General features: G+C 36.0%; 4 protein-coding genes and 1 long non-coding RNA gene across 5 annotated transcripts; 2 read left to right on the top strand and 3 right to left on the bottom strand.

Moving 5' to 3' along the window:
* Positions 1-9,341: 9,341 nt before the first annotated feature.
* Positions 9,342-11,313, bottom strand: LOC109154806 (cytochrome b-c1 complex subunit 7-2-like). The gene is made up of 4 exons (XM_019302545.1): positions 11,114-11,313; positions 10,877-11,034; positions 10,601-10,648; positions 9,342-9,740 (listed from the first exon to the last, which is right to left on the bottom strand). The coding sequence occupies exons 1-4, from the start codon at positions 11,211-11,213 to the stop codon at positions 9,672-9,674; spliced, it is 375 nt and encodes a 124-aa protein (XP_019158090.1). The 5' UTR covers positions 11,214-11,313; the 3' UTR covers positions 9,342-9,671.
* Positions 11,314-26,599: 15,286 nt separating this feature from the next.
* LOC109155892 lies at positions 26,600-27,912 on the top strand. Its single transcript, XM_019303579.1, has 4 exons — positions 26,600-26,729; positions 27,237-27,355; positions 27,461-27,531; positions 27,726-27,912. The coding sequence occupies exons 1-4, from the start codon at positions 26,600-26,602 to the stop codon at positions 27,745-27,747; spliced, it is 342 nt and encodes a 113-aa protein (XP_019159124.1). The 3' UTR covers positions 27,748-27,912.
* LOC109155881 (uncharacterized protein At1g04910-like) lies at positions 27,837-28,754 on the top strand. Its single transcript, XM_019303566.1, has 4 exons — positions 27,837-27,861; positions 27,968-28,215; positions 28,353-28,441; positions 28,525-28,754. The coding sequence occupies exons 1-4, from the start codon at positions 27,837-27,839 to the stop codon at positions 28,742-28,744; spliced, it is 582 nt and encodes a 193-aa protein (XP_019159111.1). The 3' UTR covers positions 28,745-28,754.
* A 13,530-nt stretch (positions 28,755-42,284) lies between these two features.
* Positions 42,285-42,900, bottom strand: LOC109154707. Its single transcript, XR_002049768.1, has 2 exons — positions 42,800-42,900; positions 42,285-42,557 (listed from the first exon to the last, which is right to left on the bottom strand). It is a non-coding gene; the product is annotated as an uncharacterized LOC109154707 (long non-coding RNA).
* A 13,179-nt stretch (positions 42,901-56,079) lies between these two features.
* Positions 56,080-65,463, bottom strand: LOC109154698 (EG45-like domain containing protein). Its single transcript, XM_019302434.1, has 3 exons — positions 65,245-65,463; positions 64,703-65,003; positions 56,080-56,441 (listed from the first exon to the last, which is right to left on the bottom strand). Exons 1-3 carry the CDS (start codon positions 65,360-65,362, stop codon positions 56,435-56,437), a joined length of 426 nt encoding a protein of 141 aa, XP_019157979.1. The 5' UTR covers positions 65,363-65,463; the 3' UTR covers positions 56,080-56,434.
* Positions 65,464-72,089: the final 6,626 nt, after the last annotated feature.

Below are 72,089 nucleotides of genomic sequence, written 5' to 3'. Positions count from 1 at the left end.
TCATTAAAATTCCAAAAATGCGAAATAGGAGTATAGTGGCTAAAAATACCTTTCCTAAAGTCAAAATCATTTGTTAAACTCATCTTGGCTATGTCAATGAAAATAAAATCTTTTGAAAAATAATTGTTTTAAAAGACAAGCCAAATGACTGAGTATAGGTTTTGGCGTCATCAAAAAGGGGGAAAATTGATAGGAATATTTTTGTAAGTTTTGATGAGCCAAATGTATCTTTAGATCCCCTTAGTTTTTAGGTCTTTAGTACAAGCATCATAAATCAGAATATTGAAATCAGAAGGAATCTACCATAGGAAGAACAAAATTAATTTGAGAAATTAATTTTGGTCCTATGAGTATTCATCCGTGAAAGAAGCATAAAGAAATGGCGTTGCAAGGAATGACCGGATGAGCCTAACGGCGAAATGGTAGAGGTCCTTACTCTAAACGATCACACTCGAGATCAATTCCCCCCAAGGATCTATATTTTTAATAAGGCAGATTTTTGAAGGAGCTCGATGTGTGTCAGAAGAGCACAATGTATGCCAAAGGAGCACAATGTGTCCGAAGGAGCACGATGCTCACCAAAGGAGCACAATGTGACCAAATCTGAAAAGAGCACAATGCAGCTAAGGAGCACAATGTTGTCAGAAGAGCACAATGCATCAAAAGAAGCACGATGTTCAAGTCAGAGGAGCACAATGTGGCAAAAGAGCAAGATGATCAGAAATTGGATAAATTCGAAGGAATTTACTCCAAGTCCACCCACATGCCACAAAACTCCAAAATTTCCTGAAAGACATTTGATCAGAACGGAAAAATATTTATGAAGGCTTGAATATAAAAACTTATTCTAGAAATAAATTCTATCAGATGAATTTATTTCAAAGATTCGTTGGATATTCAAATTGACAATTAAAGTAATATTTTTAGAAACAACTAGAAAATCAAAGTTGTGCTAAAAATAATTACTTTGTCAGGCAAGTTGACAAATCAAATCAAAATTGAAGATCTACTACTGTCAACAATATCAGGCTATGAAGATTCAAAATTCAAATATCAAATTATCCCACTCCAACGGATATATTTGATTGAGTATAAAAAGCCATGAAGACTTGAAGACAAAGAGCGTGAGAAGAACAGAGAAAAACGAGATAGAATACAAGTGCAAAATTCAAAAGTGCTAGTGCTCAAAATATTCTAAGAGACTTAGTCTGAATAGTCTCAAAATCTAGTTGGAGAGAGAAATACAAATCCTTGTATTTGTAAATTGTAGAAAGAGTATAGCTGTGTGCAAAATACTCTAGTGAGTGTAGCTGTGTGCAAAACACTCGTAGTTGCTAAGTGTAGCTGTGTGCAAGACACTTAGTTGGCGTTGAGTATAGCTGTGTGCGAAATACTCGGAGTTGAGTGCAGCTGTGTGCGAGACACTCGGAGCAGGGTGTAGCTGTGTGCAAGACATCCGGAGGAAGTGCCTGTGTAGCACTTGTTCACTATTGTAACTGTGTGTGGAAAATAGTGAATTTCTCCTAGAAGTGAAAGGAGAAAAGTGGACTAGGAAGATTACGCCACTTCCGAACCACTATAAATTGCCTCTCTCATTTACATACCGCACTTACATTATTTGCTATATCTATCTATCTCATCCGACTAACCCGTTTACTATTCACGATTAATCTTTATCATCCGGGTTTAGTGTGTTCTCACGTATGCATGTGACTCAAACTTCTCGAGCTTAAATAGTGATTTATTCTAAGCAAGTTTGACGTGTTGCATGTAACATTCGTCACACGTTCGACGTGATACGATATTTATTTACAATCTTGAATATTGTTATTATATATTGAGTGAACCATCTCTTTTATATATTCAAGATATCTCTGTCACTTTACATATCATTTGTACCTAACTTATCTTATACATGCACACTTAATTTACTAGTTGGGCATAACTCTTTTCTATTATTCCGCTGTGCAGTACAAACTTGCTCTATTTACTTGTTACTTAGAGTTGAAGTTACCAAAGAGTTATTTAATTTGAAAAAGCTTGAAAGTCTATTCACCCCCCCCCCCCCCTCTAGACTTTCACCACCCTATCGGGACCAACAAAATAAAATACATTTATTGTTGAATTTAGACTATTTTAAAATAAAAAATACAATTTTAAAATAAGGACGATTCAAAATCGCGAATCAGATCTGGAACCGCCGGTTCACGGTTCAAGATTCAATTTTTTTGATACATAATTTTAATAAATTGACATTTAAATATTGGGTTCTAGATCTGAATTATAACCGTAAACTATTAATTCGATTGCTTTAGTATCCGGTTCAATTCAAACTGAACCGTGGTCATCCCTACGTATACGCAATAATTTGTTGGAGTAGTAAAATAAATAAAATGTTTACTTTAAGGGTATAAATGTCAATTTAATATATCAGAGGGGGATAAAGCACCACTTTTAGAATAATTGAGGGGGCTAATGTGCTTACCTAAATAATTGAGGGGGAAAAAGTGCTATAAGTATATAACTTAGGGGTAAAAAGTGCCATTTTCCCATATATATATATATATATATATATATATATATATATATATATATATATATATATATATATATATATATATATATATATATATATATATATATATATATATATAGGGGTGATCAAGTGCAGCCATGTTGTTAGGTTTGGTCATGTGGTCAATTACAGTCCATTAGATTAGATAGATCCAACGAATCACATTAATCAAGATTCTTTCAGTATTTTCGTGCACGTTCTCCTATCCAGCGAACTGCAACGGTAAACTCGTCATAGGGCACCGGAATATGGGAAGTCACATTGTTCTGTGTTTTATTTATGTAATCAGTGCATTATTAACCTTACTCTGGTGTATTTTTAGATTCTCATTGGTGCCAAGTTTAGGTGCGGTAACGCCTTCCCGTGTGGCCGGTGCGGCCGCACCAATTGTTATACAAATATACACCATCCATATACCAATTAGATTGAACTAGAAGTTCAGAAAGAAATCTGCCAAATAAATCTACTTCATAAAAAGAGTGACTAGATCCTATACACGTTCCTCAAAATTGGACCATATATATCTATCAGAACAACTAGATATAAATATCCTTGGAAAATGGCTATAATCTGGTCAACTTCGAAAATTATATATATATATATATATATATATATATATATATATATATATATATATATATATATATATATATATATATATATATATATGGGAGAAATTCTTGAAAACTGTTATAAGTTGTCGATAGCACAATTGCCTTTCAAAATTGCTCATATTATATGATAATCTGGATCCTGAGCTAGGTGCCAGAAACACCTAGATTGATTAATGTATAAAGAGAGCAATTAAAGGCATATATAGCTCAACTCGTTAATATATTCCTTTTATACACCATTGAAGTATTAACCCTGTAGGTTACAAATGGTGCTTGTGTGAAAGAAAAACAAGAATGATAAGGTGGTGAGATATAAAGCGAGTCTGTAGCCTAAGGGTTCACGAAGAAACCCAGAATCAAGTATACTCTCCCATGATGAATATCATTAAATATGAAGCTTATTAATAATTGGTATAATAATAAATTTAGATATGAAGCTTATTAAAGTCATGACCTAAAAATTATGGGTCATTAGACACTAATGTTTATCTGGAAAATTCTTGATGAATTTATAATTCTCAAAATGAAAGAAAGTAAATATCAAAACATGTTTGTTGTTGAAGTACACATGTTTTACTTAAAATAGTAAAGCAATTGATGGAGTAATTTCCTCTTAAAATAGGAAATTATAGAAATGAATATGTAGGTATTTATTAAGGGGCTTATTGTAAAATAAAGGATTTGGAAAACAAATTATTATCTCGACCTGCAGATCGAGTATTTCTTAGAAAGAAATTTTATACACCAATTAATCTATTTTAGAAAAATTCCTTTGACGCATTCTTATAGATAAGTATCATTGGCCTTGTTTGGCAAATAGCGGTTAGCGGTTAGCGTTAGCAGATTGTGTTAGCGGTTAACAAATAGCGGATTGTGTTAGTGGGTTTGACCAGCGGATTATATCAGCGGTCTATAAAAAGATGTTTGGTAAAATTAGCGATTTAAATTAGCGGTTAACATGTAAAATGACCAAAAGGGTATACATATAATAATAATAATAATAATAATAATAATAATAATAATAATAATAATAATAATAATAATAATAATAATAAGTATTATTATTATTATTATTATTATTATTATTATTATTATTAATTAATTAATTAAGAATAATAATAATAATCAAAATTTTAAAATTAAAAAGATAGAGAGAGAGAGAGAGAGAGAGAGAGAGAGAGAGAGAGAGAGAGAGAGAGAGAGAGAGAGAGAGAGAGAGAGAGAGAGAGAGAGAGAAATGTGATGTGGGATCAAATCTGATCCTACATTGACAACAAATAAATAAAAAAGGGCGTTGAGCTCCCTCATTAAAAGGGGAGCTCAACGCCCCAATTTGCATCCCAGGGCAGGGAATTAGAAGCCTCAGGCTTCATTATTAATGAAGCCTGAGGCTTCTCATTTTAATTAACAACAACAACGTTAATTTTTTTTTAATATATAAGGGCGTTTTGGGCTTTTGCCCAAAACGCCAAAGAGAAACGCTGCTATATGCAGCGTTTCTAAAATCAGCGGTTTGGAGCAATCCGCTGCTCCAAACCGCTGTTAACTAAACAATGGCTTTGTCAAAACGCCAAAGTCGGTGGATCCGCCAAAATTTTGGCGGATCCGCCAATAACCAAACATGCCCATTGACTTATCACACTAACAGTTGTCCAAATCTCTTGAAGTAGATAAAAGACCATTTAAACTCGAAGAAGAAAATGAGGACAATTTAGGACTGGGAGCCCATTAATTCAATTGTTATTGGAACACTATTATAGAACCAGAAATTTCATGATTGGATAAAGACTTGACAATTTTCCTTACAATGAAATTACCGATAACACCTAGGGCTCCTCCTATAATCAAATACTGAAATAATATTCAAATATCCTCCAGTATCTTTGATTTATAAAGGATTTTGAAAATTATGCAATATACCGATGTTGTATTCGTAGACTACTTCGGTATTATTTTTTATCCTCGTGGTGCCAAATCCAAAACTAGTTATGTTTTGTTTTATCTCCACTGTCCTATGTGAGGATAATAAAGTTTATCTTATAATTTATAAAGTGGGTATGTTTAAAGACAAAGTTATATAAATACTCAACCCACGTAAACTCCCGAAGAGTCACGAAATTATTGTATAAAATATTACCTATAGTGAGAATCTTGAAGATTCTATTATATCTCCTCACTACATCTTCTGAAACAATAATTTTATAGAATTTGAAGATTGTTATCTTCAGGGGGAGACGGAAAGTACATTCACTCAAATCAATTTCGTAGATTGGGTCTTAAAAGACTAATAGTTGTACTTTTTGCAACATATACATACCATGTACTCTTTTTCTCACTAGGTTTTTTTCCCATCGAGTTTTTCTAGTGTGGTTTTTAACGAGGCATGGGTATGATATAATAATGTCAATGTGAAAAAGTTGCAAAATAAATGCTTAAAGTAGACAAACCCCAAAACTCTGAAGATTATGCCTTGAAGGCTTATGGTTGTACTCTTTTTCCCTTAACTAAGTTTATCCCACAGTGTTTTCTTAAGTTTTTAATAAGGCAATCAGTACCATATATGATTTTCTTCAACTAGGTTTTTCCCACGTGGTTTTCCTAGTGAAGTTTTTAATGAGGCATGAAGGTATTCAAATGTATACTATTCATATACCTTGTACTATTTTCTTGTCTAAGTTTTTCCTACTGGATTTTCTTAAAAAGTTTTAAATGCTTGTCTAAGGGGGGTGTATTCAATCATGACTTTTGTAGTGTTTTAAAAACTTTTAAAATGATAGATTTTAATAAACTTTGATTGACTTTCATAGAGTCGTTCAAAACTTTTTAAAACTTTATAAGACTCTATAAAAGTCTATATAAAAAACATTCATAGACTTTTATCAACTTTTTATTTTAAAAAGTTTACAAAAGTCATTGAAATTCTAAATTGAATACATCCTTACAAACTTTCAATGATTTTGATTCTTATCATTTATAATTTTCTTACAAACCATTTATAATATATCATAAAATTTTCTTATTATGTAATTCTTCACCCACATCAACATTCTCAACATTATTAATTTATCCATAGTATGTTGAGACTTATATGCTAATTACTTATATATATTATTAATAAACATAAAAAAAATTATTTCATTAGAAATTCATAACAATATTGAATAAGAAAATTTATAATAAAAGAATTGATCAAATAAAATATTTAAAAATATAATTACAAGTTGCATAAAATAAAAAGAATAAAAATATAATATTCATAATATATATATAAAAAAAATTATACTTGATATATTGCTAGGCATCACGCAAATAACTATTATTTGCAATAGCAATTTGAGACTGCGAACAACAACAATGTGTTACTGTTTGCAACCCCAAATTGTTGTTGCGAACAGTAGTTCGCTATTCGTAGTAACTTCTTGTTAAAAAAATGAAAAATATATATTACGAATATAAACATAAAAAGAATAAAAATCAAAATATATAAGTATTTATATGAATATTATGAAACATATACTAAAATTTGATGATGAAAAAATTGCTTTGTTCATGTATTTAGGGAGAATTAGAGAAAGTTAGGGATAAAAAATTCATAGAAAAAAAATAAAAATCAATATAAACAAGCAGTAAAAAATAGAGAGAGAAAAAAAATTGGTAGAGTTTAGGTATGAGGAAAATATAGGATAATGAAGTAAAAAATAATTTTATTAAATTTAGATAGGTTTATAAAGTTTAAATTGGGAGAAAAAGTAGAGTTTAAATAGAGAGAGAAAACATTCAAAGTTGTTAGAAAGAAAATTTTGAAATCTGGGGGTTGATGGTTGGATTTCAACTATTTATATTTGAGAAGAAAAAGTCTACAAAAGTCTTAAAATTAAAAAGTCTTCAAAAGTTCATAACTTTTTGAATACCACGTGACTTTTAAACACTCTCTAAAACTCTTAATCGTACCACACGACTTTTAAAGACCCTTTAAAAATCTTGATTGAATACCGCCTGACTTTTAAAACTCTCTAAAAGTTTGAATTGAATACCCCCAAACTTTTAAAGTTCATAAAAGTCTTTAAAACTCTATATGAAAGTCATGCATGATTGAATACACCCTCTCCTAAGTTTTTCCCTGAGTTTTCCTAAAAAGTTTTTAATGTTTGTCTAAGTTTTTCCCACTGGGTTTTCCTACTTAAACAAGACAAGATCATAGTCAAATAATGTCTAAGGGGAAGTGGTATAAATATATATGCTTGACATTATTATGTAACATACATATTTATGTCCCCATTTATGATTTCCGTTATATGTATCATGTATAATGTACTTGAGGATGATGAATGGAAATTGTTGTCACTTTCTCTCTACATTATCTTTGTGTTCTTTTCGTTTGAATTGTTTCTATTATGAATGCAATCCGTTTCTCCGGTGAGGCTACAACCTAAAGGCTATGATCACAACATGTTTATAAATTTTGACAAATCACATTATCTAATGCACTATTTAGTGCATACATCATTTTTCACAATGTAGCTACAATTATTATTAATGAATAAATATTTTCTTTATGTTATTGCCCAAACAACACTAGTGGAAATTATGGAATTTCCGACCACCTGAAAGTAATCTTAAATCAAGTCAAAAGCCTTGTTCCGACCACTTTTGGTATCCGGAAAAACCTTTGTTGCTATTTCCGACCACTTTTTGGACTTTTTGGTATCAACTTAATTTAAGATCATTTTCAGGTGGTCGGAAATTCCATAATTTCCAATAGTGCAAGGTGACAATTCTTTGAATTAAATTAACCAATTTCTTTTCAAAGCTTTAATGATTTAAGTATGTATAAATAATCTTAGAAGCCATCCAATCTATATACAGTCATAAAATATCTATCTATTTTTAATTATAAACAAATTCTATGCTTTATTTGCAAGAATGACTAATTAACGAAAAAGATATGTTAGCCTTTTAGCAAGCATATTAAAGCATAGAGAGGCTGCAACTGTAACTTGTGCAATAAAACAGAAGAGTATAGTGCAGCTAACCAACATCCAAATCAGCAGAAGGATTCACCAAGGAGCTAAGCAATATGAAAAATTGCTGTCTTATCTGATTGAAAAAGGGCAAAACTCAAATCCTACACCAAGCTTAACACTAGATAGGATGAAATCCTACTCATGTCAACATTCTAGCATCTCCAACAACTTGAGTTTTTTGTCAGTTTTCTTGTGCTACATAGGAGGGAGAAGAGGATGAAAAATAGGAAAAAGAATGCAAAATAAGGAAAACTGCAAAAAAAAAAAAAAAAAAAAAAAAAAAAGATGTTTAATGCGCCCAAAGGGAGCCTGTAGTGCACAGCGCACTGAGCGTACCTGGTGCGCCAAAGGAAACTATTTTTCTTTTTTCCTCTTATTGTAGACCCCACAAAAAACTTCATCCGGCAAAAAAAAAAATCTTCTCTCCTCCATTCTCTTCTCTCTACAACACCCTCTCTATCATCGAAATAAACAAAAAACTTGTAAAAAACCTCTAATGGAGATGCTCTTATAGCTTTTATACCATCTCGAATTGTAGTTAGAATGAGGCAAATATCAATAAAAAGAGATGATGAATGGAGAAGATGGAGTAGGAAGAAATAGAGAGAAAAGCCAAGAACATGTATTATAAGTTTCTCTGTCTACATACAATCCTATTTATATAAAAAGGAATTGAGAGTTTGTTACATGCACTAAACTAATAAAGTTGAGGCCAAGAAATTAACACTAACAACTTCTAACTCATCTAACCTCTCTCTTCCTACTCCATCTTTTCATTCTTCCTCTTCTTTTCATTCATTGATGGTTGCCTCATCCTACCTGCAATTTCGAGAAAACATCTAGCCCAATCGTACTAATTTGTCCAAGGGCCATCTAATTACAAACCTAAGATGTAATGAGTGTGATAAAGTACATTTTTTGAGAGCCAAAAAGTAAAATCATGTAAAGTTAAAATTAGAAAAAACTAATTTTGGTATGAAATTGTCAAATTTTTAAAATTTAAATGTAACTATCACAAATATTTTAAAAAAAATTCATCAATAAACCTTTACTTTATAAATCAAATGCCAAATTTGAGATCCTATAGAGTATAATTATCATATTGGCAATACCACAGAGAGAAGGGCATGGTTCACAATAGCACCTGTAATCTAGATGCTGCTGATATAACTAAAACGCCAATGCTGAATTTCAAAACATCTCAGCTGAAACCAAAGACAGAAGAAAGATGGCTAGTTTTAGAAGTGCAATGGACAAAAAGAACTTTCTAACAACCCTCTTATCTCTAAAACTTGAGTTGCATAGAAACATTATTTGCCACAAACAGCCGGCAGACCTAATAGTGTTGCCTAAAGCAACAGCAAGAAAACAATAGATGATTTCTAATCATCTGGGCGGCGGAAAAAGAAGAATGCCAATTATTAATCATCAAAATCATTTGTTCCCAGAGATGGCACATCATGGGAATGTCCTTTGGTAAAGAGGCAATGCTCCTAAAGCTGTCCGTTCTGCTCTCTCTTTCTCTACCTGCAAGAGCACAGTTTTCTAGTCTAGTGAATACAAACAAATGAAGAAAAAGGAAGAGAATAAGCAAAACCTCAAGGTGACTGTTTAGGTCCTGCAAGGTCCTTTTAAATTCAATATATATATCTAGGCTGCGTTTTGACACTACTCGATCATGCCACGTAAATTAAAGAAATAGATAGGTATAGTATAAGAAAAAGAAATTTCTTCAAAAAGTTAAGTCAAATGCTCCTAGACATGTCAAAACAAAGTATGTACTTTGCATAAGATGGTATGAAGCCTTGAGCCTTGATGAGTGTCAAAATTAGGGGACAAAAAAAATACTCCATATTAAAGACCAGAGACAGAAGCACAAGGGTCTACACTCTATAGCCAGAAAGTGGGAGTGAAATGAACTGTCAAATTTTTGTCATAATAACCTCTCATAAAGGTAATTCTTGCTCTTATCAGGCAATAAGAGAAGCAGTCTTCCAGTGAAGAAATGAGGTCTGTCATTGGGGCATGCCCTTTATGAAAAGTCCATGAAACCTTTTTTTTTTTTTTTTGGCTTGCTGCAGTAATAAATGTCTCCATACCCAACAGATGATAACAAACATTATTAAGCATTCTCAACAAAGATTCAATGTAGCTTGTATGCTCTTAACTAAATTATGTCAAAACATCATATTTCATATACTTGTTTTCAAGAATCCTCATAATATCCACACAGTTGAATTTAACATCTGTAAACTTCAAATAAAAGAATTTTAGGCTTAACATTTTGAACTTTGCCCAAGAGAATGTATAATTCCAAATGCAAAGTCAAGCAAAAAGTGGAAATCAATATGCACAGACCAAATACTCAGATTGAAACAAGAACTTACGAGATCCACCATTTCATGCAGATAACTTCTAAATGGCGTCTGCATTTTCTGAAAACATGATATACACCCAGTCAGCTCAAATAACATCACGATCAGAGATGTTTATATATATTATATATTAATTTACTGCAAATTCTTTATCTTTCCTTCCATTTAAATCCCAATTCATTCGGATCACACATTAAAATCATTTTCACGCTTCATCTATGTCGCCGTTCACACGCAAAACACACACACATTCAGCAGAAAGTATTAGTCACACGAAAAAAATTCAACCTGAAGATCATCAGGGAGGTACTCATGCTTCATTGAGAGATCTATAGCACGTTTGAGACGCTGGTTCCGAGCATCGATAACTTCTTGAGGTAGCCGTTCCATAGCCTCCTTGATGTCCAAATGCTCCTTCGGATCAAACAAATCATCGTATCTCAAACCTAATTTCAGATAAGAAAAACTTCATGATAATGGACAGAAAATGTGAGCAGAGCAAGAGAAGGGAAGAGAAATAATCACCGTATTTTCGGAGGCGGTTGGAGATAGCTTTCATATGCTGTGCGGCGAACCAATTCTTCGAGGGGTTCAACAGCGATTGAATCCACGACGGCGACGCCATTTCCTCCTACGTGCACTTCAAAATCCAAGAAAATCCCGGCGGGCTTTAAAGTTTATTTTGTCTGTAGTCTAACAATCCAAGAGCGATAGAAACGGTCAAGGATTGAAAATTTACGCACTTTGATGGCCAAGCTGGAATCAAATAGGCCTGGCAAACTGCAAATGTTAATGGGGCAAATTTTACTGTGGACCACACAATTGTGTGGACAAATATTCAAAATGGTGTCGTTTTTTTAATGAAAAAAAAAAAAACCGACACATGTTCGTGTATAATATATTCAGTTTCATTTTATATACATTGTAGTTTCATTTCGACACAACTAAGGTTCCATTTTGTTTCAAATATAGTTTAATTTGACATTATAAATACAATAGTCTTATTACAGTGAGACCTGTGATTGAATTTTATTTTATACACACTGTAGTCTTATTACAACACCACTAAATTATAATTCTAATTCAACTACGGTTTCATTTGACAATATACACTCAAATATGTGAAACTGTTATTCAGTTTCATTTTATATACATTGTAGTTTCATTACGATACAACTAAAATAACATTTTGATATAATTACAGTTTCATTTGACAATATACACTCAATATGTGAGACATGTTATTCAATTTTTTTTATACACACTGTAGTTTCATTTCAACAAAATTAAAGTATCATTTAAGTTCAACTACAGTTTTATTTGACAATATACACTCAATATGTGAGACATGTTATTCAGTTTTATTTTATACATACTGCAGTTTCATTTCAACACAACTAAAGTATAATTTCAATTCAATGACAGTTTTATTTGATAATATAAATACAATATGCGAGACAAGTTATTTAGTTTCATTTTAGATATATTGTAGTTTCATTTTATTTTGAATACACCAAAAATACAGAATTTGTTAAAATTTTACGGCTGCTGTTACTTTACTTAAAAAAACGACGTCGTTCTCGGACCATGGTCTACAGTATAACGACCAATTTTACTGTGGACCATGATCTATGTAGCAGGGTGGACCATGGAGTATGTATCATTTTAATTACACATTCAGTTTCATTTGACAATATTGCTATGCTTTTTAGTTTCATTTTCCATCCACACTAGTTTCATTATAGCAATACTAAAGTATCATTTTAATTCTACTATAGTTTCATTTGAATATTTTATAATATACATTATTGCTTGAGCTCGATCTATTTTTGTTGTTTCATTTTTCACACACACTACTTTAATTATAGTAATGTTAAAGTATTATTTTAATTGTACTTCAAGTCATTTGACAATATATGTTATTGTATGGCTCTGAATTTTAGTTTCATTTTTCACGCACACTAGTTTCATTATAGCAATACTAAAGTATTATTTTAATTATACAACAATTTCATTTGACGATAATGTGTTCTGTATTTTAATTTCATTTTTCACACACACTAATTTCACTATAGTAACGCTAAAGTGTTAAGAATAAATTGTAAGATTTTGATGAGTCAAATGTATTTTTGAAAAACTAGTATTCCCCAATTTTATTTGAGTCAGTAGCAGTCCATGCATGCAAGTTGCGTCCATGCAAAAATGTTCACGTCAAACAGTTAAGTTTTGAAGTGCATATCTTATTTGAGAAGACTTAAGCGGGAAGATACTTAAAATATTTTGGAGCACATAGTTCACCAAAGGTTGAGCTAGCATAGTTGGATGAAGATTTAGTGTTAAGTAAGTCACATGATCTGTGGTTTGATTCCTTTTTAAAGCATTTTTGGAGTTCACTAGACGAGGTAGCCACAAGACAAAGACGAGTTACCACAAGACGATGCACCACTAAGCAATGCGTGGATGTTTCTGTGACCACCCCACACACGTGGGTTGGGTGCGTGGACTTTTCTGTATCAAATCCTCCCACGCATGTGGATCCTACTGCTTCCATTCTCTTACAAATTGCCTCCCCTTTTTGACATTTTCGGCTTTTTAGTGACTTTCCCTACAATTGTGACCACCCTACACACGTGGGTTGGGTGCGTGGACTTTTCTGTGTCCAATCCTCCCACGCACGTGGATCCTACTGCTTCCATTCTCTTACAAATTGCCTCCCCTTTTTGACATTTCCGGCTTCTTAGTGATTGTCCCTACAATTGTTAGCTCAAGTACAAAAATACCGAAAACACAATTCAAGCACACAATTAAAAACGAAACACATATTTTTGTCATTTTTTTCATTTTATGATTTTTTTTTTCATTTTTTTCAAAATTTGCTTCAGTTGTCTCCCAAGAAGCGCAATGTTTTACATCTTTGGCTAGACAAAACGTGTGTTACACATCAAAATACATAAAAAGGGGGGTCGGGCCATGCGTCCCGTCCACCTTAGCATTGAGATATGCCCCAACATGCCGTGCATTCTTAAACACATAAGCAAAATAAATGTGCACAATTTTATTCAAGATCATGCAAGGGAATGCATAAGGAAATAAGCTCTCTCCCACAAAAATATTGTGCCCTTTCTCTCTTATTTTTCCTTCCTGTCCACCCTCATTATATTTCTCCTTTCATGCACTTATGTCAACAAACACCACAAAGTTATTTTCATTTTCTACCATTTTACTCTTTTCCACACTTTGATCTTCAACACCACCATTTTGCATCTCATCTACATCATTTTCACTCATCTCACCCCCAACACTGTTGCCAAAAGTGACAACTTCACAACTTTAATTTGCACACCACCCTTATCAACACAATCAATATTCTCCTCATCCCCCCACCCAAAATCCTCACAATAATAAAATTCATCACAAGAATGAGAAGAGATAGTATCACAACCGCCAATAGAATCATCCTCCCAAGAATCACAATAAACATTATTAAAAGCATTAAGCACATTATTGCAAGAATCAAAGGAGTCATCCTCAGAAGCATGAAACGAAATATTGTCACAATCACCAATTGTACCCATAGAATCAATATCACTAGTATCTAAGGAATCATCCCCCAAAACATCAAGAGAAATATCAACAAAAAATCAATAGAATAATCAAGGGGGTCATCCTCACCAATTGTACCCATAGAAACGAAATATTGTCACAATCACCAATTGTACCCATAGAATCAATATCACTAGTATCTAAGGAATCATCTCCCAAAACATCAATAGAAATATCAACAAAAGAATCAATAGAATAATCAAGGGGGTGGGTCATCCTCACACGGGGCACAAATATGATCATGACAAGATTTAGCACATATATCATCAAATGGAATGACACAAGTAGAGTCAAGAATGTTACCACATGTAGTGTCACCATTTGGCTTCTCATCTTCCCACACAACCTCAATATCATCATCACTCTCACTAGCTTCCTCCACCCCTTTTTGATCTTCCAATTCATGAATTGGAATCTCTTCAAGAATGGGGGTGTCATCTAGCAAGGGATCATCCTCGGCCCTCTTTAGTTCAACATTCCTTGAAGCATTAGCTTGGGCCTCCATCTCAAATTTTATGGTGAGCTCTTTCATCAAGTGGCAAAAGTTTTCCTCCAACCGTTTCGATGAGGGTAGCATATCATTCTCCCGGAAGGTCCTTAACTCCTCTTCTAGTATTTCCCTGATTTCGGCTTTGAGTTTGATCAATCCTTCCTTTTCCTTGTGTATGATCTTTAGCCACTTCCGCTCTAAGCGTGCAAGCTCATAACTAAGGTGTGGTGGGTTCTCATAAGGTGGTTCATTCCAATGTGAGTGATTGTATGGCTCATAGGATGTTCTTTCAACATCATGCCATTGGGTGGGTACTTGAAGTGTGTTTTCGGGTGGGTAAATATGTTGGGGTTCGTGTGAATATATAGTTTTGACTCTTTCAAATTGGTTTGGTGGTGGTGGTGGATGGTGAAATGGAAATGGTGGATATGGTGGGTGATAGTGAAATGGAAAGTGTGGTGGGTAGTGAGGTGGAAAGTGTGGTGGATAATGGTATGCATAAGGGCTGTAATGGGCATGTTGTCCAAAAGTGCAAGGTGGAGAATGACTCAACGATACTTCTTCACCGAGTGGACATCCATAAGGATATGCATCCTTATTCATTGGTGAGCTCGTTTGGATATGATTTTGAAAAATTTCCTACACAAAAGCTTCACCAAACAAGTATACTTGCAACTAGAAGTAGTTGCAAGGTGAGCAAATATGATATGCAAGGTAATGGTGCTCACTCCCAAGTCAAATAGCAAAACAAGATATGTACAAAAATAAGACAAAACAATGAAATGAATGGGCAACCTAGAACTCTTATCAATACACCACTAGATGTCAAAGTAAACGCACTCTACTTAGCAACTATTGTCATCCCCGGCAACGACGCCATTTTGACAAGTGTAGAAAGTGGTGGATGGTAATGAAGGTTGGGAATGAAGATTTCCGGGGATGTCGATCTCAAGGATGGCAAATCGGAGTAAATGGAGTGCAAGACAATCCCATGAAATGTATTAACAAGAGTACTAGATGCAAGAGAAGAATGTGTAAGAAAGCATGTACATCGGGAGAGAAAAGAATGAGGAAAGAATGAAAATACAATAACCAAATGTAAAACGAGGAATTGTGTTGGTCCCAAAAGAGGTAAGGTGAAAGTCTAGAGGGGGGGGGGGGGTGAATAGACTTTCAAACTTTTTAGCACAGTACAACAATTGCTAAGGCAACAGAGAAACCAAGACTCTTAACTAGATTGTTAGAGTCCGGTGCACAGTGGAAATAATAAACGATACGGTGTGTGTGTATATTGTATCAAGATTATTCTCATGAGAAGCAAGCAAGAGCAGTAAGTAAAGAAAGTGGTAAAGAACACAAGGCAATTTATAGTGGTTCGGAGGTGGTGTAATCCTCATACTCCACTTGCTCTTATCTCCAAGAGCAATTCACTATATCCACCACTTCTTGGTTCCAAGATACAATGAATTTCGTGATCTAGTGCTTTGATCACCAAGCCCACACTAATCACGCCCAGTGCCACCAACACTGCTGCTTCAGGTTTCACGTCGCCGCGTTACTTTCCCAGGATTTCACGACTCCGCGTTACTTTCCCCCCGTCTTCTACGCTCCGGTAGAAACGCTTCTACGATTTACAATATGGCATATCAAAATCTATTACAATTTATTCCTAACAATTTCCCCCCTTTTGATAATGCCATAACTTATACTCAAACATTGGCTTTAAGTCTTTGAAAATAATTTCAATTTTTGCTCAATTTTATTTTGACAAAGCCAAGATGAGTTTGACAAAAAATAATTCTAGGGAAAATACTTGTGAATTAATTCAGACAAGTCCTATACGCATCCTTGATTAATTTTTAATCAATTGTTATCTTTTCAATTTTGCATGCGTTTAACAACTCTTGTCTTTTTAATTCACGAACTAATACATGATAGCCAAAATAAATCAAAACAGACTTAGATCAGACCATGGGAAATATTTATTCATATTAGTCGATAGAGGAAATATTATTATAGCCAAAATCATTCCAAAATATAGATATTCAAAACATCATATTTTTGTGGAGTTCATATCTGATTCCATCTGGGTTTCTTGACTCCCATGTCAGCTTTCAATATGTCCTTGATATGTTCTCTCATCTTACAGATATCATTTTTGAACTTTTCACATTCAAACCTCTTAGTCACATTTCCAGCCATGTAGTGTCCAAAGGCATCTTTAATGTTGGTGCCCGGAAGAACTCCGGCTTCCCACCAAACTATGCATTCTTCAAAGCTTCTTTGGAATCCCAAACTTTCACCATTATTGTTGGTATGATCTCTAAGCTCATACCACATCTCGGTTCGCTTCCTTTTCGCTTCTTCTTCATTATTCTTGTCAGATATCCATTGAGCTTGATCAGCTTTGGACCATCTTTTCACCATACTTGGCACATTCTCGGATGTCTAGATTTTTTGCGGTGTTACGGTTCCTTTTGAGCATTCGAACCAGCCTCGAGTTTCAGCAACTTTCGATGAGCTTGATCCAAGACTCGGATTTGCAAACTGAGCGAAACCAACTTGGGATTGTTGACCACGTCCTCGGCCACGGCCTTTCGTTGGTGAGGCGGTCAAAACTGGCTGTTGTGGTTGACTTCCAAGGATGAATTCCTGTTGTTGTAAAGTCAGATGATTGAGAATTTCTTCCCCCCTTATGGCATTATCAATCAAAAAGTCAAGGGATTTGGAATCTTGTTCTTGATTGGCTTTAACAAGCTTAACACCATCATGTGTTTTGAGAGAAACATCCTGCAAATCAGATATTTTGTTAGCCATGGAGGATAATTCTACCTCAAGGTGATTTATCCTTGTCTCTTGGTCTTGTATGGCCTTTATTTCTCTCAAGTGTCTTTCATTGTTGATCTTCTCGGTAGCTTCTCGTTCCTTCTTCATGAGTTGGATTATCTCCAATAATCTTTCGGTGAGATCTCCTTTCAAATGTCTTTCAGCTCTGTCTATTTTCGTCTGCAGAGCGTTTTGATGTTCCAATAGCTCCTTCAAATTGGTTCGTGTGTCCTCAAAATGTTGCAAAGAGAGATGTCCTTGCTCGGTTAGAGTAGTTCCAATCTTTTGACACACAACATCACTTGTCTCTGTAACTTTTGCAAATAGTGATGTTAACAAATCTTCTTCATCTTCTTCACGGCTTCGGCTTCCACTCATGTTCAGAGAGTGCAAAGATTTGAACAAATTCCTTCGTGAATCAGGTAGAACTAGATTTTCAACAAGCTGCAAGTTTCCTTCTGGTGATTCAGCTTCTTGAAGTTGATTTCCAATTTCTTCTTCTGCAATGATCTCTGTTCTTGAAATAAGCTCTATATTTAAATTGACTTCCAGAGAGTTACTTTGATGTGACATCATAGGGTTGTTATCATGCACTGGCGCTTCATACAAACATTTCCCCCAATTGAGGGTCTAATTTCACCATCAATTTGATCCCTTACTTCATCCCTTGTAGGGTCCATTTTTTGACTTTTGACCATATGGCGTGATGAGTAAGTTTGTTCATTTTGTGGTTCTTTTTAAAAGGGTAGGAATCACGATTGTTTCAGAGACAACCAACCTGAGACAATTTTTATTTATTACTCCTTTAGTCAGGAGTACAAAAACGATCACATAGGGATTCTTGACAATACAACCACATCAACTGCGATTTGTAGAATAACATTCATCTTCACTGTTGTCCGAGTCAGTGTGTGGAGGAGATGAGCAGTACCCTGGTCTTGAGTTTTCACTGAGCATGTTTGAGCTTGAGGACGAGTACGTTGCATTGAAGAACCTTGTATAGTCCACAGGTGGACGGATATGAGGATTCACCGGTGGTGGAGTAGGTTGCAGAACAAGTTCTGGTGGAACTGGTGGTAGATCTTGTTCCACTGCCGGTGGTGCATCATTTTGAACAGGTGGTGCAAGATGTTCTTGAGGAAGCCCTTCAAATCCGGGTGGTGGCATGACCGGTCCGAAAGTCAGCTGCTTCAGGTAGTGGAAGTATTCTGAATCACTCATGTTCAGAATCTCCTGGTAGATGTCCGGCTGAACAACAGGTGAAAACTTCAGAACCCTTTGGACTTCTCCGGTTCGGCCAAGTCTTGACATTGTGATGACAGATTTTTCTTGAGGTTGGCTTCTCCTTCTTCTGCATATATGAAACCTTCTTCTTATGGCGGTGAGACAGGTACACATTGATCAGGACTTTGAAAGTTTTCCTCTTCAGATACAATAAGAGGCTCATTCGCAGTATCCCCAACGAGATGTCCTCCAGCTTCCGTCCTTCTGGCTCGCAACTTTTGGAGCCTTACTTAATCCCAGATCCTCTTGGATGTTCTCCTTTCTCCATTGTTCTTATCTTTTGACACCATGGTTCTCCTGCAAAACAAAAACAAACTACTGCACGGTTGTGGTTTGGATTACCCTTGCCAATATATAGGCTCGAGAACAGCTGAAGACTTCTAGAGTTGGCTTCAAGGATTATGGTCGACAGTTGGGTTCTGAGCGGGCATGATTGACGTCCATTAAATTTGGGTGAGTTGCTATTGGCTGAGGAGGGCGGTGCTAGGGAGATGATTAGACATGTATCTATCGGGGTTTGAGATGAGATTTACTTAGATTTATGGCATGGTAATTAAGGGTGACGATCAAGATCTTCGAGAGAGGGAGTCGATCAGAATTTATGAGAGGGGATCTGATTTACGAGAGAGAGGGTCAGATTTTTGTGGGATTAATTATGGGTGGAAGTTTAAGGGGTGTGGGTTTTGAGAGGTGGAGAGTTTTAATGGGTTTGGGTTTGGGTTTTAGGGGTAGAGATTTAGAGGGAGGAGGTTTCAATCCAATCTGATCTCTTTCTTTTTCTTCTCAAAAACATGTACACATCATATTTAAACACATAATTTCACACAAATTACACAAATTTTCGTAAATCTCACATGCAATTTCGAAACATATATGGAATAATTAAATTTTAGCAATTAAATCATATTCATATATAATCATGCATATACACGGTAAAAAAAAAAAAATTAAGAAACAAGATTTTTGGAAAATAAACAAATTAGACAGAACTTTCCAAATAACATATACATACACACGGTTTAACACTTTAGTAAACAAATTTCTCAAACACAAGCAATTATTTAGAAACTAGTAAAAATTATTCTAATCACTAATTAAAAAAATTATCACATAAATATGCAAATTATAAACCAGATTATAAACCACATTTCGCAAAAAAAAAAAAAAAAAAAAAAAAAAAAAAATTTGTTCATGCAAACAAATTAACACAAACATGAACATAACGTAAAACATATAAAAGCATATAAACACGTAATTTGAGCATATGTATCATTTCAGATCAAGAGATTGAGTTCAGTGATACTTAGCTTATTTCTAACATTCCCAATTCATGCCTTAAAGTAGCAAATCTCGTTTCGCATAAAGGCTTCGTGAGAATATATGCAACTTGGTTCTCCGTAGGGATATACTCGATTTTTAGATCTTTCTTTTCAACATGATCCCTTATGAAATGATGTCATATGTCGATGTGTTTGGTTCTTGAATAAAGCACCGGATTGTGAGTGATGGCGATTGCACTTGTATTGTCACAAAATATGCTAACATCGTCGCAATTCACTCTATAATCCTTCAATTGTTGCTTCATCCACAAAATTTGAGCACAACAACTTCCTGCAGCAATATATTCGGCCTCGGCGGTACTAATTGCGATGGAATTTTGCTTTTTGCTAAACCAAGAAACAAGCCTTCCTCCAAAGAATTGACAAGTTCCGGAGGTGCTTTTTCTGTCTATTTTGTAACTTGCAAAATCCGCATCTGAAAAACCAGTTAGAGTAAAAAATTTGTACCTTTAGGATACCACAATCCAACATTGATTGTGCCCTTCAAGTATCTTATGATTTTCTTTGTTGCGGTGAGGTGGCTTTCTTTTGGATTTGCTTGGAATCTTGCACACACTCCCACAACATAAGAAATGTCCAGCCTGCTTGCAGTGAGGTATAGTAGTGAACTAATCATTCCTCTATATTTTGTTTGATCGACATCTTTTCCATCTTCGTCCTTGTCTAGCCTCGACGATATACTCATAGGAATTTTGATCGATGATTTTCCATCAAGGCCAAACTTCTTTATCAAGTCGCAGGAGTATTTTGCTTGATTGCTGAATATTCCTTCCTTCAATTGTTTGACTTGTAAGCCTAAGAAATAATTCAATTCACCCATCATGCTCATTTCGAATTTATTCTGCATAAGCTTCGAAAATTTCTCACACAAAGAATTGTTAGTGCTTCCAAAAATAATATCATCAACATATATTTGCACTAATAAAATATGATCACCATCTTGAATTCTAAAGAGAGTTTTGTCAACAAGGCCTTTGGTGAATCCACAGCTTATCAGGAACATTGACAGAGTATCATACCAAGCTCTAGGTGCTTGTTTCAACCCATAGAATGCCTTTTTAAGTTTGTAGACTTTGTCACCTTCGCCTTTTACCTCAAAACCTGGGGGTTGTTCGACATAAACTTCTTCTTCGAGTAGTCCATTCAAGAATGCGCTTTTCACGTCCATTTGATAAACGGTGAAATCTTTGTGTGCGGCGTAGGCTATGAAAATCCTTATAGCTTCGAGTCTGGCTACCGGTGCAAAGGTTTCATCAATATCTATTCCTTCTTCTTGAGAGTATCCTTTTGCAACAAGCCTTGCTTTATTCCTAACAATCACGCCGTCTCCGTTTGCTTTGTTCCGAAAGACCCATTTAGTTCCTACAACATTGTGGTTCATTGGTCTTGGAACAAGTTCCCAAACATCATTTCTTTTGAATTGATCGAGTTCCTCTTGCATGGCGTAAATCCAACTTGGATCATTTAGAGCTTCGTCCACTTCTTTTGGTTCAATCTGAGATAGATAACATGTGAACAATGCTTCCATGGTAGATGATCTTGTTTTCACGCCATCTCGAACATTTCCGATCACTAATTCTGGTCGGTGATTTTTGAGCCATCTTAAGTCTGGTTCAAATGGGTGCATGGTACTGGGTGGATTCACTGGTTGAGAAGTGATTCGAATTTCTGCTTCATTTTGTAGATTTCCAACTTCTCCAGTAATTGCATCCAAGGGCTGATTTGTAATTTCCACTTCAACTGCATCCCTGGGTTGATTGGCAATTTCAATACCAATTGCATCCCGCACTTCATTTCTTACTGGATGAGGGATGGGATTTTCTAGAGAATTAATTTCTAACTCATCCATTCCCTGCAAAATATTTTCTTCACACGTATCATCAGGATCACAAAAATCAATGACACTTGTTACCATTTTGTTCAATATTTTCGTCATTTTCGTCCAGAGCATCAATATTGACGTGTGATTTTTCATCAAATACCACGTGTATGGATTCTTCAACCACCATTGTTATTTTGTTCAACACTCTGAATGCTTTGCTGGTAGTCGAATATCCTAGAAAAAATCCTTCATTTACACGCTCATCAAAAGCTTTTAGATGCGATTTATCATTAATATGAATAAAGCACTTGCATCCAAAAATATGAAAATAACCAATATTTGGTTTTCTCCCTTTATAAAGCTCATATGACGTCTTCTTGTACTGCTTATGGATCATGCTTCGATTTTGCGTATAGCAAGCAGTGTTGATAGCTTCCGCCCAATATCTTTTCGGGAGACCGGCTGCACTAATCATCACTCGTGCGGCTTTTTTAAGCGTCCTGTTTCTTCTTTCGGCAACACCGTTTTGTTGTGGTGTTCTAGCGGCAGATAATTGATGTGATACTCCATGTGTATTGCAAAATGATTGTATCACGCTGTTCGCGAACTCGGTTCCATGATCAGTTCGGATTTTTGATATTTGCAATTCTTTTTCGTTTCGTAATTGCTTCAACAGCTTCGGCAACACATGTTCAACTTCATTTTTCTTCTTGAGAAACACGGTCCAAGTGTACCTGGAAAAATCATCATCAACAACAAGAGTATATTTCTTACCACTTACACTTATTGGATCAACGGGTCCAAATAATTCCATGTGTAACAAGCTTAGCGGTCTTGATGTTGATTCGTGCATCTTAGACTTGAATGATGATTTGATTTGCTTTCCGCGTTGGCATGCATCACACACTTGGTCCTTCTTGAAGATAATACTTGGTAGTCCTTCAACTAGATTTTTCTTTGCGTGTTGATTGATAGTCTTGAAGTTTAAATGATTAAGCTTTCTGTACCATTCCCAATTTGCTTCTTTCGAATTTCTGGCCATTAAGCATACTGAATCCTTGCTTGTGCTCCAATCAACAACATACATGTTCTTTCGCCTTTTTCCAGTGAGCACAACTTCATTTGAGAGCTCATTTTTTATTAGGCAATTATCTTTGGAAAATTCCACAAGATAGCCTTTATCACAAAATTGACTAGTGCTCAACAAATTGAATTTTAGGCCTTCAACAAATGAAACATCTTCGATCTTTAAACCATTTCGTTCAATTGTACCAACTCCTTTTGTAGTTCCATAATTTTGATTTCCTCCAAATATAACTTTTGGTCCATCGATTTTCTTGAAGTTCACTAGATATGATTTATTTCTAGTCATGTGGCATGAGCAACCACTATTGATGTACCAAACATCCTACAAAAAAGATTAGTTGGTTTTAGGTACCCATACTTGCTTGGGTCCTTTACTGTTAGTGATTTTTGGTAACCAAACCCACCTAGATCCTATTGAATTAAGATAAGGTGGTTTGTAACCATTTGAAACACGATAATCATAATTAACTTTTGAAAATATTTTTGGCACCGGGTTTTGAAAAATCTTTTTAAACTTAGGCACTTGGGAAGAGGATTGTTGCTTTCGTCTATAAGAAGCATTAAAACAAGATTTACACAACCAATCCTTTTGAGTGGAATAAAATCTTCCAACTCTATTTCTAGAAAAGCTTCCCTCTTTTCTAAAAATTCTTTTTGCACTTGACTCTTTGGAATATATTTGCTTGAAGAATTTTTGTTGCTTTGCCGTAGTATTGAACTGTTTCGGCCTATCAACATTCAACTTTGCTTTCTCATGATAGCCAAGTCCTTGTCTCATCGTGCTATACTGACTTTTAACAAATTTTACCACTTGCACTTTATTGGTTAAAGGAGTAGTAAGATTAGTCAGTTTCGGAGGGGTTTGAGAACATGTGGAGTCATAACCGATTCCGGTTCTATCTCCTTATGGCTTTTGCATATTTACCATTTTATCCATAATTTTGGACGAATTAGTAAACGTAGCAATGGTAGCCCGAAGGTTATGTTCTCTAACCTCTCTTGCTTTACACTCTTCTTGAAGTTGAATATTTTCACTCTTCAAGTTACTCACTTCAAGTAAAGCATTTTGCAATTTTTTATTCATCTCTTCTTTTTCAAGAATTTGGATATTATTGCGCTCCTTGAGTTGAGGATGAGTGAGCATAATCTCTTGACAATCTCGCATTAGACTGCCAATAGATTCACGAGAAAAAGAGGAACTAACGGAATTGAAAGAATTAGATGTTACCTCTTCTTCCTCTGCTCCAAGCGCCATAAAGCAATCTTCACTTGAACTCAACTCAATTGATTTGCATACTAGAGCCGTGTCATCTTCCGAACTTGAGCTTTCATCGCTTGATGACAATCCATTCGACTCATCATTTTCATTTGGTTCATTGCTAACGAGAGTTTTTCTTTTGTCGCGCTTGAACCTTCGATCTTTGCTTTCGGATTTATTCGGTGTAGATTCAACATTTATGCCTTGATACTTGCTAACGATCGGATACGGACAATTTATTTTGAAATGTCCGGGTTTGCGACAATTGTAGCATAAATTGTTGTTTTCTTCGACTTTTTTTTCTTGTGTCGTGCGAGAGACAAATTTTCCACGAGCAGAATTTTTGTTGTCTCCTTTTCTCATGAACCTTTTGAATTTTCTAACAAAGAGAGCAAATTGTTCGTCAGTCATAAAATCAACATTATTTTCTACTGACCTGGATGTTGACGGTTGTTCGGCCATTAGAGCTGGATTTCGAATTTCATGAACATCATCATCTTTGGCCTTCATTTTGAACTCATATGCTTTAAGATCACTAAATAGTTTGTCGATTGACAATATTCTTAGATCTCGGTGATCTCGCATAGCCGTAACCTTCATATCCCATGTAGATGGTAAGCCTCGTAGAACTTTGAGATTAATTTCCTTTTGGCTAATATTTTTGCCAATGTCATTAATTTCTCCAAGGATTTTGATCATTCGAGCTTCCATATCAACAATGGATTCGTTTGAGAGCATCTTGCACTAGTACAAAATTGAACATAGAAGATTGATCATAGACTACCATTGTTGAAAGAATGGTTGTCTATTCTTAGTCCAATAATTTGCGGTGGCAATTTTGTAAATAAATGATAAATAATCCGCCTCCATTGTAGCTGTAATGGTTGCCTATTGTAATTTTTTTTTATATTTAAAAAAAATAATCTTTAATAGGCAATCATTTTTAATAGAAATGGTTGCCTTAAAATAGAAATTGTTTTATAATAAGCAACCATTTCCAATAGAAATGGTTGCCTAATATTAACTCTAGATCTAATAGATAGAAATCGTCTACCTTATTCCACGCACAGATCTAAAAGCTTCGTTCTCGCGTCTCATCGCCAGATCTTCATCTACCCTAGATCTTCCTTCTTAAAAGCTTCGTTCAACACTCCCACCCATCGCACAGCTACTACCGGCTACCACCGGCTTCACGTCGCACCCCGGCCACCACCGTTCACAGCCACCGCGACAAAGCACGCCACCACCGTCGCACACCACCAACTATCGTCGCACACCCACCACCGCGACGCCGACGCCACAGCCGCCACCACGCCGTCGATCTGCACCCCTCCCTTGCCCTGCGACGAGGGCGGCCTCCCTGTGACGACTCCACTGCCGCCGACTCCGATCAGGTAGGTTCTTTTTTTTTTTAAAAAAATTATATATTAATGTTTTATTATTATTTGAGATAAAATGTGATATTTTATGATTTTTAAAAATTTTATTATTAGGAAAATTTTATTAATGTTGACTGAGTGGGTAGCGGTGACGTCATAGAGAAGCCCAGTAGGAAAGGGAAGAGGGAAGGTTTGCTATAGTGTGACTAGTGGGATGTGGTAGTTTGGGATGTTGGTTGATTAAGCTATAGAGTCATAGGGGTAAAGTGTTAAGGAAATATCCTTTGGCTCTTAATTCCTGCCAGATTCACTTGCATTTATGGAAATTTGTTGGTAGCATATCTGATCTGTTGATGTGGCTGGATTAGTTGTTGATATGGAATTGACTGTAAAATTTGTAAATATTTGGCTCTTGGCTAGCTACACTCCTATGTATTACATTACCACTCTTATAATAATCTAAATAATATCATCTGCAATTCATTTCTTTCTTTTTTATTTCTTAGAACTCAACTATGCCAATCACTATGTATGTCAAATTTCTCAGTTTGCTCCAACAAGTCTGCAAATCTTTTAATAAAGGACCAAACAGTAAGTGGCATCTTGTGTATAATAAGACTTACACAGGTATGGCTTTTAAAGTTTTGATTCTTTAGTTCTCTCCTTATGTACCCTTGATGCTTGGCAATCGTGCATTTTAAAATTTGTGTTGTTTCATGGACTTGACTAATGCCTGAAGGCGCTTCTCTTGTATTCTCAATATTAAAGAATTGTTGGTTTAGGGATTATGAGGGTAGTGTGCTTTTTTGGCAAATCAACTACTATTCTGTATAAAAACCACTTTCAAACAGTTTCTAGGCTGGCATTTAGTCTTAGTCTCCTATCTCATGTTGATACCACTGTTTCACATTCTTGTAAGTAAAATGTACAGGGACACAATGAGATTATCTTTGGTTTGTTGGGATCAAGCCATATGCAGCAAGCAGGTCGAACGTGCTGTGGAACAACAGCAGCTGCCCAAGGGGAACACAGGCCAATTCGCTATTGTCCCTGGTAATTTTCTATCTTTAATTTGCTTTTCGAGTTTTAGTTGTGATTCCATTATTGTGAGCTCGATGTGAGGCAAGAATCCTTTAGAAGAATTGCGTTTAAATAAAGATCGAGCCTTTAGGAGTTTAGGATATGAACTCTTTTTGCCTATGTTTCCATCTTTTTCTTTCATTGCAGCTATGTCTGTCTTTGTGGAAACTACAAAAACACAAATATGACTGTTGGTTATATACAATCATTTGATGAACTCATCGACTTCATAAGCTCGTTCTGAACTGGCCTTCTGCATAGTTTTTCTGTAGAGCGTTTTCAGCACCTCCCGGGGGCTTCTAGGAATGCTAAGAACCACTAGTTATCAAAAAGAAAGAAAGAAAAATAGCTCCCTCCAAACATTTCTTCAGAAAAAGTTTGCAAAACTGCATTGTGATATGTTCAAAGCTCCAAATATTGTCATCTTGTGCTGGACCGTTTAGTAAAGAAAATTTATAATTTAAAGTACTAATTACACAGGTGATTGCAAATCATTAGCAAATGTGCAGAAGTTTTCGCAAGTGCAAGGTGCAGCCTCTGCACAGCCAGATAGTGTGGAATACCGAGGTCCCTTTGAGTTTGGATTTGGCCAACCTCTGGTAAGTTTATTCGTAATATTAAAAAAAAAAACGTATTGTAGCCAGCAAGTGTATTTTCTCGTCTTACCAATGTTATTTTCCCTGATTTTCGTTTAAACGACATAGATATGTGCCAAGTATCCTTATGGAGAGCAGTGCTATAGGTTATATATACAGCTTATGGACCTCAGGTTGTGGTATGTAGTCTTCATTATCTTATACTTTATGCCTATTTAGTTATGTTTTTGTTTTAGATACAAAGGGAATTGATCTCGAGGCCTTTTATATAGAGTTTTGCTAGTTTCTTGCAAAAATAGAGCAGCAACTATTACTGAGAATCTGAAATAGGCCATACTGATATCATATACTTGGACTGTTAAATGATGTATAGGGGCGAATCATGCTGCCACTGAATTTGGCGTCGAATGAAGGCCCGATATTCGTGAATCCTAAGCAGTACCATGGGATAATTAGGCACAGGAAGTCCCGTGCAAAGGTTGAAATGGCGAACGTAGTGCCTAAATCCTGCAAGGTAAGACACTTGCCTTTATAAGGTTTTGATGGGGATAACCTTATTCTGCAGATGAGACAATTGTATGTGTTCACTTATCTCCTTGTTGGCATGTTTGACAGCCATACTTGCACATGTACCGGCACCTCCACGCAATGCGTCGCCCTCGGGGTTGTGGTGGGCGCTTCTTGAACACGGGGAACAATCATCAAATGGCTATTTACTTACATGTTTACCTTTTGGCCAGAAAAACGAAAGAAAGAAAAAATTGTTTCTAACATTGTTTATTGTAGCTGCTGTTAGTGAGCAATCATCAAATGGCTATTTACTTATTGCAACTAGTGGAGGTCTCAACCAACAAAGAACTGGAGTAAGTATAGTTCTTTTTTTTTTTTTTTTCAGTTAATAGAACAATCGTGTACTATTACACTTGAAATACTTTGATCGTTTCTGTTTTGGCTGTCTCGCTTGGTAACTTGTAGTTTGTATGCATTTGTTACCTTTCAGATAACTGATGCAGTTATGGTTTCACGGATCCTGAATGCCACATTAGTTGTGCCCGAGTTGGATCAACATTCATTCTGGAAGAACGATAGGTTTGGTCCGGATTTTGTTGTTTACTTAGCAGCCCGTAAAGCAAGTTTCAACCATTTCCTCATTTCGTCTTTCTGAAATGCAGTGATTTTCTCGACATATTTGATGTGAACTTGTTTATCCAGTACCTGGCGAAGGATGTCATGCTTGTCAAAAGAGTCCCGGAGAAGGTCATGACATCAATGGAGAAACCCCCGTATACAATGCGTGTTCCAAGGAAGTCAGAACCGGATTACTATTTGGGCCAAATACTGCCAGTACTCCAGCGAAGACGTGTATGTAGGCGAGCTCGTTTCTGCTATTAGTTCTTTTCCAATGCCCAAGAAAATATTTGCTTTGGCAGGTTTACCTCTTGTAGACAAAATTCATATGTTTTGATGATATTATTGTATTAAAGTATGAGGATTTTAAGTATTATTGTGTTTTGATGATATATTTGCATTGTGTTAAAAGTATTATTGTGTTTAATTTGATGATAGATAAATTGTATTGTGGAGTACTGTTGATATGGATTTTAAGTTGTAACAGGTACATGAATTATAAAAAAAAAAAATAGAGTTTTTAATTAAAATAAATTAAATAAATTAAATATTAAACCTTTCAAAAAAAATTAAATATTAAAAAAAAAGTCATCCGCGACCATTTCCTAGCCAAAAATGGTCGCGGATGACTAATTATTAAAATAATAAAAAAGGAAAATGCGACCATTTCTAGCTTCAAAATGGTCGCGTTTTACCTTTGAATTTAAAAAAAAATACAATACGCGACCGTTCTTTGTCAAGAATGGTCGCGTATTACTAACAATGCGCGACCATTTCAAAATGGTCGCGTAAAGTCCATGACTTTCCGCGAGCCTCTCATAGGCAACCATTGTACAATGGTATTCTATTGTCTTTTACAATGGTAGCCTATCTGCAATTCTGTACTAGTGTTGAAGTCCTCAAACTTCTTCATAGCAACAGTGAGCTTGTTATCTTTTTCTTGTTCATCTCCTTCTCCGATCTTGATGAGAGTATCCCAAATTTCTTTTGCACTTGTACATTTTCGAACTTTTGGGAATTTTGTATCATCAATGTCTTTGAACAGAATATCTTTGGCAATGTTGTCAAGATTGTTCCTCTTTCTATCATCCGACGTTCATTCCGATTTTGGCTTTGGTACGAATTGTTGTGCATCCGGTGATAAAAGAAAAGTCGTATTTACTTTCAATATTTTGATCGGGAAGTTATCTCAGTTAGAGATAACTTCCCACATTTCATCATGTAAGGTTGATAGATGAACCTACATACGAACTTTCCAATCATCAAATTTATCAAGCGAGAATAATAGATTTTGAGCTAAATCTTTATTCATCTTCTCGGTGGATGCGAGAGATAAATAATCCAATTACACACACTTGGTAAAATGGATCTGCCTAGCAGTCAGAAACAGGTTGACCCAATTAGACAACCAGCTTTGATACCGATTGTTGGTATTGGTAAAAAACAAGCTGACTCAAATAGGCTACAGGCTCTGATACCAATTGTTGGACCCAAAAGATATAAGGTGAAAGTCTAGAGGGGGGGGGGGGGGGGGGTGAATAGACTTTCAAACTTTTTAGCACAGTACAACAATTGCTAAGGCAACAGAGAAACCAAGACTCTTAACTAGATTGTTAGAGTCTGGTGCACAGCGGAAATAATAAACGATACGGTGTGTGTGTATATTGTGTCAAGATTATTCTCGGGAGAAGCAAGCAAGAGCAGTAAGTAAAGAAAGAAGTAAAGAACACAAGGCAATTTATAGTGGTTCGGAGGTGGTGTAATCCTCCTACTCCACTTGCTCTTATCTCCAAGAGCAATTCACTATATCCAAGATACAATGAATTCCGTGATCTAGTGCTTTGATCACCAATCCCACACTAATCACGCCCAGTGCCACCAACACTGCTGCTTCGGGTTTCACGTCACCGCGTTACTTTCCCAGGATTTCATGACTCCGCGTTACTTTCCTCCCGTCTTCTACGCTCCGGTAGAAACGCTTCTTCCGTGATCTTGTGCTTTGATCACAAAGCCCGCACTAATCACGCCCAATGTCTTCCGACACTGCTGCTTCGGATCTCACAACTCCGTGTGACAATCCAGGATTTCATAACTCCGTGTTACTTTCCTCCTTTCCCTTGTTTTGCTCCAAAACAAGTTTTGCCTTGCTTCCAACTTCGAGACTCTGTAGATGATCTTCAATGATGCGCTTAGTCTCTTGTAGTTGATGAAGATTCTAAAACTCTTGGATATTTCTTTTGTAAGCTTTGCATCACTCTGAGTGTTTATCTCACAAAGAATATATCAATTTAAGCTCTTGAGATGGAAAACTTTCTTTGAATTTCGTTTGCTCTGTTTAGCTCTGCTCTTTGTATTCTTTGTATACTTGCTTCTGCTTTCCACTGCTTCAATCTTCATCTTTTTATAGCTAGTAATGAGAATCCGTCTGTTGAAAAGAAACGTTCTCATTTTTGAATTTCATCTAGCTGTATAGCCTTTTCAGAGGATAAGATAACGTTGCAGATATGTCAGAGATTCTCTGCAAGTTGAGCTTGAGGTTTTAGCAAAAATGGCATCCCAAAAACTTAATCTGGTGTAGATCACGCCTCTTTGGGATTTCTATCCCTTACTAGTTTAGACTAGTATTTTTGCTTCACGTCTCGGTCTGTCTACTGTTTCCAGACTTCATCTTCTAAATTGACTTGGGAAATCTCTTCCCATGTAAACTTCATCCCTTACTATATTTGGAAGTGAAATCTCATCCCTTCCTTGATTTGTCAATTGAAATCTCATCCCTTCCTTGATTTGTCAATTGAAATCTCATCCCTTACTTGATTTGGACTTGCAACTTCATCCCTTGCTATTTATATCTTGAATTGAAGCCCTTTGCAAATCTTATCTCATCTCATCAATTTGAAACTTCTGCCCCACGAGTGAGATACGTGAACTTCATCCCTTCAAATTGAAAAACTACAAAATTATCACCCATATGTGAGATGTGAGATTCAAACTTATAACCTTACATATAATATTTCAAGTTTCTACCAACTCATCCGTATAACCTTTTAGTCATTATCTTGTTTCACTTGGTGTACTCCTTTCTTTCTATGGATGCTTGATCTTCAAGATAGCTTCATGCAAACTTCAAGTCAAGTTCTTTCTTCTTTAGGATTTCTTGAGGGATTTCTTCTTGAATTTCTTGAGAGATTTCTTCTTAGGATGATAGTCTTCATAACTTGTGTATACTTCTTCATACGCATACATCTTCCTCTTCTGTTTGCCATTTTCTCTAGACAAATTCTTGATTTTAGGCTTTATATCTTCTTCATCCATTTCCTCAACTAATGAATTTATTTTTCCCTTTCTTTGTCTATGACTCGACTAGTCTAACAAAAATAAAATTGGGGTTCTACGATTTACAATATGGCATATCAAAATCTATTACAATTTATTCCTAACAAATTGGACGGAATTGCTTATGCATTCAATGACCTAAGGTAGACAAGATGGGGTGCAATACAAGTGTAACACCCCCTAATTTCCATGTAGAATTAAACCTTAAACATGCAAATAACTAACCAAAACATCAAACACAGCGGAAGACTAAACAAGGATTATATAAACAGGAAATAAAAAGGGTGCTATGCTACGCCCACCCAAAGGTGAACGCACAGGCTAAACATCTGCGTAATCCACAATCTAAATCCATACCACACAAGAGAACTAATGTCTATCCTTGGCTCACAGGCCACAACAACTCAAAACAAAGGGATCTACACTAACAGGTTCTAGACCGCGCTCTCGTCTACACATCACCTGAAAGAAATACATAAAAGATGGGACGACGCCCGGTCAGCGAATAATGCTGGTAACCCACCAATACATGTGAAATATCATACATAGATATGTAAAATCATTTGCGAAACGGTATATATATATATATATATATATATATATATATATATATATATATATATATATATATATATATATATATATATATGTTCAAAACAAAGAGCAGAAGTCAAAACAAGGCTCTATGCACTCACCACAAGCATTCGGGAACACATCCCAAGACCACAAGAAGTACAACGACACAAAAGAACGACTCAAGGGATAATCTACCATCACACAGTAGATTAACACCCGACATGCATAACACAAGAGAGAGTAAAGACACAACCATTGGCAACACATGCCTTTGTGACATCACACGTCACAAATAAAGAAATACACAACATCGGTTACACAAGCCTACGTGGCATCACCCACCACGAATTGATATGCCTTCCATATGCCCGGTTCCAACCTTATGGCTACCCCCAACCTTAAATCTAGTTCCAACCTTATCCCTCCGAGGACCGTCGTCCCCTCTCCAACAGATGTCCAATAGAACCACCAATTTCATAGTACACGAGGGTACCGAACACACACGGAAACACATGCCTCCCAAGAAATACGTGAACCTTACACAAAGGTCACAAACTCCATAATCGTGTCATGGCCACCACGAGGATCACTGTCGTACCTTGGTGACTAGTGTCCCATACCACTAATCGTGCAATCCAGGTACAGCCACACACCACACCACAATAGGAATCAATCAAGGAATGGATCACAGTCCAACAACAACGATGAACAACACAAGTCATCATCAACAATACGAAGGTACAAACAACACACTCGCTAGCATTAAAACGCCGAACTAGCATGCTTATCAAACGGGTAAATCGAAAGTAGTTCCGAAGAACTCACAAGACTCATCACGGTTCAACGAAACAGAATGTTGAACACTTAGCACGATTCAAGACACCAAAACCTACATGGATTCCTACAAAATAGTTCTAGACATACAAAACATCAAGAAGACACTCAAGGAGTTCCACAAAAGAACATCGGGAAGTCAAAAGACCAAATACCGAGTCAAAAGAATCACGGAGAACAAATCCCCACATAACCATGTATTGTTCCCCGCGGGTGGGCCCACGGGTAGACCCCCACCTGTGGTTCCGCCCGCGGGTACCACACCCAGCCATCTTGTGGGGCGGCGGGTAGGCCACCGCCCGCCGTTCTGCCCGCGGGTACACTACCCTGTACCAAAACATCCCTTCGGGGATTTTCAACACCAAGCTCAAATTCAAGTCCAAAACATGTCAAATCTCACCAAATACAACAAAATGACTTGAATCAAATGAATAGCCAAGCAATGGCATACAAGAACCCTAAACACAAGCTCTAGATATGCATTTTCACAAGACAATGCATAAACACTCACATTTCATAGCAAAACACATGTAGAATCCAAGAAATCATCATATAGGTAAGCAAAATAGATTTTGTAGAGCATGGGTTACCTTTTGTAGACAAAAACCTTCACTTAACACTTCACCAAGCTCCTAATAAGGTTCACCTTCCAAACCCACTTCAAGAACACACCAAAAGACCATAAAGATTCTATCTTTAAGGAAAGACACCTTAGAAAACACTAAAAACACAAGATAAACATAGATCTTGCCCTCCTAGATGCTCAAATTTATGAAAGGTAGAATCTTGGAGACAAACTTTGAAGATTTGACAAAGCTCCAACTTGGCTTGGAAGAAAAGCTATTTAACTTTTAGAGAGAAGGAGGAGTTCAAGTTTGGAAAGGGTAAGGAGAAAGAATGAGGTGTGTCTTCTAGGTTAGCTTGCATTACTAACATAAGGTGAAATGGCTTGAATACCCTTACTAAAATGAAGAGGTGTAAGGGAACAAGGGAACTACTCACAAAGCTTTAGGTACAACCTTGACTTTGGGTTGACTAGTCAATTACTAGTCCCCGACTATTGAATTTTCAGGAATTTAAGGAATTAAATTACTAACTGAATTAGGATTAATTACTTAATGAATCCCTTAATCGAATTTGGATTACGGGGTGTCACATCCTCTCCCCCTTCAAAGAAGCTTCGTCCCCGAAGCTTGGGTACGACGGATTTAGAACAAACGGTGAAAAGGAACAACAATGTGACAAGAGTGTCAAGAACATCCTCTTTTGGTCAAAACCCAAAGGATTCACAAGACATCAAAGCAAACAAGAAGGTATATTGATACATGGATTGAAAGAATTTAACCAACGGGGATGATGAGCATAACAAACTCTAAACCAAACACAACCACCAACTTCTAACCAACAACTAAGAACTAACAACTTGCTAAAAGCACCAACCACCAAAACCAACTACTCAACTAAACAAACAAGCAAGAACAAGCACACAAGGCAAGCAACAAGCAACTAACAAACGGTAACAACAACTAAGAGGTAACAACAGGCTGCAGAAGGATAAACAGGCTTACCACAGCACCGAGCTACAACGACTCACTCTCCGATTCATGAGCGCTCTCCTCGACTTGAGCTGGCCTCAATCTGATCTAGCCTCTGGTGGACAGCAACGAACTGCGTCTTCAAGTACGTGAAGCCTTCTTTGATCATACGGTTCTGTTGACGAAGCAAAGAGACTACACGCTCCTCATGCGTCATGGAATCATGCTCCCTTTTGGTGTGGGCTTCCCTTCTTCTTTGATTTTCTTCGCTCTCGGAATCACTTTCCTCGGCCTCGGCAGCTTCAGGTGCTTCTACCTCTTCTTCACGGCTTGCTTCACCCTCATCTTCCTCATCACCTCCCAAACTCTGGACGGCAAGGTTCAACTTTCCAGCATGAATCTCAAGCTCAACTGCGAGCTCGGCTCTTTCTTCGGGGGATTTCCTTGCAACTTCCTCGAGAGTGATGTAATCACCATCATCCAACTGAAACAAGTTGCAACTTCGAAGATTGGTGGCATCCAACACCATCTTTCCTACGGGTTTCGGTATACAACCATCAACAATTACACCCTTTCCGACAAGAATCCAGCTCAACACCATCCCATATGGTAGGCTCTTTCGGTTGTGATCACGACAGAATACCATATGTTGCAACATCAAAGCCGGCAGATTGAACTTTACCATGTTCTTGAGACAGAAAGCAAAGGTGCACTCCAACTTTCCCAACAATCGACTTTTGTTGTTATTGGGCAACAAACAATCTGACACCAGCATAACCAAGATCCTTTGCTCAGCGGACAACCACTTTTTCTCCGGTCTTGAGGCTTGAGTGAAGCCACTCGTGCGACCCAACAAATAACTCAAGTAGTCCTGGTACCCCATGGTATCCGTACTAATCCATGACTTACCACTGTACTGAGCAACTCCCGAAGCAGATAAACTCAGAAGCTGAGCTAGCCTCTTTTCAGACAAAACCACTTTCACACCCCTCACTTTAGAAGTGATTTCAAGCTTATCACCATCCTTCGTCACAACCATGTGACGATAAAATTCCTTAACCAAACTTGGGTAGGTCTCAGCCCTTATGGCGAGGAACCCATCTAACAACCCTTGGAATCTAAGCATATCCAACAAAGATTTAGGAAAAGATTCCAGGTCGAAAGCTTTACCTTCAAGAATGAGGTAATGGGCATCCACCCATTCCACTTTCCTTGCCAAACTTGACCTTCTAGGCATGATAGGAGATGACCCAAAACTCAACAAAAGAAACCCAAAGCTTTCCTCTTCTTCTCCTTCTTCTCGCTGCCCACTCTCTCTCGCTGCTCTCTCTCTCTCTCTCTCTCTCTCTCTCTCTCTCTCTCTCTCTCGATCACGACGGCCCCGCGGAGGCGAGCTGGTCCCGGCAGGCGGCGACTCCGGCGGACGGCGGTTCGTCGACAGGCAGGTGGTGGTGGCGGGTGGCAGGTGAGGCGACCGGTTGAGGGGGGGGTGGTCTCGGCTGAACACACGGGTAGAGGTGAAGGGGAAAGAAATTGGGATTTTAGGGATTTTGGGAGAAATTGGGGAAAGAAGATGATTTAATTTGGGGATTTGGGTAAAGTGAAAATTTATGGTTTAGATGGAATTAAAATTGGATAGATTCTAAGAAATATAATTAGCTCAAGTGGTTAAAGAGTTGGGTAAGTAAAGGGTATACTTAGGTTTGAAACTTAAGGTTTGTAAATAAATGTTTTACTTTTTCTTTTAGGCTACACAAGAAAGGATTTTGTATGGGTTTTCTATTCCCAAACTCAAAGAATAATTGGAGAAATTTAGGTGGTTCTCAAAAGAAAGGGTTGCAAGAATATCCAAGTGCGAAGGTTATGGACTTAACCCATGACTCATTCCAAGAATAAACAACTAACTCCACAACTAGGCTCGCTCATAAAATTAAGGGAATCATTTATCAAGAAAGGCGTACACTTAATCTCAAAAGAATCATTCATCAAGGGAAAATCATGACAAGGATAGCAAGACAACTCAAGCAGACAACGAAGAAACACAAGACAACACACAAGGTAATAGGGAGCAAGGTGAATTCTAGAGACAAGGGTAGGCTAGGAAAAGATTACCTGCTAGCTCCTCCTCCACTAAGCCCTCGGTCTCCGCTTGCGAACGCCCCATCACAAAGACTCTCCCCGAGGGCCTGGCCCCGGCTGCTCCATGGCTCGAGCTACCTCCTACTGCTCCTCCGGCTCCTGGGGGTGGTGGCAACACCCTTTGATTGGCTTGCTGAGGGCACTCGGCAACCTTGTGACCCCTATCTCCGCAACGAAAACATCATAACACGAAGCCACTGCAATTCTGACCCGCATGCACCTTTCCACATCTATGACAAGGAGATGACTTGACTTGATTTCCATGCTCCACTTGGTTGGGTCTTTGGGTTGGAGATGATGTATTCTTAGCTTGTAAACTTGGTCGCGGCTTCTTGTAGGTGGAAGAGCCTCCACTCTCGGTCCTCTTTCTAGCAAGCTCATAAGACCCTCGCTGAAGCTGCTGAACACGATACAGATCTGCAGCACTCACATATGCATCCTTTAAAGAACTCGGCCTACTCACGGTCAAGGCCTTTCGTGCCTCATAATTCAAGCCAGCAACGAATTTCTCAACCTTGGCGAGCTCTGTAGGCACAAGCATCCGGGCGAAGCGCGCAAGCTCGAGAAACTTCTTGTGGTACTCGACCACTGACAAAGATCCTTGCTGAAGATGGAGGAATTCCTCATACATCGCGGCTCGCACATGCGCCGGATAAAACCTCTCGCGCATCCGATCTTTAAGCGCAGACCAATCGAACTCAGGCTCCTCAAGGTAGGCTGGACCCTCATGTATCCACCATAGATCAGCCTCGTGACAGAAGTAGAACGTCGCCAGCTCTACTCTCCGCTCCTCGGGGCAACCCACAACCGAGAAGATCTTATCAAACGCTCTCATCAATTCCTCCAAAATAACCGGGTCTTCTTCACCCGCGAAGGTCGGTGGTCGGTGACCCGACACAAGACGACCCATGTCCCTGTGCCCGGCAGGTTGAGGAGGTGGCACGGGATGGTTGTTGTTCAGCAACGCCTCACTAAGAGTTTGCATCGTCTGCGTCAACTACTGCAGGTTCTGGGCAAGCTGCTCATTCGTGGGGGGGGGGGGGGGGGGGGGGTCACAAAGCTTCTACAACAACAACACGGTTACCAAAAAGACAACAAACAAACAAACAGCTAAAAACAACGCTCAGCTCACCGCGAAACTTAGAGTCCTAAGCCTAACACATAGATTCTTAAGGTCACTTTAAGGTCTCAAACCACACTTAACCACTTAGAAGTCTAGACTTTATCAACCTAGGCTCTGATACCAACTGTGACACCCCCTAATTTCCATGTAGAATTAAACCTTAAACATGCAGATAACTAACCAAAATATCAAACACAGCGGAAGACTAAACAAGGATTATATAAACAGGAAATAAAAAGGGTGCTATGCCACGCCCACCCAAAGGTGAACGCACAGGCTAAACATCTGCATAATCCACAATCTAAATCCATACCACACAAGAGTACTAATGTCTATCCTTGGCTCACAGGCCACAAAAACTCAAAACAAAGGGATCTACACTAACAGGTTCTAGACCGCGCTCTCGTCTACACATCACCTGAAAGAAACACATAAAAGATGGGACGACGCCCGGTCAGCGAATAATGCTGGTAACCCACCAATACATGTGAAATATCATACATAGATAGGATATACATATGTAAAATCATTTACGAAACAGAATATATATATATATATATATATATATATATATATATATATATATATATATATATATATATATATATATATGTTCAAAACCAAGAGCATAAGTCAACACAAGGCTCTATGCACTCACCACAAGCATTCGGGAACACATCCCAAGACCACAAGAAGTACAACGACACAAAAGAACGACTCAAGGCATAATCTACCATCAGACAGTAGATTAACATCCGACATGTATAACACAGGAGAGAGTAAAGACACAACCATTGGCAACACATGCCTTTGTGACATCACACGTCACAAATAAAGAAATACACAACAACGGCTACACAAGCCTTCGTGACATCACCCATCACGAATTGATATGTCTTCCTTATGCCTGGTTCCAACCTTATGGCTACCCCCAACCTTATGGCTACCCCCAACCTTATATCTAGTTCCAACCTTTACCTCCAGGACCCCTGTACACCAAGTCCAACCTTATCCCTCCAAGGACCGTCGTCCCCTCTCCAACAGATCTCCAACAGAACCACCGATTTCATAGTACACGAGGGTACCGAACACACACGGCAACACATGCCTCCCAAGAAATACGTGAACCTTACACAAAGGTCACAAACACCATAATCGCGTCATGGCCACCACGAGGACGACTGCCGTACCTTGGTGACTAGTGTCCTATACCACTAATCGTGCAATTCAGGTACAGCCACACACCACACCACAATAGGAATCAATCAACGGATCACACCGAAGATATGAAACCATACTCAATCAAGGAATGGATCACAGTCCAACTACAACGATGAACAACACAAGTCATCATCAACAATAGGAAGGTACAAACAACACACACGCTAGCATTAAAATGCCGAACTAGCATGCTTATCAAACGGGTAAACCAAAAGTAGTTCCGAAGAACTCACAAGACCCATCACGGTTCAACGAAACACAATGTTGAACACTTATCACGATTCAAGACACCAAAACCTACATGGATTGCTACCATATAGTTCTAGACATACGAAATATCAAGAAGACACTCAAAGAGTTCCACAAAAGAACATCGGGAAGTCAAAAGACCAAATACCGAGTCAAAAGAATCACGGGGAACAAATCCCCACATAACCATGTATTGTTCCCCGCGGGTGGGCCCACGAGTAGACCCCCACTCGTGGTTCCGCCCTCGGGTACCACACCCAGCCATCCTGTACCCCACGTGTGGGGCGGCGTGTAGGCCATCGCCCGCCGTTCTGCCCGCGGGTACACTACCCTGTACCAAAACATCCCTTCGGGGATTTTCAACACCAAGCTCAAATTCAAGTCCAAAACATGTCAAATCTCACCAAACACAACAAAATGACTTGAATCGAAGGAATAGCCAAGCAATGGCATACAAGAACCCTAAACACAAGCTCTAGATATGCATTTTCACAAGACAATGCATAAACACTCACATTTCATAGCAAAACACATGTAGAATCCAAGAAATCATCATATAGGTAAGCAAAATAGATTTTGTAGAGCATGGGTTACCTCTTGTAGACAAAAACCTTCACTTAACACTTCACCAAGCTCCTAATAAGGTTCACCTTCCAAACCCACTTCAAGAACACACCAAAAGACCATAAAGATTCTATCTTTAAGGAAAGACAACTTAGAAAACACTAAAAACACAAGATAAACATAGAGCTTACCCTCCTAGATGCTCAAATGTATGAAAGGTAGAATCTTGTAGACAAACTTTGAAGATTTGACAAAGCTCCAACTTGGCTTGGAAGAAAAGCTATCTAACTTTTAGAGAGATGGAGGAGTTCAAGTTTGGAAAGGGTAAGGAGAAAGAATGAGGTGTGTCTTCTAGGTTAGCTTGTATTACTAACATAAGGTGAAATGTCTTGAATACCCTAACTAAAATGAAGAGGTGTTAGGGAACAAAGGAACTACTCACAAAGCTTTAGGTACAACCTTGACTTTGGGTTGACTAGTCAATTACTAGTCCTCGACTATTGAATTTTCAGGAATTTAAGGAATTAAATTACCAATTGAATTAGGATTAATTACTTAATTAATCCCTTAATCGAATTTGGATTACGGGGTGTCACAACAAGACTATCCTAGGGGAGAACTATGGCACCAACACTAGGCTATGTAGAACCTAGTCTCTCCAATCCTAAGTCGGCGGAGGCATTTTATCAAACATGTAGTGGGCGGTCTACCTTCTCCTCTCGGGCCTAACCCTATCGGGAACGAGGGCGAAGATTGGGATGAGTAGGACTAATGGAAGCACAATCTCTTGCTACTTCCACACTCCTATACTCCTCTCCTCATTGTGGCCACAAATGAAGAGTGAATCAACATAGAACTCATCCACAACATAGGAATTCTAGGTCAAGCAATACATCACAAACTCATCAATTAATCCACACAATACAAGAATGCATAATCACAAATCAATCATCCAATTCCTAGAAAAATCTAACTACACATCATGAAATGAGATCACAATTAAAGTCATGGAATGGAGAGATTAATACATGAAATAGAAGATGAATGGAAGTAGTTACCACACTTGAATCCTCCAATGCAATCTCAATTACATGAATTGGGAGCTTTCCAATCTCTAATTGAAACTTAGAGAGATAAACCTAACCAAGGAGCTCTGCAAATGCAGAGAATGGAAATGTCAAAATGAAAAGAAGATTATTGATCAAAGTCCCGCGCCCCTCTTTTATTTCCACCAACTGCCCTGACGCGCGCACGAGAGGCGTACGCACAGATTATTTCGTCCACACGCGTCGGTTCGTCGTGTGGAACTTTCCGGTTACGCACCACACACGGCCCACACGCGTGGGGCACTCGTGGACGGGCTCCGGGCACCTTTCTCCATTGCATTCGTCCCTGGTTCACCCCGGTTTAATCCACACGCCTTCTTTTGTGCTCAAAACCTTCAAAATCACTAAAGTGAACATAATCATGGGCATTTGCAACACATTAGCATAATTATAGTATTTGCAACATAACTCATTCACAATTGACCATAATTATGCATAATACAACCCCTTAATGACCCCTAATTAATAGTGGTGTCTTTGGCACTTATCAACAAACGTTCTTTAGCATTTCATTTTTCATCCACAAAGGGTTTTCATCTTTCATACCCCAAGTCCTAGAAACACTTCTAATGTGTGGAAAGGGACGCTCATTTATATTGACCTATGCTCCTCTTTCCACCTAGTCCGCATGGTAACATCAAGGACGATGTTTGATTTAAAGTGTGGAAAGGATGCACTTTGTGCTTTATTGTTTGAATTCTCAATTTGTTGAATGGTGCTCGATTGATGAATGTGTGTGGTGATGGAGTGTGTGTCATTGTTCATATCATTTTGGAAGTGTGTTAGCGATGTGCCAAAAAATGTTTTTATTTGGGGAATATCCTTTGGAAATTACCTCTTTACAACAAGTGAGGATTGCATAGAAACCCAATAGGTTTACACTTTTGTATGCTTGCATGTCATCCACCTCTTATTTTGTTTGGACCTTAGTCAAGGATCTCTTGAAGTGGGAGTGTATACATCTCAATTTTAGAAAGATAGTTAAAAGCGAGGCCCGGAATCTTACTATATATTAAAGCCATAAGATTGCAGCCAATCAAATGGCTTCAAATTCCCGCCCAAACTAAATTGTGCCGTTTTGGACTATACAATATTGCGCTCAAAGAATTCAGATGAGCTTTATCTTTAAAATAAATGTGTTTGTATTTGAATTAAATACTAAATCTATTATCAACCACCTTTTTCGTTTCCCAAATTTGTGGGAAGTTGTTCCGCCATTTGCATTAATAAATACATCACTGTAAATTCAAATCAATCTTGGATGTTGAACCATTTGGTGCAGCCTTCATAATTCCAAGAAAGTCTTCAATTTTGAAAGACACTATTCAGCATCTATATAAACCTCCATTGATAGCAATCTGCACTCCCAAATTCACCATCTATCCAGTTCAAACAACCTGCAAATACACAAAGCAACAATAAAAAATTTGTTCGAAATAACATGCCATCGCAGTACATATCTGTTAAAAGATATTGGCCGTTAACATATTGACTCTGATTTGGTATGTTATTTCTTTGTTTTTTGTTTTTCTTTTGGATTTTATCATGTTTATCCAGTTAGTTCACTGCAATGCAGGAACTTTGAATAGATGGAACGGAAGCAACAACCATGTTGAATAGATGGAAAGGAAGCAACAACCATGTTCAGTGAATGAGTGAAGTCATTTTGCACCTGGAGTTGATCAAGAAAAGAATCCTATTTCAAAAATGATAGAAGAATGTGAAGATGATGATTCAGACATGGTAATACTATTTCAAAAATGATAGAAGAATGTGAAGATAATGATTCAGACATGGTAATACTATAATCCTACCATATTGATGTTGTTTATAAATTCTTCAATTTATTTCATTCATGAATCAGACATGGTAATACTATAATTCTACCTCTACATGTGTAAAATTTCTTATGCATATTTCAATTGTATTATTTCTTATACCTTTTTATCTAAAACTTTATATGAAATATGTTTTGAAGAAAAACAAATGTACACTGTTAAAGACAAACTTTTGTCAATATTGCTTCCATTTTTTTGCACATTGTTCACTGTTTAAGCTTTAAACCAATCTTTCACTGCCTAATATTTTAGTTTTCTGACTACTTTTAAAAACAGGGAACATATACTCATCTTAAAAAAATGTTTTTGATAAAAGTTTCTATTTTTAAATTTCCAGGACCCTTCTAAGGATGATGAGGTAAACAACCCAAAATTGAAAGACAACCAAGAAAAAGAGGATGACTTATCAGTTCAGGTAATTATTTTAAATACACAAAATAAAAAAACTGATATTGATATAACTTTCTATTTTTAAATTTCCAGGAAGCTTCAAAAGGTGATGAGGTAAACAACCCAATAAATGCCGAAAAAGAAGGAATGATACTGACACTGAAGACTCAAATATTGTGAAAAGATGCCTTATGGACCAATTTTCTCCAACCAACTAACTTAAGATGGTGAAGGAAATCAACCTTTTTTTTTTAAGAATTATTAGTGTACTATGGACATCAACATTATGATGCCCTCACATTGGATTGGACTTATATCACCATTTTTTGGATGATTAATTAGCTATGTTAGATTTGTTAAATGTTTTACTAAATGCCTACTTTGTAGTTTCTATTTTTCTTGCTATTTAAATTTTTGCAGAAGGGATACTACACACACATTGGGACTCAGGATGGAAACATGAGGCAGTGAACAACATCAGTCAGCAATTCCAGAGTGCAATTAGGCAAGGGATATGATAATACTGGAACTGCCTAGCACCAAATATTATGGCAAGTTATTACCACTTACAAATATCAACTCTGCATTAAATAATTTCAAAATTTGTTTTTTTCTTTTACTGTGTATAGTCTTAAGGAGCACAGAACTATGTGGTGTAAAACATTCTACAAGCAGGTCTATAGAGTATTCAAGCTTCTTGCCATTAGTTCACTCATAGTTTGGACCTACTGTGGTTATGATTTTTACTCAAATTCTCTATTATCTGTTGTCTAATCTATTTAGGCTTAGTTCTATTAAAAGAAGACATTGCATATACCAGAACCTTCTAAATTCCTGTATCCATGGTTTTTTTTTTTTAATTCCAGTATAAATATTAGTTTTTTGTGAAAACATATCCAACTAATTTGCATGTTTGATCACAAAAATAAATGAAAACATACTAATACAACTAAGTTACAAATTGCAACCAAAGAACATATGTAAGATCTGTACCTAATGCCTAGATTATATGCTTAGTTTATATGTATTGGAGACATACCTGGAAATTGAATTTCTTTTTAGAGTGTGTTACTGTTGAGTACATATATGCTGAGTTTTAAATGTTTTTGCCCCACTGAATGGTTTAAGATATACCTGTAATGATAAACATATTAATCCAGCTAATATTCACTTTTAGAAGCTATACTTGAGCTGTACTACACGGATGGATTATGCGTTTGAGATCAAAATTTTTTTATTAATAATAATAGTCTCATCAATAATGTTGAAATGAGAAGATTATGCAATTGCAGTGAAGTTTAGAGTTAAATAAATTGTTAAGCCAAATTGCCACTATTGTTCAAAAAGGAATTCAGTTTGATTGCAAAAATTGGAATCAAGTGCTAAAGATGACTGAAACAAATCAAATACATCAGAGTATAAGAGTTGGAAACTAATAAATCAAAGTTGCCATCAGAAACTTAACAAACTGTCCGACTGCATTCTACTGCAAAACTGTTAGTTCATTTTCAACACTGATCTAAAGTTAAACAAACATGCATCACAAAATATGCAATGAAATGACCAAAAAATAGTAAACAGAAAGAAAAAAGAAAAAAAAAAAAAAGAAGCAATGTACTTATCTGTTAGGTTTTCTTCTAGGGTTTGGTACTAATATCGCGAATGAAATTTGCGAATTTAGTGTAGAATGTTGGAGAGTGTCGGAGAGTGATGTTGATGATGTTGAAATAAGTAAATTACTTATCTCTAACACGCGATAAACATATTTAGAGCCTTCTAGAACAAAAAAAAATGGGTAAACAATCTGTGATTAGAGGTTGGATTTTAGAGTTTCGGACAAAGATCCTGATAACGGGATTATAGGGTGAGAGGGAGGAGAAGAATGCTAACCGTCGTCGATGATTACAGATTGGAGTGTACAGATTCGGACAGATCTCTTCAAGGCTGGAGTACAGAGAGAAGGGAATAAGGTGAACGGTCTGACGACTACGGCTTTTATACTCCTAATATTTGGGTCGGGTCGCAGCTTTTCATTTGGGTCAGGCTATTGGGTCGCGATTTTGGGCCTGAATCTGTTGTTGTTTTTTGGGCTTTAATCTAATATATATAAGCCTGATTGTAAATATATATTGTTGGACTGTTTTTTTTTTTTTTTTTTTTTTTTTTACTTACAAATTTAAGTTGTATATTGGTCTAATTAGTTATGTTATGTGGACTATAGTTTAAAATTTACTAAAAATGTATTATTTTATAATATAAATAAATATCATAATAAAATTTTATTATGGCAATTATGTAAATTTAGACTGATACCAAGGTTGGCGTACTCCGTCAGATCCAAGACTACCGTTTAAATTTCAAAGGAAGTAGTTTCCAGTTATGCTATCATGTTGGTTTGTTACTTATGAAATATGTTTTGAACCATGGTCAATTGTATGTAGCAGTTTTTAGGGTTAGTAATCCTAATGGTCAAGTCTTAATTTGTGGTGAATCTGGACGTCTTCTGAACACTACTCAAAATGTAGTTTACAAATAAATTTTTAATAATGTGCAATTATTTTTATTTAGGGAAGGTGGATCAATTATATTTTATCAATTTACTATATCTTTAATTTTATCGGTAATATTTCTTGAATTTATCAAAATGTTATATCTTGAGCCCTAATAATAAGACCGTGCATCAAACGGGAAAACGATGTTAAATTACAACTTGAAGATATCCTTTCTGAAAGGATGTTAAGTTTAAATAACATAGTTATTCTTTGTCATTGTTCCAAAGCTTGCCTCTTCGTTTTTCTATAACAGTCTTGATTTTGATTCAATTCTACCACTATATAAAGAGGTCGAACGACTTGCAGAAGTACAATCTGAGACTCTGAGAATAAGTAATACTCTGAACCAAAAATATGCCTTCTCCTATGTATCTGTTGAGGAGATCAGACCACTCACTCCACTGCACACCAAAAGAGCAATAAGGTTAGATTACCATAAGTTAGAGGGATCATGGCCAATTATGTGTAGCAGTTTCTAGGATGAGTAATCCTGATCGTCTTAAAGTCAACAATACTCAAAATGTAGTTTACAAAGAAATCTCTAATAATAATGTGTAATTGTTTTATTTATGGAACGCCAATAAATTATATTTTGTCTATTTATTACAACTAAAACCTTATTGGTCCTATAATTTCAATATAACAATCTTTTATATATCACACTATAATATCATGGCCGTGCATCGCACGGGGGCAACTACTAGTTGAACTAATCTTGGTAAGGCATGGGGCAAAAGGTGAGCCTTCGGTGAGGTTGAGAGTGAACCCCTAATCCCTAGAAAAAGGCATGATGGGTAGTCATGGAAGAGAAATGAAAAAAAGGTCAAGGGCAAAATAATGGACATCCCTATGAGGAAAGAAACAAGGAGAGCCCTCTTGGTAGGATTTGGGGCACCCATGACACCGTCTTCGAAAAAGCGTAGAGCTCTATGTGAAGTCGGGTCGCCCCAATGATGTTATCTTAGGAGAAAAGAAAATAAGAGAGGAGGTGAGCCACCCTGCTAGGATTCGGGCACCCATTGCACCGCCTTCGAAAAAGCATGGAGCTCCACGTGAATTCGGGTTGCCCGATGACGTTATCCTAGGGGGTTGAAAAGAAAAGAGAGCCGCCTAAGCCATTGGTGGGGAGAGGCCCATGTCGTACCTCCACCTTACTTTTATGTTGGGCTTTGGCGTATTGGGAGGATGCTTGGTTGTGGTGCGCGCATCGGTCCCACTAGTGAGCTCGGCTTGAAGGCCCTTGAAAAATAAGAAGCGAATCCAAATTGAATGCATGCTTGACAAATTTATGTGGAGAGTCTGTTCCCTTGAGCTTAAATATATCCAATTGATAGGGTTTTTGTTTCTTTTGAATATTCCTTGAGTTGCAAAGTATGGCACATGGTTAACACACTTATTTGATGATATGAGGGATTTCTCCCCCTTCATTTTCTTGCACATTCTTCTTGATTGACCATTTGATTAGTTGAGTTTCCTTGAAGTATCTTTGGCACTTATTTGTTCTTGAATTCATTGATAACTTGCTTGAGGATAAGCAAGAATAAAGTGTGGAAACTTGTGATAAGTGCCAAAGATGCATGGTTTTAAGAGTCATTTAGGGGTTGTGTTGTGCTTATTTGGAGTCATTTAGGGGTCATTTACTTCATTTCTCTGTTTTTTCCATTTACAGTTTTCCATTTCTCCAGTTTTTCAATTTTCCTTCTCCATTCGTCCAAGTTTCTAATTTTCATTCTACATCCCTCCAATTTTCTAATTTTCATTCTCCATCCCTCCAATTTTTTAATTCTCTCTCTCTCTCTCTCTCTCTCTCTCTCTCTCTCTCTCTATATATATATATATATATATATATATATATATATATATATATATATATATATATATATATATATATATATATCAGATTATCTAAATAATATGATTTTTTCAAAAATAATTTTCTAATTCATTTCATCACATAAAAAGTTCAATACTCTAATACTAAATGTAAAAAAGGTAACAAAATTGGAGAAAAACATATTACTAACTAATTTACAATTATTTCAATCATTTTAGTATATAGTTTGATTACACCACAAAATATCCAAAACGTCATTAAATACAATCATTCATATAGCATTTGCACAATAATAATAATAATAATAATAATAATAATAATAATATTATTATTATTATTATTATTATGTGGGCATGTTAATAATAATAATAAATAATAATAATAATAATAATAATAATAATAATAATAACAACAACAACAACAACAACAACAACAACAACAACAACAACAACAACAATAATAATAATAATAATAATAATAATAATAATAATAATAATAATAATAATAATAATAATAGACTGTGCGCATTATTATAATAATAAATCTATGCGCAGGGAAAAGGATAATAATAAATTGTGCGTGGGAAAAGGGAAAAAGTTGTGGAATAGCAAAATAACGTGTATTGTAGGAATTTATCAGGTGACCTCTCAACATTCTTTACTGTTCACACATGTTATCTTCAATCCTCCATTTGGAGAAGTTTGAATTGGATTACTCCAAAAACAAACATAAAGTTGGAGAATGGAGAGAAGTGAGCCAATTGGAGAGAATTTTAGTAAACAAGTTTTTCATTTTCCATTCTTCCCCTTATCCAATTCTCCATTTTTTTCAGAAAATTCTCCCTTTTTCCATTTTGGTAAACAGTCCCTTAGTGTTTTGAAGTTTTTGAGCTTAAAGGAGGGCATATGAGCATGAACTGAAGCAACCAAGGAAGACTGCAAAGTGGAGTGTTTCATCAGAGCCTGGCCACAATCGTGACCCCGCTCGTGACAATGAACTAGAAGCTGTCATGAGGGGATCCACAACCGTGACTAGAAACTATAAGATGTCACGAGAAGATCGACGCTCATGACTAGGCAGGATCGCGTAATAAGTACCCGAGTCACGAGCGTGGCTCGTTCGTGACTGGGGATATGGGCGCGAAATGTGAAGGTACCCAGGAGGAAAGGCTATATAAAGGCTAGATTTGGGGACATCAATTAGAACTCACTTAGGCATTAGTTTAGACACACTTTCTCTCTCTAGACTAAGCTCTCAACTCTCTCCATTAGAGAAGGAAGATCTTCAAGGATTCAATAGGAATTGACAACTCTTCTTCAACCTAGTGGCTCTCTTCTTGCTTGATTGGATGTATCTTGTGGATTGACTTGTAATTGAAATTGAATTAGGTATTCTCCTACATTTTCTCTCTTCAATTTCATCATCCATTTCCATTGCTTATTTCAATTGTTGATTGCAATTTAATCTAGCAATTCTTGGCTAGAATCTCTATATGAATTGGATATTTCTTGTGATTGTTGATGTATTTATTGAGGTGATTGTTGATGTATTGATTGAAGTGTCCATCCTTTGAGAACGATATTCGGGAGAATCTTCATTCTCCACCCCTACTTTCCATCGACGCTTAACTATACCTTGTCATGGCCCCTAGCGCATTCGCCGCCCGGGAAGTGGTGGCCGGAGAACTAGAGGTGACCCCTTGGCAACCAGAGGAAGAAGCAGGGTCTTGAGAGGACGACATTGAGTAAAAAAGGGGATAAATGAGAAGGCTAACCTTGAAATAAGTAGAGGGAAGGAAGCCTGAGACGAACAGAACTGACTCGAAAAGGTTAGGGAGGCCGAAGAAAGGAATTTGGTCGCCGGAAAAGAAAGATGAAGGAAGGAGGTCGCGGGGAATCTTGGAGAGAGGTGGAGAAAAAGAGTGAAAGGAAAAAGGGGCGAATCGGCTGGGCTATTTATAAGGATAGCCAGCTGCCTGCATAGTGACGCGTGTCCTTCATTGGACGACTGGGGGAGGAGGCGTAACGTTTGACAAGACAATTACGAAAGGCCGCACCTCGAGACTATGACTGGCGGAGATCTGGGAGAGACGCCATAATTACGCCTCAGTAACCGTACCATTTGCGGAATGAGTCAGGAGGAGAGCAGAGCCAGTCAGGACTTTACTGGTCAAGACTTAAGCTCCCCACAACAAGGACTAACAAACAGCTGGCCAGGACTCGAGTTTTACACTTGGAAGATTTTTCTACTTTTCTAAGTCGTCACTTGGCTAGACCTCAGAAATGTGAGGGACTGGTGATAGATATCCCCCAAGTGGGCACTCAGCTAGACAATAGGCTAGCAGTCAGACCCGAGTGCCTAGAACACTTAGCAGTTAGGAGAGAGGAGTTTTATGTGGCCGTGACGATTGCACAATGCGCAGGCGAGTTCCTCTAGTTGGCTTGGTTAGGTGGCCAGGCTGGGCAGTCGGTGTGTCTCCAATCGGGTTCTTTAGTTGGCTTGGTTTGGCGACCAGGCTGACTTGTTGGCGTGTCCCCGATCGGGTCTCTAGTCGGCCCTAATGGGGGATCAGGCTAGGCAGTAGGTGTGTCCCCGACGGAGTGCGCATTCCAGAGGCGGTTAAGGACGGATTTCATGGAGATTCTTTCCTTGTGCACCAAGTAACTTCCTTTTTTTTACATTAGGAAGGTATTCTCGTAGTTTTGGTAGCTTATTAAGTTTATTTTTTGTTATTTTCCCCCTTCTTGCCATCTTTAGGGCTTGACTCCTTGTATAAATAGCCCATTGGGGTCACACTGTAATGGATCCTAAGACACTTAATGTTACTTTGTTACGCTTCTTTCCCATATTCTCTTTCTCTTGTTTTAAGTATTTTATGGTAGTGTTGGCCCGCCGACTAGCTACCCTACAGCCGTAAAACCAACAGTGGCAAGTCATCACTAAGAAGCCAAAGCAAATCTGGATGGTTTACACTACAGTTGTGTAGGCCTCCGAAACACCAAGATATGTTCTCAAGCCACAACAGGAGTGGACGAACGAGGACAGAAAAAGAAACAATTTGGATAATATTGCAAAGAACATATTATTCAAGTCAGTCAATAAAACGATACTTCCAAGGATTAGGGAATGTGCATCAGCGAGCAAAATCTAGGAAGTTCTTATCCAAATAAGTGAATGAGATGAACAAGAGAAGGACAACAAGATAACCATGGTACATTGATAGATATGGATCGCAATTTGCCCCGTCCTTAACAAGGACAAGGATAGATAAAATTTTCGAAGAATAGAGACAGGGATGGGGACTGTGTGTATTTCCCCATCGGGGACTGGGATACCCCTCCTCGCCCCACCCCGTCCCTGAATTATTATTATTATTATTATTATTATTATTATTATTATTATTATTATTATTATTATTATTATATATATATATATATATATATATATATACAGTCAAGTATTTTAATTTTTGAAGTTAAGACTTTAGGTTTTAAATTTTTTAATTAAAAATTATATTAATTTAACAATTTGACTAGGAGTTAACCAGGGATGGGGAATTCCCGTCCCCGCCTAATTTCTCGTGGAGACGATGATGAGGACTATTTTCAATTTCCCGTCGGGGATGAGGACAGGGATAGGGTCATGGCGATGTTGACGGGGAGTATATTTCCCGCCCCCGTCCTTCTACATTGCCATCCCTAATGATAGCGGATGTTCGAGGCATATGATCGACGACAAGTCAAATCTAGTCAACTTCTGAACAGTCAATGGTCAAAAGGTTGTTTTTTGTGGGAATGAAGCAAATGGTCAAGCCAAGGGATTAGGAGAAGTCACTAAAAATGGATTGAGTATAAATGACATGTCTTATGTAGAAGGATTGAAGTTTAATCTACTAAGCACTAATAGAATGAAACCGTAAAGTTACATAGTTGAATTTTTGAAGAGTAATTGCTTTGTGATCAACGAAGAGACAATGGAAATTGTTCTTTTAGCAAGGAGGAGAAATATCATGTATGTTGTGGACTAGAATTTAGTAAAATCAAACGTTTGTTTGGTAGCAAAAGGAAAGTCATATTTAAGTTGAGAGTGGCACAACAAACTCAACCATCTCAATTTCAAAGTAATAGATCAGATAGAAAGCAACTAATAGAAGGTTTATCAAACATGACTTTCAACAAAGATAAGATTTGTGAAGCCTGTAAAAAGGGGAAGCAAATTAAATCTTCGTTTAAGTCTAAATCCGTGGAATCATCTATTAGACCTTTGAGTCTACTCCACATGGATTTGTTTGGACTAGTTGATCCGGTAAGTTTAAGTATGAGGAAATATACTTTTGTGGTAGTAGATGACTACACTAGGTATACATGGACTCTATTTCTCAAGAAGAAGAATGAAACCTAAAGTTACTTCTCGAAGTGTTGAAGCAACTTCAGAATGAGAAAGGTTCATCTATTGTCAAGATCAGGTCAGATCAGGAAAGCGAGTTCGTGAATCAAGTCATTAAGAATTTTTGTGGTTAGAATCGTATTCTTCATCAACTATCCGTAGTAAGGACACCTCAATAGAATGGAATCGCTGAAAGAACAAATCGCACACTCAAGAAAGCCGCAAGGTCAATGATTTCACTTTCCAAATTGCCGATTTTGGGCTAAAGTTGTTAACACAACATGCTACACCCAAAATAGATCCATAATTCACAAAGTTCATGGGAAGATAATTGAAATCATAACCAATTGTATGGAAGATAAATGAACACACATACAAAGAGAGAAAATAGGACCTTGATGAAATCCTACTTGGAGGAAGTGTTACGAGTGAAGAACGATGACTTGAGTTATTGAGCTTTGAAGCTTTAGATTGAAAACCAATTGTAACCGTTGATTGTACTTCCTGTTCATTGTCGCCATCCATAAATTTTTCTCTATTTTCGTTCTTCTTGCTAGGTCTTGAAGCCTTCATCTCTCCCTCCCTCTCCTCTTCTTCCTTTGAATGAATGACTCAATGGCTATTACTTCTTTATATATCAAAAACCAATGAAGATTTAGACGTGAGAGGCTGGCGGAAGAGAATTAGGTTGAGAAGAGTGAGTTGGGAGAAGAAACTAGAAAAAAAGAATTTTTATAGAGCGGCTAACAACGGAAGAATAAGGGTGTCTAATAGCCACAAAAATTAATTAAAAAATCGTGATAAACCATCAGCATTTGCCACTAACATTTCACAAGTGATGTTTCAGGGCAAAAATAGTAGTGGTTGTTGCAACAACCACTAAATAAATATTTAGTGGCGGTTACTGCTGCTAAATGTTTGTTGCTGAATATCCAACTTTTTGTAGTGTGCCATCAAACCAAATTATTTTCTCTCATTTACCCCCTTCTTATTCATTACCGAGAAAAAAGAAAATATCAATCACACAAGAAACTTTTTTAAAAAAATATTTATTCATGTAGGAATAATTTAGAAACTTGAATTACAGTGATTGAACTTGAATGTAAAAGTTTGAGTTACAAGATGAAAACCAACTCACTTGTAAAGACAAAGAAACAAGATTTTATGGGAGAAGAAAAGAAAAAGGATTTTATATAGCCAAGCTAAATTATAATAGAATCATCTAGAAAACTCCTCTAACAAACTCTTATATCAGCTCAACATATACATACATACATACATACATATATATATATATATATATATATATATATATATATATATATCCCGATTTGCACATCGTATGAAGACACTTGGTATTGGTATAGGGAGCCGAATAGTACTTACTCGGTTAAGAGTGCTTATAGATGCATTGTTGGGGAAATTACGAATTCTTCGGCTTTTACGAAGTGGTCTGCATTGTGGAAAATAAAGGTCCCCTCGAGATGGAAACTTTTTTTATGGAGAGCAATTTACAATATTCTACCGACTACGACTTCCCTTATTGTAAAGAGGGTCGAAATAAGCCCAACCTGTTCCATGTGTGCTTTGATGCCCGAGGATGTTATGCACTCGCTCATTGAGTGTGAATATGCAATCCTTGTGTGGAATGAATCCCATCTCCCTGTTTCTTGTGTGCATGGGGCTTCGTTTTCAGAATGGTTTCCAAATGCTATGTGTGTATTAACACAGGATGTTCTTGTACACATGATTGCAGTGCTGTATCAAATTTGGAATGCCCAAAATTCGGCGGTGTGGGACATGTGTATGTGGCCACCGAGGGGAACGTGGAGAATAACCATGGCGACTGTGACCGCCTGGAAATCGACCGAGAATACCATAGTGTCGACGAGGGTGCAGAACCAACCCGTGCAGACAACAGGTGGGCTTCAGTGCTGTTTCAATGCAGCCTACTGCCCAGAGACGGGTGCAGCGGCGTACGGGGCAACCCTATTAACAGAAGATGGTGGCTTTGTGGCGGCGGTGTGTGGGAAGCTTCAATATTGCGAGAACGCGTTTATAGCTGAGGCATTAGCTTGCAAAGAAATTTTGTCCTGGCTTAAGGGGAGAGAGGTCACAAGTGTTACTATTTTTGCGGATTGCTCGGTCCTACAGAGTTATTTGCGAATCATGTCTGCTTCTCCCAGAGCCTATGTTGGTGTTGTGATTGATTACCGCAAAGCTACTATGGCTTCCTTTACTTATTGCATTATACTTTCAATTTCTAGACGTTTAAATATTGTTGCTCACTCTTTAGCTTCGTACGCCTCGTCACAGGCAAATACTTTTGTTTGGGAATCTGTCCCGCTAGACTTTATTATGATGTACCTGCAGTAATAATATTGCTTCGTTGATTGCTTTCAAATATATATACATATATACATATATATATATATATATATATATATATATATATATATATATATATATATATATATATATATATATAGGGAAGGGATCAGGTGCATTTGTGGCTTCCCATGCGGTTGTGCGGTGGATTAATGTGCGTGAGGTTTATACTTAATGTGCGTGAGTGTTGTTCTTAATGTGCCTGAGATTTGTATATAATGTGCGTAATGTTAATATGCGTGAGTTTTGTACTTAATGTGCCTGAGTATTGTGCTTAATATGCGTGAGATTTGTGTTTAATGTGCGTGAGTAGTTCAGAATTACGAGCTCAGAAGGAAGCAGAACAGAAAACTCACGCACATTAACGCCCAAGCTTCTTGTTACTTCTTCCTTCAATTTGGCCCTGGAGTCTGGATTATCAGCTACCTTCAGTGCAGTTGAATGTTTATATAGATGACGCACGCATAGCAAAATTTGCACACCAGCTATGTGTGGATTTCTGTTGTATCATTCCCATAATTCTTAACCACCATAGCCCGCCTCCGCATCATCATCGATCATCAGGGAGGGGGCAATGGCTACTAGGGATGGGGGAGAAGCTGACATCCATATTTCTGCTGCATTTTACACATTCACGCGCATTAATAAGTACAAATCTCAGGCACATTAAGCACAACACTCATGCACATTGGGTACACATCTCACGCACATTAATCAACCGCACGAGAAGCATTCAACCGCACGTGAACCTTTCACTATATATATATATATATATATATATATATATATATATATATATATATATATATATATATATATATATATATATATATATGTATATATATATATATATGTGTATATATATATACATATATATATATATATATATATATATATATATATATATGTATATATATATACACATATATATATATATACACATATATATATATATATATATATATATATATATATATATATATATATATATATATATATATATATATTGGAATGTTTAGATATAAGTAAATAATATAGATATATATTACTCAAAGATGAAATGCTTATATGGTTAAGTATGTATGTGTTGTCAAATTTCTCTCTATTTGATTTTTTGTTTTTTCCAAAATATCACATTTATTTTAATCTTTCGCCTATATGGCTATTAACGAACCGAACATAAACGAACGGAGGCTGTTCGTGTTCGTTTGTTAAGGTTTTTGGAGTGTTTGTGTTTGTTTTCGTTTGTTAAGGTTTTTGAAAATCATGTTCGTTTTCATTTGTTAAACGTTCGTTAGTGTTTGTTAACGTTCGCAAACACGTTCATGAACGTGTTCGTTAACATTAACAAACACGTTCATGAACGTGTTCGTTAACATTAACAAACACGTTCACGAACATGTTTGTTAACATTAACGAACACGTTCACGAACATGTTTGTTCACGTTCGTGAATACTTAGTAACCAAACATATTAACATGTTTATGATCACAATTCGTTCGTGAATAAGAAATAATATATGTTCATAAAAAATAACCAAACAAGTAACACAACTACAAAGTGAATACAAACAAATATTAAACGAACACAAACGAGCTTGTTCACGAACATTATTATACGAACACTAAACGAGCTTGTTCGTGAACATTATTAAACGAACACAAACGAGCTTGTTCACGATCTCTTAGCAAACGAGCTTACAACTGTTCAGATTCTGTTCGTTTATAAATCGAGCTCTAAATTTTATTTGTTAATGTTCGTTTACCTTAATAAACGAACATAAACGAACACTTACCGAAAGCTCTGTTCGCTAACATGGCGAATCGCCCCCACTAAATGAAATTTCTGACTTCACCCCTACCAACAAACCAAAATATTTTTGTTGTTTATACCCTGCATTAAATATTGTAAACATAATTAATATAAGCTATCATATTACCAAATGATAACAAAAAAAAAAAAAAAAAAACAAAAAAAAAAACACCAATTCATATACATATTGTTGTTGTTGTTGTTGTCATTATTGTTATTATTATTTTGCAAAGTGAGTTATACACTTATACGTCAATGTGTGATGAATGTACAATTATTTAATCTTTACATAAGGTAATTTAGAGATATAGTCTATAAGTCTATGAGTTGTAAACAAACATTATGATTCTGTTTGGTAACATAATTAGAGTCAATTTTAGTTTATTTGATCACTATTAGTTGTTTGACTTGGATAAATAGTAAATATAAATGTTTGATTAATTAGTTTTTTTATAACAACTTATTTCTCTAAAACCATAAATTTCAAAAAAAAAAACTACTCTAAGTGACTTTTTCGATCAGCTTTTTGAGAAAATAATTTTGCTTGTAATAAGCTATTAGTTAATTTACTAAACATCTTTTTACAATCAACTAATGTTATCAACTAATCAAACCCACTAATTCAATCATTTAAGAGTTATTTACCAAACACCCCTATATATATTCTTTTTTTGTTTTTTTTTTTTTGATTATAAGAACTCGGTGTTGGAAAAATAGCATTAAAATGGCACTTTAAGTGGCTATTTTGTGGTACAATTATCAGTGAGGTCCACTTTGGGTCGGGTCAAAGTGGATTCGGATTCTTCGTAGTGAGACGAAGAGATTGATGTATTGTACGCTCAAAACGGATAATGGGTGAATGAGATATCGATCCTCAAAGTAGACCCATTGAGTTGGAAAATGGAGGGAAAAATTGAGCTTTTGTCCCACATTGGTTTGGGAAGAGGATTTGCCCCACTATTTATTCAAGAGTCTTTTAGTGACTTACTGAATGTATAGCATAGAGGCTCTCTCTCGCGCGCAGGGGGGTGGTGCAAATCAAATCCCAAACTGAGATCGAAAAGGCTTGGTTCAAGTCCAAGCTCGTGTGCGCCGGCACTTGCGGGCACGAATGTTGTCCGAAAATTGGCTGGCCTTGCAAACATAAGTTATGCCAACTTTCGGTATCATTTTTCCAAAGTCAGGGACAACACTTGTGAGATTAAATTCATCCGTTACGGAATTAATTGTATATTAACTCCAATTTTGAATTCTGAATTTAATCTCCAAGTAGTGGGCTGTTGTTTCAGAGGTTACAAAGATTGGCTTTATACCAATATTGAATGCCTTAATGATGATATCACTCCATCATCCCTATATAAGAAGGAAGTAGGGCAGCAGATTTTCAGACAAGCACAACAAAAACAATAAGCATACACACTTGCACAGTTTTAGCTACAAAATACTCTGCTCCTACTCCTTTCTTTGCCTAACTGTGTTCAAGGCTTTGCTCTAGTTCGCCGGGTTCGTTCGTTTGGGTGCTCAAACGTCGAACCGTAGCACGTTTTATCTTGGGAAACCTAGGCCACAACGCTCCTAGCACTTTTGGGAGGTGGCAAATAAGGTTTTAAGGAAAACTGAGTGTCTCGCTTGACTCGTGCTAAAAACCCTATACCCAAACACGAGCCATCTTTTTCTTCTTTCGGTTTGAATTATGCTTCTAAGCAAAAATCCTCTCTCTATATTTGTTTTAGTCGTTGGATTGGAATTATAATCAGAGGGTTATAAATTCCAATTTTTGGTTGATATATATTTATATATCTTTTTCGTTGATATATATGTATGTATAACATTTGGGTCTGTTTTATATATATTTGTGTGTGTGTGTGTGTGTGTGTGTGTATATATATATATATATATATATATATATATATATATATATATATATATATATATATATATATATATATATATATATTCAATAATATTTTATATATTTTTGTGTGTATATATAAATATTATTTTTGGGATATTAAATCGACTTTTGGTTCATTATCACCAACAATCTTAAAACCTTATTTATTTTGGTAATGAACAAGTCAATGGATTCCAAGAGTATTGGAGCCGTGAATGTTGCTTGTGGTGCACATTCAAATGGTCGGAACGGCAACAATGTTGCACATTCCGTGATGCCGGTTGACGGCAGCAACGTTGGAAATGATTTTTCTATAGGAGTTGCAAAAACATACGATGGTGCTCCGAAGAACTTCGGTTCACTAACCAGTAGACCTGTGGCTGGTGGCACACATTTGGTACCTATTGTGTTGCCTAGTGGATTGGCTAAAAGCCACGAAGGATCCTGTGATGGTGTAATCACAACATGGTCTGAGAACTATTGTAGTGTGACCAATGTCTTTAACGATAATCAAAGGAAAGGCAAACGAAAGTTTAGACCTGAAGATAATTATGAGGAAGAAGTGAGCAGCCACTATGAAGCGAACCGTCATCCTGGTGAGAAGGTGGCGGATAACTTCGCTTGGGTTAAAGAATGTGGATGGTTGGACGAGTGAGGTCACAACCGAGGTTTCTTTAACAGGTACCCCCGATGTGCACTATGGACCACCCTTCGTGGAGTGGACGGTTGAAAAATGGAACAAGGCACACGGGTTTGAAGGATTACTACGAGATAGGAATAATGGAAATTAGTTTCCAATGTATTTTCCTATTTATTTATTTGTGGAATAAATATTGTAGTATCCTTGTAATATTTTTATTTGAATAAAAATATAATTGTTCCATTGAGTTATTGAATCATAGTACGTACGATTTATTTTATGAAATAATGTTAAATGTATGAAATGATTCAATATGAATGCCTAGTGCATCAAGTAGATTATGTGGAAAATGCTAAAATGGCTTAACAGCCGGAACGAAATGTAACAAGCGTGTTACAGGTTTGAAATCTCGTAAGGACCTCGGTTCTAGTTCATGTTGAACGATATAGATTTCAAAGTAGAATCAATTTGTCGAAAAATTGGGATAGCTATATAATCGTGAGCGTCACAACTCAATTGTTGAATATTTTAAATAATATTCTGAATATGATTATATAATCTTGGTTCAACTAGTCGGGAAAGTTGGTTGATTTGTTCTTGTTAATTGTGTTAAAATTAACTTGATCAAAAATTCCAAATTACAATAGTATGAAATTTATTTGAGATAAAAAATGATTTGTTGGATAGTGCTTTCGTAGCACTAACGGAGAGTGCAAGATAAAATTAGCACTGTATTGCTAATTAACTTAGCACTAGTTAATTGCTATTTAAAAGCACTAATACTAGTGTTTAATGGCACGAAATGATAGTGCTTGATAGCACTAACGAAAGGATGCTTGGCTAATTTTTTTAATCAGCTAATAAGCATTGAAATTATAAATTAAGCAATGAAAAGTTGCTATGGGTTTAAAATTTAAAGCAATAGAATATTGCTTTGGAATCGGTCCGTTAGTTTGGCAGCAATGATTCGTGCTTGGTATAGCATGATTCATGCTTCATTCCTAAGCACTGATTCGTGCTTCAATTTCGGAAGTATTGGTTCGTGGTTTTGGTTTCGGTCAAATTCCGAATGGATTCGTAAGTGTTGATCTGTACGCACCTACGAGATGTGCTAACGTGTAGCACAGGTTTATTCTTTATAAGAATAAAAGAGAAAATCAAATTAATTGTGGATTAATGTGGTTACGAACGATCGATGTAGTGAATATTAAACACCTATTGGTGATTTATGCGCAAGCGTTGGTATCGTACTCGAGCGTACGGTACGGTAGGCACCTCAACCAAACGTTGTTGCTGAACATAAATATCAAGACGTTGATAAGTTCAGGTCTACCTGAAGGTATGTGGGGTGAGACAATACTTTGGACAAGTAAGTACCTTTTAAATAAGGTTACCCGCATGAAATTTTTACGAATTGTGGGTACGTAGGAAGTTTTCCTAGTAATGCCTCAAATGTGGGGTTGTCTTGCCAAAGGTGTGTATTAGTTCTTAGTACATGAGTCCTATAGTTTGAATGTACATAAGAACACGATGAATTGAATCAAGAAATCAATCACTCTTTAGAAGATGTATTTCTGTGAAGGTTCAGTATAGGACCTAGCACGTTGAAATGAACTTTCGCCATAGCTATGGTTGAAGGGTATGAAAGAGAACCCGAGCTCAAAGTTAAACGTAGCAAGAGAGCTAGGATTGAAAAATCCTTTGGTCCAGATTTTCTGACGTACATGTTAGAATGTGATGTGCACAGTCTAACTTATTTACTAGAAAATGAATCGATTTTTCTGACATGGTTGTTAGAAAAAGGAGCCTCGAACGTATGTAGAAGTGTTCTACGGATTGACCAACACGAAAGAGGCTACTAAAAGTGAAGTAGATTTTGTCTTACAGAATTATATTTGGAACTGGTCGTTCTTCCTCCGGGTTGTAAAACCTTTGGATCCTAACAGATCACGTGTCGGAAGATAAAACCGGTTGGTTATATTGAAGTAAAAATGGTCGGGCCTGTAATTGTAGATTACATGTGACGCGAGTGCCACGATTACTTCAATATATATATTCTCTTGTGATGAGAATGAGATCTATTATAATGATACTTGCCAAAGCCGTTTAACGAGACTTGGAAGTTCATCAAATAGATGTGTAAAACCGCTTTCTTAATAGACATGGAACAACCTAGGGATTTTGAGGTTCCGCACTATAGAAAGAAAGTGCATAATTGGTGAGATCATTGTATGGTTCGAAACAATTGCCCTAGTATTTGGCATGAAGATTTTATCATAAAATGATGACTAACGAGTTTAGTATAAATAAAAGTGACAAGTGGGTCTACATAATGTATACGATAGACGGTGATATCACTATTTGTTTATACACGATGAACTCATCGTGGGTAGTAATGATCAATTCTACCAGGAACATGTTAAATTTGATATTTGACATGAAGGGCATGAGTTTGGTAGATTTAATCCTCGGGATTAGAATCGTGAGAAGACCGTATGGTCTCGTGGTAAGCCAATCTCATTGTGTTGATTGAATCCTTGTAAAGGATGATAATCAAGTGGCTTGGATACCGTTAGATACTAACGTACAACTAGCCAATAATCACGAAGATTGTACTTCTCATGGAGAATACATTCATATTATTGGTGGTTTAATTGTATCAAATGGGTTGTACTAGGCCGGATATTGCCTTTGCGGTTAACAAACTTGGTAGACATACGAGTAACCCTAGTGTTACGCACTAGAAGGCAATAGTGAGAGTTATGAGATACTTAAGATATGCTCGTGACTTTGGACTGTACTACGTGTGATATCTAGCTGTATTTGGAAAGTATAGCACTTAACGGGATATCAAAGGACGCTAAGTCCATAAAAGGCTACGTGTTTACGTAGTCCAGTGCAATTGGTTTTATGGAAATTCTCAAAACGATTTGTGATAACTAAAATCCATGACGGGATCTAAGCTGAGAGCCTTAGACTCGTTTCACGAACGAGTAGGCCGAATGGCTATGCCATTTTTCGGGAATGTTCCTAGAGGTAAACTCGTACTTCTAATTTTGTGTGCGTTGCGATAGTCAAGCCAAAATTTGTTAGGTACAGAGTTAGATGTGGAATGGTAAGTCTAGACTTATAAGTCATAGACATAATACCATTAAACAATTTCTCACAACAGGGGTAATCTCTATTGACTATGTGATGTCAAAAGATAACGTAGCGGCCGCTAACTCGCTAACCCGAGGGTAAGCAAATGGCTGTGGAGAAGTTGGAACGAGGAATGGGTCTAAAGCCCTTGGACTAAAAGTTCTATAGTGGATACCAAACCTAGCTGGCACCTAGGTTCAATGGGACAACTAAATTATGGAACGGAGCGTGTCACTGTGGGGGTCTCGGACTCCCTACCACTCCTCGTTAGAAACAGTGACTCCCGCACGAGGCTAGCACGTTGATGCTTTAATGATTCGAATGTCGGTTGACATGTGTGAGTATACGGGATACTCGAGAAAGAATCACCTATGTAAGAGAGAAGTGAGGGTCGCTTCAAAGGAGAATTTATGGGCACAATTCTTTAGAAACTCTTGCAGAACCAGGAACGGCGACCCACAACCAAAACGAGCACACTCATGAGAACAGAGCATGGTTGGGAGGTTCCTGTGTGAGATATGTCATCGTCTACACAAACGGCAGTCGGTTCAAAGACATCGCGTTCTACCGTACAACCAGTAGAGTAAACATGTCTTCACAAGGGAAGGTTCAAAGGGTATAGTGATCCCTACATATCCTATGCAGGGATCGAATGTTGAACACAGTTTTTTCCGATTTCAAAATACCCTAAAAATCAATTTTTCATTCATGTGAGGATTGTTGGAAAAATAGCATTAAAATAGCACTTTAAGTGGCTATTTTGTGGTACAATTATCAGTGAGGTCCACTTTGGGTCGGGTCAAAGTGGATTCGGATTCTTCGTAGTGAGACGAAGAGATTGATATATTGTACGCTCAAAATGGATAATGGGTGAATGAGATATCGATCCTCAAAGTAGACCCATTGAGTTGGAAAATGGAGGAAAAAATTGAGCTTTTGTCCCACATTGGTTTGGGAAGAGGATTTGCCCCACTATTTATTCAAGAGTCTTTTAGTGACTTACTGAATGTATAGCATAGAGGCTCTCTCTCGCGCGCAGGGGGTGGTGCAAATCAAATCCCAAATTGAGATCGAAAAGGCTTGCTTTGAGCCTAAGCTCGTGTGCCCCAGGATTTTTTAGGGGTTAGCAAACGGTCGGTCGGTAAGTCTAAATTCAATAAGCACACTGCAGTTACATACTATTTTGTTTACAGCAGTGGACTCGTGAGGGCGGTGAGGCAGTTGGCGTCCCTGACTCGTGACTTCGTGAGGCGTAGCCGTAGCGTAGCCGTGTAAACTGGAACAATGGAAGTCGTGGTCCTCGTGGAACAGACCAAACAAGCGAATCGTGTGGTCTGTGGAATAGTGGAAGAGTGGAATAGTGTAGACCTGTGGTCTTTAGTCTGTGAAACTTGTGGAAGAGTAGAAGTCGTGGTCGTGGTTTGTAGAGACTAGGAAGTGAGAGATTTTGGAGAAGACGAGACTAGGAAGTGAGAGATTCTGGAGAAGACGAGTACGAGAGGCGGAGAGGTCGGAGAGGATTGAAATTGAATCTGAATGTCTGAAATGAGTGAAGGTGAATAGGTGATAAATGATAACTGATAAGGATTTAGGGTTAGGCAAGTTAGGCTTATGGGGCATGGGCTACTAGAGCAACTGGGCTATGGGCCATTGGGCTATAAATATGTAAATTGAAATAGACAAATAGTATAAGTAGATATAATTATATAAATATAATATTATATATATATATATATATATATATATATATATATATATATATATATATATATAATACTATGTCGGTTATCGGTCACCGACCGATAACCGACCCCCTAAACCGAGAAATAATCGAAAAACCGAAAAAAAAAAAAATTTAAATTAATAACCGTAACCGACCGATAACCGATTTTTCGAGCAGTTCAGTTATCGGTTAGCGGTTATCGGGCGGTTAACCGACAATTTGCTCACCCCTACTTGCTTTGAGCCTAAGCTTGTGTGCCCCAGGATTTTCAGACAAGAACAATAAGAATACATACACACTTGCACGGTTTTAGCTCCAAAATAATCTACTCCTACTCCTTTCTTTGCCTAACTGTGTTCAAGGCTTTGCTCTAGTTTGCTGGGTTCAAACGTCGAACCGTAGCACGTTTTATCCTGGGAAACCTAGGCCACAACGCTTCTAGCACTTTTGGGAGGTGGCAAATAAGGTTTTAAGGAAAACTGAGTGTCTTGCTTGACTAGTGCTAAAAACGCTATACCCAAACACGAGCCATCTTTTTCTTCTTTCGGTTTGGATTATGCTTCTAAGCAAAAATCCTCTCTCTATATTTGTTTTAGTCGTTGGATTGGAATTATAATCAGGGGGTTATAAATTCCAATTTTTGGTTGATATATATTTGTATATCTTTTCAGTAGATATATATGTATATATAACCTTTAATTTGTGTCCGATTTATATATATTTGTGTGTATATATATATATTTCGTATATATATCAAATAATATTTTATATATTTTTGTGTGTATATATAAATATTATTTTTAGAATATTTAATTGATTTTTGGTTCATTATCACCAACACTCGGCACCGAGTCAAGCTATATTCTTTTTTACGCCAACATTTTATTATTAAAAAAAAAAAAAAAAAAAAAAAAAAGCATTCAAAAAAGGTGAGCGATACATACTGTTGAAACTCAATGTTGATAGAATCAGCGAGAGCATCCGCAATAAGTCCGAAGGCCTCATCGGACAAAACAATGGTGGTGCCGGACGAAGACGGCGTGGACACCACACCCGGCGCGTAGTCAACGATCTTGATCTGTATAGTTTGGTTCTTGACGCAAGCTCCGGGCGTTATGGAACTTATACACCCCACCAAGTATTGCCTTCCACACGAAGCTCCATTGTCCCATATCCCATCTCCCGCCGCCGCGAACAAATTGCTCGACGGAAACTGTGTCGGATCGCTCCCGAAACACGTCGTTGCTGCATATATATATATATATAAAATTTCGATCTCATCATCCTCATCCCTGATTCAACTTAGTTTGAATGAGTTTTTTATTTTGACAGATTATTGATTCTTCTAAAATTTCAATCTTCAATCATTTGTCATGTTCATTCAAACTGCTCTAAATATTTAAGTTTGCGTGCGTGGTTACAACGATGAGCACGACCACAACAACAGCAATAATAATAGGGGAATTATTGAAGAATGATTACTTACGCGAGTAGGGAGGGCTATAGTGAGCTGCAGTTCCCACATCTGCCTGACAAGCACGAAAATAAAAAGAGTGGAAGAATAAAATTATAAAGAAACAGAGGGTTCTGCTACCTGTATACATTTTCTTTTCAGTAAGCTAAGGCAGCGAAATTTAATGTTCTGAAGCTTTGTTCAATTAGCAATAAGAACGTGCAGTGTACGCTATTTATGATTGTGGATTGTGGAATACTCCCGATTTTTATTTTTTTTCTTCCTCAAAAAGGTTGAATCTCCACGTCTCATTCCGAAAGAGCATTTAAATAGGGTTATAATTCACCGTAGTTCAAACCAAATGTGGGGCTCCCACTTAAAGTATGGGGTAAGGATTCACGCCTAGGATATAGGTCGGTTGATTTAGGGCCGGAATAGGCCAGGAGGGCGGGAGGTATATGCACGCCAAGGATTCAAGGAACTTAACTGGTTATGGGCAAAATATGGTTTAATAATAATACCCTCCCAAATGCTCTGTTGAATCGAGTGTGGGACTCTTAGGATTAAGGTTTTAACCTTTTAGAAGAATGGTTTAATTAGGTTTTAACCTTTTAGAAGAATGGTTTAATAATAATAGTAATAATAATCTACTATACTAATAAGAGTCCAAAAGAGTTAGGCTTATAATGAGTAGAAAAAATGGTGGTCAAATTTTTTAATTAAATGAATGGCTCATATTGATCAAATTTAATTTTTCCTTAAGATTTCTTAATTTATCCTTAATGAATATGATTATCCGTTAACTTTTCCGTTAAATATTATCTTTTCGGTTAACTTCTGTTAGTTCACTATTAACTTACTCATCGATTTCAATAAGAAAGGTCTCAGGTTCGAACCACATCCCAATCAAAGTTGGCATAATTAGTACTCTATTTTACTCTTATTAAATTACTAGTTTTTTTACGCGCTTTGCGCGAATTAGATAATGCCCAATGATTATTTTTAAATAAGTATTTCAAAGTCTATCAACGCAATATTATATCGGAGATGTTCATGCATATGTAAATAAATATTGAATTTGTTTATTTAAATCGGTAATTCAAAATATATAAATGCAAGATAATATTTATTGAATTTTCTAATCGACATTTGGTAGTGGTAGTTTTCCCATACATGTTTATGCATTGTGAGATGTGTGTCGTAGGTTATCATGTAAAATTATTGAACAAAATATTAATATTTATTATATTTGTATAAAATACTTGGTAAATAAATATATATAATGTATTTTGTATTATAACTTTGATATTTAATTACAAGATAATGTAAAAAGAAAACAATGGACAATGCAGTGAATATAATAAATTAATAAATTTGAAGGTAATGAATTTTTGAATTGTAGAAAATAAAGATAATATAACTAATGAAATTATATCTATTTTTAATTTTTTTATAATGAATAATTTTTTTTTTTAAATAAAGGCATTATAGACATCTAATTCTAAATTAATTAAATGCATATGTATTATTTTTTGTTGTAGCTAATACTTTATTTAGTTTAATAAGAATAATAAAGTGGCGTACATACTTTTCATCAACAATAACGCAATCATTGCTTTTTTTTTTTTAATTTACATTCGTTGTTGAGACAAATTGTTTTGAGAGTGTGGCAATGACAATTGTTACAATTCCTGTCAATATAGGATATAATAAATAATTCAAAATATATAGTTACAATAGATATTGTTGTTATAATAATATAGTAAAAATTAACTTACAAATTTCTTTAGAAATTTCATACATTGATAAAATTCTGATGTCTAAACTTGTTCAATTAGAGCCAGCGGGATGTCAGCATTGTCATTCGTTAGAAAATGATCTTACCGTTTTAGAGTCCAGGTGTAACTGTATTTATGATCAACAATTTTGTAGTTAGGTCGTGCAGGCCTGACAATGATGTAAGAACAATTTTGTCCGATAAAAAAATAATAGTATAATATTTGTAAAGTAATGTACAATAATTGTACCATTATAAAATACATACAAAAAAATATTAATACCATAACGACCTAAAGCATACCAATAATGCAAAAGTATAATTGAAATATTAAGTTTTTTTCTGATCTAAATAATCAAAAGAAGATTAATTAAACCAAAAAAAAAAAACAAAAAAACAAAAAACTTAACCTAAATATGTTTTTTTTTAAATGCATAAAAATCAAATGATTTTTAAAGTTATTGATTTATAATCTTTGATGCTTAACTTTGAGTGTTATATATTTAGTCAGACTAATTATTTGAACAAAGTTTATGTTAAATTTTATATTATATATATTTTGAATAAAACATATTCGTAGTATATGTTTAACAATTATGCCAACTCTAATTGTGATGTCGTTCGAAACTAAGACTTTTCTTATAGAAATTAATGTGTAAGTTAAAATAATAAATAGTTAACGGAATATTCCGTTACTAAAGTTGATGCTAACGGAATTTAGGTTATTTAAGGGAAGAAAATAATATAATAGAGGGTAAATAAGGAAAATCAATAAAAAATATTAAAATAAAAATAATATTAACCATTCATTTTAAGAAACAATAGTATAATATGAACCATTCATTTTAAGAAACAATAGGACCGACATTTTTTTTGTTCCAGTTAAGGGCCTAACATTATTGGCTCTTATTAAAATTGTAGAAATAATAATTTAGTAGCTACAACAAAAAATAATACATATACATTTCTAGAATTATGTGTCTACAATGTCTTTATTCAAAAAAAAATTATTCATTATCAATAAATTAAATAAGAGAAATAATTTCATTAGTTATATTATCTTTATTTTTCTCAAATATCAAAATTCTTTACATTCAAATTTATCAATTGATTATATTAACTACATTGTCCCTACAATGTCTTTATTAAAAAAAAATATTCATTATCAATAAATTAATTAAGAGAAATAATTTTATTAGTTATATTGTCTTTATATTTCTCCAATGTACAAATTCTTTACATTCAAATTCATCAATTGATTATATTCACTACATTGTCTATTATCTTTTTTGTGCACTATTTTTTAATTAACTATCAAAGTTAAAATACAAAATAATGCTATATATTTATTTACCAAGTATTTTATTAATACCATGAAAAAATTAAAAAATTATAATTAATAAAGTCAATCATATTAACTACTTGAAGGATTTGTTGACAAAGAGAGTATTCAAATCACACAACAAATTGAAGTGAGAATTACCTCGCAATGTCTTTTTTGGCAATCAGCAGTTAGCGGTTAGCGTTAGCGGATTTGACCAGCGAATTATATCAACGGTTGGTAAAAAGATATTTGAAAAAATTAACCGTTTAGATTAACATGTAAAATGACCTAAGGGTATAATAATAATAATAATAATAATAATAATAATAATAGTAATAATAATAATAATAATAATAATAATAATAAGTGTTTTTAAAAATAAAAAAATATAATTAAGCCAATCATATTAACTACTTGGGCGATTTATTGACAAAAAGAGTATTCAAATCACACAACAAATTGAAGTGTCCTTGTTTGACAATCAACAGTTAGCTCTTCAATATTAGTATATATTTACCCGTATGGGCAGCTCAACTGGTCATAGAGGTGAAACTTTGGAAGAATGACCAGGGATTAAGTTTCACCAGCGGCAGTGTGGGAGCAACCTCTCAAAGTGAGGGGGGTTCCTTGTGCGCAGTGAGCACCGGTCTAGCCTTTGTGGTTTTGCTCTGTCGGGTCGGGGTGTGGGGGGCCCTTAGGGTTGGGGTTCAGCCTTTTGGAAGAATATTAGTACATATTTAATATTTTATGCCCTAATTTTTATTTGCTGTCCCTTATGTCCCGTATTTGATTTCAACCATACCTATACAATTATTTTATTGACAATTATAATCAATCTTGACTATATTATCTTGCATTTGTAAACTTAAAATTGTCTATTTAAATACACAAATTTAACATTCAATTATTTATGCATGAACAATTCCAATATAATCTTACATTGATATACCTTAAAGTACTTATTAAAAAAAAAACATTATACATTATCTCAATCGCGCAATGCGCGTAAAAAACTAGTAATAATAATAAGTACACGTTCCTCTCAAAAATTAATAAGTACACATTTATCAAATGTCAAATCAACTATTTATTTACTCCGTATTTATTATTTTACAAATTTGACCAAAGTTAGTTTCAAACCATTAAAAATGAGCCTTTAATTGAAAAATAGTGAATTGCCTTAGCAAATGGTGAGCACGCCACTATAATGACGAAGACTCTATAAATCAATTAATACTACAAACTTATGAAAATAACTAAATACAATTTGCTAGCTATTAGCTATCAGCTATATGTTACATCTGATTGTTAAACAAGACCTTTATTTAAAACATGGATCAAAACGTAAATGTGATAAATGTCACTTATTTTCATTATTAATAAATACACCAGAATGCTTGTAACTTCAAAATTTTTCATTTATTCGATTTGTTCACCAGAGTAGGCTGAGTGTACCTTCACTAAGTTGATAGAGAAATCGAACATACATATAACCTTTAGATTTGGAGAAAGTCATGATGATAGATGGATATAGTATACTACTTTAAAATTTATTTGGATTTGGATAGCAATGCAACTTTGAATATTAATTGAAGATGATATACGTCATATATATTTTTATTTTTGCTTGTGAACTCTGGAAAACTTAGGGTTTGTTTGGTTCAAACAAGGGAATCCGAATTGAAATGAGAATCAAATACTTGGTAATTGGAATGAGTTTTGGTTGAAATATTTTGCATGTTTGGTAGTAAGGTGGAATTGAAATGATTGCTAATATTGATGCTTGGTTATGTATGATCTCATAATCAGAATAAAGATTTTAAAAATACAAAAATAAAATAAGCAAGACAATTGATCTTAAGAGTGACGATGTGGTGGGTAGGCAATGTAGTAAGGAAGTCGATGAATGGAGGAGAGATGAGTGACAAGGCGATGAAATGAGGAGTGATAAATTAAAGCTTAATTAATAGAAAATTATAGGGGCCGGGTAAACAAATCTTATACCTGTGTTATAAAAAGTTGTCAATCAAATAGCGTGTATAACTTTCATTCTATTTCTTGTCTAATCCCATGAACTAAACACACCCTATATAATATAAATAAATGCCCATCCAATGAAACAAGTAATTTAATTTGGATCGGATTATATCAAAGATGATGTAGATTAGATGTTCTTTGCCCCAAACCCTTTATTGCTGAAAAATGCATATACAACCTCTACCCATACATTGATGGGATGTTTATGTTATACATCAAAATTAATCATGTTTATATTGTCTAGAATCTCAATGTTAACAAAATACCATATATATATATATATATATATATATATATATATATTATAAATTTAACTTTTAAGGTGAATGAAAAAATTTTCTACTTCACTTCTAGAAAAATAGACTTTGGAAAAGTCTTCGAAAGGGGACTTTTAAAAGAGAAAAAAATCACACCTAACGCTGCATGAATAGTTGAATTTTTAAGTTTTTCATTACTCTAACACAAACACATAATCTTTTTATTGAATAATCATTAATCTTTTAAAGTGTATTTCATTAACTTAAACTATAAATTTATATATACCATCCGGTTGTAATGTTTTGCATCAAATCATAAAATTTATATATTAATAAATTACCCGCATGGGCAGCTCTAGAGGTGAAAATTTAGAAAAATGGCCAAGGATAGAGTCTCACCAGCGACAGTGTGGGAGCGACCTCTCAAAGTGAGGGGGTTCCTTGTGCGCAGTTACATCCTCCCAAATGCTCTATCGGGTTGGGGTTCAGTCTTTTTGGAAGAAAATATTAATAACTGCAAGATAACCAAAATAAATACACAGTCGAATTTGATAACGCAGTTGGAAAACACCTCCTAATCTGCGGGGTCACGCCCAAAAACTTTTTCACTCAATATCAATCCTCAATCTTTATAATTACAAGAATCAATGAAATACAAAACTAGGTCTACCACCTATTTAAACATTAACCTCGTAAAACAACTCTATGAAAAAAATTTACAAATACAGTTTAAACTAGTTCTTCCTATTAAACAAACTATAACTAACCTGAATTTTAACACAACTTGTACTAAAATAAAATGGAGCGCAACTAACTTATCCAGATAGTACACCCCTATTTTGAATTTCTTTGCAGCACCTTCCGAAAATAATTCTACTTCAGCACCTTCCAGAATAATATTACTATTTTTTTCGTTTTGAAAACTTCATTTCTCTTCATGACATAACTCCCTATTTATAGTGTTTTGGATAGCATAAAATTAGGGAGTTTTAACCACCCATAACCCATGCATGATCTCCACAATTTAACCATCTATAACCTTAGCATGTCACGCATGATCTCCACAATTTAACCATCTATAACCTTAGCATGTCACGCATGATCTCCGCAAATTTAGATTAGAAGATTTCTCCACCACTCACTTAGTTGAGAAATGTTAGGAACCTTGATTAACATAATCAACACTCTCTCATATATTTTTAATATAAAATAACCAAGAACTAAAAATAATTAAACTAATATAATTATATTTATTTGATTATAATTATATTACTTTAATTTATTTATGTAAGAATAATAATAATAATAATAATATAACTTACTATATATAAAAATAAAATCCTAAACTTTTAACTTCCCGCACAATTCTTAATAAATCTCTCTTCCTAATAAAATATATTGATTTCTACTTTTCCTATTCGTAGAATAATTCTGGGTTAAAATTCTATTATAATATTATAAAATATTGTAATACAATTCCTAT

The sequence above is a fragment of the Ipomoea nil genome, unplaced genomic scaffold (assembly GCF_001879475.1).
Source record: "Ipomoea nil cultivar Tokyo-kokei standard unplaced genomic scaffold, Asagao_1.1 scaffold0276, whole genome shotgun sequence".
In the NCBI taxonomy this organism is placed as follows: Eukaryota; Viridiplantae; Streptophyta; class Magnoliopsida; order Solanales; family Convolvulaceae; genus Ipomoea; species Ipomoea nil.
Note: the sequence above shows the minus strand (reverse complement) of the source record. Positions and strands in the feature narration are given on the sequence as shown.

Bases quoted from the DNA above. Each gene is read 5' to 3' on its own strand.
- LOC109155892 (XM_019303579.1), top strand. From the start codon at position 26,600: ATGTACAGGGACACAATGAGATTATCTTTGGTTTGTTGGGATCAAGCC. The intron at 26,730-27,236 runs GTAATTTTCTAT...CTAATTACACAG, and splicing joins CCAATTCGCTATTGTCCCTG to GTGATTGCAAATCATTAGCA. The intron at 27,532-27,725 runs GTATGTAGTCTT...AATGATGTATAG, and splicing joins CTTATGGACCTCAGGTTGTG to GGGCGAATCATGCTGCCACT.
- LOC109154698 (XM_019302434.1), bottom strand. From the start codon at position 65,362: ATGTATACAGGTAGCAGAACCCTCTGTTTCTTTATAATTTTATTCTTC. The intron at 65,004-65,244 runs GTAAGTAATCAT...ATATATATGCAG, and splicing joins CTATAGCCCTCCCTACTCGC to CAACGACGTGTTTCGGGAGC.
- LOC109155881 (XM_019303566.1), top strand. From the start codon at position 27,837: ATGGCGAACGTAGTGCCTAAATCCT. The intron at 27,862-27,967 runs GCAAGGTAAGAC...CATGTTTGACAG, and splicing joins GAACGTAGTGCCTAAATCCT to CCATACTTGCACATGTACCG. The intron at 28,442-28,524 runs GTTTGGTCCGGA...TCTGAAATGCAG, and splicing joins TCATTCTGGAAGAACGATAG to TGATTTTCTCGACATATTTG.
- LOC109154806 (XM_019302545.1), bottom strand. From the start codon at position 11,213: ATGGCGTCGCCGTCGTGGATTCAATCGCTGTTGAACCCCTCGAAGAAT. The intron at 11,035-11,113 runs GTGATTATTTCT...ATCTGAAATTAG, and splicing joins CAACCGCCTCCGAAAATACG to GTTTGAGATACGATGATTTG. The intron at 9,741-10,600 runs GTAAGTTCTTGT...GTGCTCTTGCAG, and splicing joins TGCATGAAATGGTGGATCTC to GTAGAGAAAGAGAGAGCAGA.